This window comes from Notolepis coatsorum (assembly GCF_963971535.1).
Source record: "Notolepis coatsorum genome assembly, chromosome: 5".
Lineage (NCBI taxonomy): Eukaryota > Metazoa > Chordata > Actinopteri > Aulopiformes > Paralepididae > Notolepis > Notolepis coatsorum.
In genome coordinates this window covers 203,847,429-203,919,517 of record NC_140169.1, presented here as the reverse complement: position 1 = coordinate 203,919,517, position 72,089 = coordinate 203,847,429, and the positions used below count along the sequence as shown (strand labels likewise).

The following is a 72,089-nucleotide window of genomic DNA, read 5'->3' as shown; positions in this document are numbered from 1 at the left end:
ATAATCAAAGTGACACCACCTTCATCCTCGAGAAGACAGCAAGGACTCTTAACATCAAGGGCGAAACAGTGCAGTTACAGCTCTCGACACTGGCTTCCAGAAACACAGTCGTGTCCTGTTGGAAACTAGCTGGCCTACAAGTAAGAGGATGACTTATTCAAGAGACTTTATCCCGGCAAACAGAGGCCATATTCCCACCCCAGGGACAGCGAAGGCATGGGGCCATCTGGCACATCTAGCAGAGAATATCGCGCCAAAACAACGCTGTGAGGTCGGCCTGCTAATTGGCTACAACTGCCCTCAAGCCCTCAAGCCACTAAGCACGTGGGAGGGGAGGACCACCAGCCGTTTGCAGTGCAAACAGATTTAGGCTGGAGCGTGGTGGGATATGGAACCCCGGGGCTCCACTATGGAGATACCATCGGACTCAGTCACCACGTCCTGGTAAAGCAAGTGAGGCCAGGGTTACCGGCCTCGGCAGGGCTCACCAGGGAAGTGCACTATGTCAATAGGACCCAGATCAAAGAAGTCGTGCTACCGACAGACGTACTAAAGAGACTGGAGGCCGACTTCTCGGAAAGAGCGGCAGAGGCCAACCCTATATCGCAAGAGGATCTACGGTTCATGTCGGAACTGAAGACGGGCATCAAGCTAAAGAGCAACGGTCATTATGAAATGCTGCTGCCATTTAAGAAGGAAAGGCCTAAGTTACCGGATAATAAGATCTGTGCCATCCATCGGCTCAACAGCCTAGAGCGGAAGCTGCGGAAAGATGCGCAGTACTACCAGGACTACAAGACCTTCATGGAGGCGACCATAACCCGCGGGGACGCAGAGCGGGTCCCCAAGGAAGACATCGGCAAGACGCCAGTGTGGTACATCCCACATCATGGGGTGTATCATCCACAAAAGCCTGGGAAGATACGGGTGGTCTTCGATTGCTCCGCCAAGTATCAAGGCGTATCCTTGAATGACCATCTGCTGACAGGCCCAGAGTTGACCAACGCCTTGGTGGGAGTGCTGTGTTGCTTTCGACGAGGGCCCGTGGCAATCATGTGCGACATAGAACGCATGTTCCATCAGTTCCATGTCAAGGCAGAAGACCAAGATTACCTCCGATTCCTTTGGTGGGATGACGGAAAGCTAGACCAGTGGTTCCCAAAGTCGGGGTCGCGACCCAAAGGTGGGCCGCGAGCAGCCACGGGTGGGCCGCGAGATGATTTAAAAAAAAAAAAAAAAAATAAAGAAAAATAAAAAAAAAAAAAAAATTTATTTTTTATTTTTTTATTTTTATTTTTTTTGTCAGGCCACTGAACTTAGAAGCAGGCCAGGACAGTGTTTCTAGTTGTATTCTAAAATGTGACTATATGGTTTTATATTAACTTAATAAATAAACAAAAACGAAAAATCTACTTATTTCAACGAACATTTCAAACTAAATAACAGATTATGCACATAAAACGCTGAAAACAACCGAAGCAACAATAGTATTTTAATGAGGCTATTATTATTATCATTATTATTTTGCAACAAGTTAGCCCTCTCATAAATAACACATATAAATGAATAACTAACTTGAACTAACTTAATAGGATTGAAGTGATATTTGGCTTAAAAAATCGGTCGCCTGGCAAAAAAAAAAAAAAAAAAAGCCCGACGATGTGCATTGGGCCGCGGCTCTCTGACGCCTTATTTTCTGGGCCCCGGCCTGAAAAGTTTGGGAACCCCTGACCTAGACGACCGACCGTCCATCTATCGGATGAGGGTCCATCTGTTTGGGGCAGCTTCGTCACCGGGCTGTGCAAACTACGGACTCAAGCACATCGCGGCCGCAGGACGAGGAACCTTCAGGGACGACACTATAAGGTTTATCCAAAGGAATTTCTACGTTGATGACGGACTGGCTAGCGTAGCATCTGTCGACCAAGCCATCCAGCTGGTGAAAGAAGCAAGAGAGCTTTGCAGCACAGGCAACCTCCGGCTGCATAAGTTCATCTCTAACAGCAAGGCAGTCCTAGCCACAATCCCAGGGGAAGAGTGTGCCGAAGTTCCCAGCGACAAGGATATGGCACTAGGGGAGCTGCACCTGGAGAGAGTACTCGGGGTGCAGTGGTGCGTGGCGGCGGACGAGTTCCAGTTCCGAGTGACCGTCAAAGAGAATCCGAGTACCCGACGCGGAGTCCTGTCCACGGTCGCTTCGGTATACGATCCGCTGGGATTTGTGGCGCCCTTCATCCTGGGAGGAAAGCAGATCCTACAACAGATGTGCCGGGACAAGCTCAGTTGGGACGACGCGCTACCCGATGACCTACGACCACGGTGGGAGTGCTGGCTCCGAGACCTCCACAAGCTGGCAGGGGCGAAGATTCCAAGATGCTACGTGCCATTAAGCTTCAAGGTTCAGCACTACGAACTGCACCACTTCGCCGATGCCAGTATGGACGGCTATGGAGTGTGCTCGTACCTTCGAGCAGTGAGTAAGTCAAACGAAGCCCACTGTACCTTAGTAGTGGGAAAATCAAGAGTCGCTCCCACTAAGGTCACAACCATACCCAGGCTCGAGTTGGCAGCAGCGGTGTTAGCCGTCCGCATCAGTGATATGCTCAAGAAGGAACTGGAAGTCGAGTGCCTACGAGAAGTATTTTGGACGGATTCCAGGGTTGTACTGGGGTACATCAATAACGAAGCCAGAAGGTTTCACGTGTTCGTAGCAAATCGCGTAGAACGAATCAAGCAAAGCACCGATGCTACACAATGGAGGTACGTGGCGTCGGAAGACAATCCAGCCGACCATGCTTCAAGGGGGCTCGCAGCAGAGCCACTGATAGCCTCTAACTGGGTCTCCGGCCCAGACTTTCTTTGGCAGGACGGGCTACCAAGCGGAGAAGGCAAGGTGGGAGAGATTGCAAGTGACGACCCGGAAGTTAGGAAGGCCCAAGTGCTCACCACAGGGGTGAAAGAAGTCTGGCCGCTGCTAGAGCGCGTACACAAGTTCTCAGACTGGTCCAGACTGGTGAAAGCTATCGCCAGACTCCAGCGCCACGTAAAGGAAAGGAAAGGGCTCCAGCCAAAGTCCTGTGAAGCCACCAGCCTAGAGGAAAGAAGAGAAGCGGAGCTAACCATAATCAAGATGGTGCAAGGAGCAACCTTTGCGCAAGACATACTGGCACTCCAGAGCCAACAGGAGAACCCATTCAAGGGCAGAGCCACTACGCTGCACCGGTTAGGGCCATTCCTGGACGACCACGGCGTCCTCAGAGTTGGCGGACGCCTAACGCACGCCGCCCTAGATCCACAGGTGAAGCATCCAGCTGTCCTTCCAAAGGACAGTTATGTGTCGGGCTTACTCGTCAAGCACTATCACGAGAGAGTGCACCATCAAGGACGAGGGATGACCATGAATGCACTCCGATCCAATGGTATATGGATACTCGGCGGCAGCAAAGCAGCATCATCCCATATCTACAAGTGCATTACGTGCAGGAAGTTCAGACGATGCACGGAACAGCAGAGAATGGCAGATCTCCCGGAGGAACGCATGGAAACTGCGCCGCCATTCACCTACTGCGGGATGGACTGTTTTGGACCATTCCACGTAAAGGAAGGCAGGAAAGAGCTAAAGCGTTACGGATTGTTACTTACATGCATGTGTTCCCGAGCCGTCCACATCGAAATGCTCGATGACTTGACCACGGATGCCTTCATTAATGCGCTGCACGCTTTCATCGCCATTCGGGGAAACGTACGCCAGATAAGAAGCGATCAAGGCACAAACTTCGTTGGCGCACGAGGAGAGTTCGCTAGAGCACTGAAAGAAATGGATCCGGAAGAGTGCAAGGAACTTGGATGCGAGTTCATCCTGAACACCCCTGCGGCAAGTCATATGGGGGGTGCCTGGGAAAGACAAATCCGCACCATCCGAAGCGTCTTGACGGCCATTCTAGCGCAGTCAGCCACACAACTTGACTGCGCCTCTCTACGTACGTTCCTATATGAAGTCATGGCGGTGGTAAACAGCCGACCTCTGACCGTCGAGTGCCTCAATGATCCATCCAGCCCAGAGCCTCTGACACCAAACCACATCCTGACCATGAAGTCCACAATCCTCGCTCCGCCGCCCGGAAGGTTCGTCAAGGAAGATCTGTACCTCCGCAAACGATGGCGGCGAGTGCAACTCTTAGCCAACCACTTCTGGACCAGATGGAAAAAGGAGTACCTCATGACACTCCAACCGAGACAGAAGTGGACCAAGGATCGGAGGAACGCAAGGGTCGACGACATCGTACTCCTACAGCATGAGTCCACACCACGTAACCAGTGGAGGATGGCTAAGGTTATCGAAGTGTGTCCAGGGATAGACGGGAGAGTGCGACACCTTAAGTTGCTTATCAGCGACCCCAAGCTAGATAAGAAAGGCAAGCGCATCTCCGCACCAGTCGTCCTGGAGAGGCCCATCCATAAGACGGTGACGCTGGTGGAAGCAGAATGACGCCTCTTGGGCCCTCTAGCTGTCTCTATATCATTCTATCTTTCTATCTTTTTCGCTTTTCCTCAGGCCGAGGTGATTCTTCCGGTGGAGGCCAAGGACCATAGTATTGTGTTGTTATTTGTAGTTATTGCGTTACGTTTAGGCATTAGGTGGGCAGTTATCGTACGAATCATATACACTGCTTATATATGCTTGGTGGGAGTGTAACTGCAGTGGTGATGTCATAATAGAACCGGTTATAACAGGCTAGAATGCTCTGGGTCATTGTGATGTCATAAGGGATCGCCCTGGCGGGCGGTCCGTTGGCCTGTGATGTCATAATAGATCGACACTAGTGTATAAATACTGAGACCCTATAAGGTTCGTCCCTTCACTTCGTCACCATCTTCAGACAAGCCACATCGACACCTTCCTCCATAACAGTCCTCTCATATTGCATGCAGTCAATAAGGTACGTTTGGGGCTGTACTGCGCTTGTAGTTAAGTTCATTGGGTTAACAACCACCCTTGTAACGACCGATAAATTGTATGTATGTTGTTATGGTTTGATCCGTGATTGATTGTATTTCATGTATGTTTTCACAGTTTTACGGTTCGGAATAAAGATGTTCTCTTAGAACAGAAATAAAGCCAATCAGTAAACATCAAAGACGAGTTGCTTCATCATTGCAAGAGGGACAGTTACACGGGTGATGCTTTTTCTTTATTATTATAAAGAGTTGGATGTGTCTATATGGATTGGAAATGAGGGTCCCTGATGGAAACAAGACTAACGTCTTTCTCAGGTCTGCCTCCCCTTAACCAATTGTGTGTATTGCGCCGTACTGGGTTGTACTCTTTCTGCAATCTGTTGGGTAAAGTTTTCATTCATTCATTCATGGAGTTGATTGCATCTCGCCCCTCTTGTGGTTCCCCTGGGCGTCTTGGGGATTCAATAAGATGGTCTAAACAGCCTATTGTTGATGTGGGTATGTCAAAACGCACACATAGTTCTAGCTCAGGATGTTCTGTTGGACATTGGCTGACTGGCGCGCCTTGATTGCTTGGGGTTAAAACAGCGTTTTTATGAAGCAATTGGGATGGGGGTTTTTTCCTCTTCCGACACCCTGTGTGGTTGTCGATGGGTTCCTGTTCATATCAGGGGATGATAACGGAATGGATCTGAACATATGGGGAAGGGTCTCACGCCCTGGGGGTGGGCCGCCGGGCGCGGTTCGTACGGAAACGTCTGGGTGGCGCCTTCTTTTTATGTTTTAGGATCAACACGCATATCTGCCCCTTCTCCTGGGGTTGGCAGGTCAGCGTGGTTAGGGCACGGGACTGGTTCTGGTCGCGCTGGTCCAGATCAGTTACACCCGTTGTCCGCCGGGGATGCAGATCTGCTGTTCTGGTACCCTGAGGGACTTGGGCTTTTTTCAGGGGGAAAATATGCTAGGTCGGTCCGGGTGTCACAGGGTTGAGCGTTATGGAGCCCTTGTTGGGTACATTGTATTCTACACTGTCGTAATGGCTTACGGCTGTGCCAACCTGTACACGCCCGATCTCGTTGGATCTCAGCCGCCATGCAGGTTGGTCTTGGTTGGTGACGTCTGCCGATCGTGTCAGCCTTCTCTGTGGAGGCTTGGTTATGCGACAACGCCAGCATACGCCCCTTCCGCCGGGGCGGCTGTGTTCAGCTGTCCTTTCTGGCGCCTGTCTCGTCCGCAGTCTCCAGGCTAGGGTTAACAGCCTGTTGCCTGGTCTTTTTTCCCGGTGCTCTGCCTGCTTCCGTTGGTTAACTCTTGTGTGTTACGGCCATGCTGTCTGCCTGTTGCAGGGCCAGTGTGCCAGACGGTGTACTATTGGGGAGGACAGGGCCCGCTCGGCTGAGGGGCCTTTGTCCGAATACGCTGGCGATGTGGGGGGCGGGGTCACTAAGTGCCTGCCTGGTGGGGTCTTGATGCTGGCATCATGGACTTCTCCGGGCCCCCATTCCAGGGAGTCCAGTCCTTTTGGTGGGTCTGGGTCTTCCTTCGCGCTCCGCTGCTACGGCCTTGCCACGGGGTTGGGTTTGCCCTTGATCCCGTGATTCTGGGGGCAGTAACGAGGTTGTTTCCTTCCGTTCGTTCCCGGGTGGCATGCGGGTTGTGCGTGTGTGTAGTCGTGGGGTCAAGCCACGGTCTGCTCACCCTGTGCGTTGAGTTGCTTGAGTGCCTCTTCGCACGGTCGGGTCCGTCGCCCTCCCGGTAAACCTCTAATAGGGGGGGTGCCCTCCATTAGGGGGGGTCGGGGGGGCTCGGCCCTCCCTGTTCTGTTGGTTGTGGGGGGCCTTCAGCGGGGTGTATTTGTCGGCCAGTGGCTCCGCTTGGCCTCCCTTTGTGCAGAGTGATGCCAAGCAGAGCCCCTAATGAGACAGAACGTTAGGTTATGACTATAACCAAGTTCTGTTAATTAGGGGTGACGCTTGGCATCCGACGGCCGCTGCAGCCCTTGACCTCACCTTGTGGTGAAAGCTTGGGAAGGAGGAGAGCAGGTGACCACACACCTGCTTATGAAGGTAAGCTGATGAGGGGTGTGGTCAGACTAATACTGGTATTAAAGTTACATTTGTGGAATTTATTCAGTGCGCGTGCACGTACGCGAGAGAATGCAGAGTGATGCCAAGCGTCACCCCTAATTAACAGAACTTGGTTATAGTCATAACCTAACATTAATGCTGTATTACATTATCTTGACATGGTATAGCAAGGGTTAATGCTGTATTACATTATCTTGACATGGTATAGCAAGGGTTAATGCTGTATTACATTATCTTGACATGGTATAGCAAGGGTTAATGCTGTATTACATTATCTTGACATGGTATAGAAAAGGATTAGGCAATAGAGATGTGAACAAAATCTGCTCTTTCATTTTTTCCACAGGATTTCGTTTTTATTGAATTGTTTTCTTTTCTTATTTGCCTCAGTCACATGCAGAACAAATCTGAGTCAACAGCACAGAGTAAAATCGAAACCAAAAGCCAAACCAATCACGTGTGCGGCGTGCTAACTCTCTTGGTTGGTGTGGGCCGCATGCCATTCTTATCTCCAAGAGGCCCTCTCTGGGTCGACCTTGGAGTCGTCCAAGAAAATGTCTTCAGCCCTCAGATAAGAGGAACCATGGCTTATTTATGATCTGATACTGATACGAAATGTCCCATTTGGATTCCAGGCTGAAAACACTATGCTTATGACTGTTCCTGAAGCTTGGACTTTGTTGTATCTGATAATGATACTAGGTACCAGCGTTGTTGTCAGATCAGCAATATACTCTTGTGAAGAATGGGATGTCCAGACATGCGCTCCTGACTTTCTTGCAAGTTTATTAACAAAAGCACCCTTATTTCATGAAATTGGGACCATATCTTCATTTTACATATATTTTCATTATGTCAAAAGATTATGATTTGAAACGCTCTTAGTAAAAGTTAGTAATATAGGGGTACACGAGATACCCTGGCGTCCAGTTTCATCCCATCCACTTCCATGTTAATAAAAACGCAATAAAAACGCAATAAAAACGCAATAGTCTAAAAAAAAATTATAATATCTCCTCCCTAATTTTCACATTATATATCGATAAATAAACAGAATAATTACACCAGGCATGCACTATAAAACAATACATACCTTTTAGTAATATATTAGTAATAACCGGTGCTTACTAACGTTAGCCTCTCGGCTATTTCTGACCGCTATTTCTGACCGAAATAGTCTACCTTTCTTTTTTATAATGGAAGATTCTTATTCACAGGGATTTTGTCCAGTTTTCACACGCTGTAATATGGTGTCTAAAATGTATAGATATATGATAGACTGTTGTGAGGAAGCGGTGGCTTCCAGGGTGGGGTAAGTACTGTTTGCTTGCAAGCTCTGGTTGTCTGTTGATGCTGTGGGGGTTAGCTGACAATTTTACAAACGCCGGCCCCAGATTGGGGTCCTCTGCTCGGCTTCTTAAGCGGCGGACGGAGGATCTTGGTCTGAAGCCCATGATGGTCAACTAGTGGGCCGCGACAGAGACCTGGTTAAAACCCGGGATTCTCTGAACAAGCGGATGCTTCTCTGTCCCGTGCAGGGCCCATCTTTCACTTGAGTGGAAGTACACCCTAAACGAGGAAATGTGGGCATGGATGTTCGTTATCGGAAAATCCATGTTCAAGTCGGCTGCAGCCCAGATGGGAATTGTGCTGGCTCCGCTGTATGTCTGGTAAAATCACTGTTGTAAACTGTGTTGACATTTCTTTTTCTCTTCTCTCTTAAAGATGAGGAGGGTTTCAGACGGCGGCCTGTCTGGAGTGTGGCTTGTTATGTCGTTGTGTACAGTTCAGGTGATAGCTGCTTAGCTTGCATGCTAGTTGTGGCCTACCTGTTAGCCAGTCAGCTGTTAGCTGCGGCGCTAGCCCGTTGTGTCACTAGGCTAGTAAACGTTAGCTTGTTGCTATCAGTCGAGAGCGGCTGTTAGCTTAATGCTACACTGATGAACGTTGCTATGACTATAACATGCCTTAAACACTCTGACTACGACGTCATCTTTGACAGAGGATGTTAGTCGAACCTACACCGGGAGCCCTGCCAGCGAGGACTGCGTCAACATGGAGAAACGTAGCGGCTGGGTGGCGCAGCGACGTTACCCTCGTCGCCAACACGGGAGATGCCGTGTTCGACTTCGGTGTCCCGTTAACCAGATTGCAGTTCTCTCGGCCTGCGCTCAGGGTAGGAGTCCCGACCGGACTTTAAACACTTCTTCTTTCCTTCCCTTCTAAATGTTTTGTAATAACGATGTTTTCCAAAACATGTGTTGCTGCAATACATTGAGGATACGACGCGTGTTGTGTGTGAATTGTCTTGTCACTGGTATAGCTTCTCTCTCCATAGAAATTGGCGTTGTTGTTTACATGTGTAAAAATGATCTGGTTAGTTGTGACGAGAACATGTGTGTTCATGTAACGTTTGTAACGTGGGTGAACTCACAACTAAGGGGGTTAATTAACCTGTGAAGCTATGCTTAGTGACATGTGATTGAGGAATGAATTCTTTCTCAGCCTGTGATGACAATGAACAGTGTGTTCACATATTAATAGGGTTACCTGTTCAACTTGGTCGTATCAAGGGTAAGGTAGGAGAGGTGATCCCCCCGGTTTCCCTGGGGCTTCCCCCCCCCTCCTCTCAGACATGTTGGTTACAATATATTGTGTCACTGTGTTTGTGGGGATACGATGTAACCCTCAGCTTAATTGCTGGGGTTGTGCTTTCCGCTTGAGAAACTATTTTTTCCTAAAGAAAAGATTGTTTGGTCACTTATCATGTGTGCTTAGCAAGGCCTGTGGCCAATACATAATCGAGGATTCTGTCTTCTCTCATTATGAAAAACGGCGTCCCTCTGTAGTAGGAGTGTACTGTGCCATTTTTTGTTGTGATGAAGGGTTGTGTGTGTCTTTGTGATCTACAACTGGGTTAGGTTTGGTCCACAGAAGCACATATGTAAGTCTGGACCGGGGCTCTTAAAGGGGCCCTCTCTGTTCTGTGTTTTTTCCTTTGTAAAACTCAGGTAGCAGGATTAGTACATGAGCTATGTGAGGCTGTTAGATGCCTCATGTAGCATGCTATGACTGTGTCATGCTCTATTTGTCATTACATCGTATCATGGGTGAGGGGTCATAAAGGGGTGAACTGGTAATCCTTTCCTCCCCTTTTCTGATTGGTCAGGGGTTAAAACCTCCTGTCCTTCAAGGTTCCTGTCACGTTGCTGTTCGGCACGTTACAGGGTAAGAGGGGGGGGGGGGGGGGGGGGTTTCCTGGTCCCACGCCCTGGAAGATTGGGCGTGTGCACCGCGGAAATTCCCCCGCCATAGAGTACGTCACTGATCGCGTCTCTAGTGGTAAGACTTCCGTGGGTTGTTCAGGTCCATGTTATGGATCTGTTTCAGGGAGTTGTCAGAGCTCCTCCTCACGAAGCTCCTCCTCAAAGAGAAGTGCCTCCTGTGAGTTCGGACTCTCCTTCCCAGTGAGGGAGCCTCCTCAGAGTTCAGAGCCTCCTCCTCAGATTGTCAAGGTGAGTAGAACTTCAAAAAGGAGTTCTGCTCTATTGTGTGTGTATTCGATTCAATTCGATTATTGAGTGTGTATTGGTTCAGTGCCTCCTCCTCGGAGAACCCTAACCCAAGTGTTACATAGCTCAATGTTGCAATATTTCTTTTCAATCTGTACAGCTCGCGTGGGAAGTCTCTCTGGGGATTCCCATCTCCTCCCTGTGGAGAGGGTGGTGGGATGTAAAAATGAAAATAATTTTTACCCTCAGCCGCGTCACGTGGGATTCATGTCAGTCTGTGTTTCTTTCTTTTTTAATAAAAAGAGGGAAGAACATGAAGCACGACGGCTCCTTGTCGTTCTCCCAGGCGACTTGGAGGAACAATGTCTGGTGTCTTGTTAGACTATCCATTGATGTGTTTGGGTCTCGACGCGTACATAAGTGCTGGCTCTGGGTGTTTCTGATGGGAATCACGCATGAGGCTGATGCGCCTCGGTTGCTTGTTATTAAAACAGTGTTTTTATAGAGCAACTGGGATGGAGTTTTGTCTCTTCCGAGCGCCAGTTTACTAGGTTGTCTCGACGAATTCTCGTTCATATCTGGGGGATGTTAACGGAATAGATCAGAACATAGGTAGAGGGGTCTCACGCCCTTGGGGTGGGCCACTGAGCGTGGTACAAATGGGACCGTCTGGGTGGCGCCCTCTTTTCATGTTTTAGATCGACACGCATACCTACCCCCTCTCCTGCAGTGGGCATGTCGGCGTGGTTAGGGCACGGGACTGGTTCTGGTTGCAGATCTGCTGTTCTGGTACCCTGAGGGACTTGTGCTTTTTTCGGGGGGAAAAATGCCGGGTTGGCCCGGGTGTCACAGGGTTAGGCGTTATGGAGACCCTTTGTTGGGTACATGTTGTACTCTGCGCTATTGTAATGGCTTACGGCCATACCAACCTGAACACGCCCGATCTCGTCCGATCTCGGAAGCTAAGCAGGTTCGGTCCTGGTTAGTACCTGGTTGGGAGACCGCCTGGGAATACCAAGTGCAGTACGCTTAGGGCTGGTTCTCCATTATTAAAACATTAAGTAATGTTTCTTAGACCCGTAGGCCTGGAATAACCCTTTTTTGAAAACTGAAACACTTGTACTGCGGTATAGCCAGTGTATACCCGCAGGTCAGTGGAGGCTGCTGACCAAATTTTTAAGTGAAGCACAAATTATTATATTATATTATATATTAAATTATATTTTTAAAACATCCCCCACTGTGTGTCAGTGGTCAGTGGACACAGATGAAAACATATTAACATTAGGTGACAGCGGACCTGACCAGATGAAAACATATTAGGTGACAGTGCACCTGACCAGATGAAATCATATTAGGTGACAGCGCACATGACCAGATCAAAACATATTAGGTGACAGCGCACCTGACCAGATCAAAACATATTAGGTGACAGCGCACATGATCAGATCAAAACATATTAGGTGACAGTGCACCTGACCAGATCAAAACATATTAGGTGAAGGTGACAAGGAAGCCACAGACTCATACCCCCCCGACACTCAACTAATGCATGACCTTGGTGGGCTCTAGGTCAACTCCTGAAAAGGGGGTCAATGTCAGACCTTGCAATCAAAAGTTAGGGGCGCACTGAAATTATGGCAAGGGTTATTAGCCCCCTAACTTTTGATTGCAAAGTCTGACATTGACCCCCTTTTCAGGAGTTGACCTAGAGCCCACCAAGGTCATGCATATCAAGTTTGGTCAATGTCAGACCTTGCAATACACTGTAAGGCACTGTAAGGCTACTGTCCTGCCTCACTTCCAGTGATGAAGCTAAGCTATGCTAACGGAGCATCTATTCCCAAAGCTAAAATGCACGCACAGAGACAAAAAAGGTATGCATCTTCTTGTCTAACTCCAGGGAAGATGTTAAATAAGCTAATTTCCCAAAATAGTGGAGTTATCCTTTAAAAGGAAAGATGAAATTACCTACCTGGGTTCCATCCTATAGAGGCAAATCTTTCCTGTGACAAAATGGGATCCAATGTAATAAAACTAAGTCAACCAACGAACTAGATTCCTGTACCGGATCTCCTCTCTGGTAAACAAGAATACCTTGAAGACTCTAACAGGAGCACTCATTCAAGGGTACTACGACTATGCTTGCACCTCATGGTACCAAAGCACCTCAAAGGCACTAAAAACAAGATTACAAACATCACAAAACAAACTGGTCAGACTACTGCTTGACCTTACTCCTAAAACCCACCTCACCCCTTCCCACTTTGACAACCTAGGATGGCTTAGAGTAGACGACAGAGTACAGCAACTTGCAATGGGCCTGGTCTATAAGATACACTACACCACTAAGATACCCATGTGCATGTCGAAATACTTCCCAAAGGTCAGTGAATACCACGACCACAACACCAGAGGGAGTTCCACAAATCATGTTCAACCCAGATAAAAAAAAATATATATATATTAGAAATGAAATTGCATAGGTCTATGAATCGATATCGCGATTCTGTTTCGATTAATTGCCCAGCCCTACAGTGTGTACAGTAAGTTAGCTTGGTGATCATCATTGTGATGTAGGCTAAGCTGGCTAGCTACTGTTAGCATACAAGCTTTTACAAACACTGTAGCCTACTTTTTCATCCACAACTTTTTTTCTGATCCAGATGCATAAGTCCACTTCTTCATGTTGCTCAGTTGCTGGTTTATACTTCGGTCCTAATGTTGGCGCAAAGTTTAATTTAGCCTGCCCTACTGTGTTACAGCTGTACAGCTTACTTAACTATCCTTGCTTTTTCAATGCTGCACACAGTCAAAACAGTCCAGCTGCAGCTCCGTAGGTTAGGTTTAGCTCTGGCCAATCTCAAGTTTCTCAAGTTTCTTTATTAGTTGTCATACAGAAGTACAGAATACTTTTATACAAAATGCTTCTTTCTGTTACATTTTGTATAAAATTATTCTGTACTTCTGTATGACAACTAATAAAGAAACTTGAGAAACTTGAGAAACCTAACCTACGGACCTGCAGCTGGACCCGTTTTGACTCTGCAATGCAGCAACCTCTGATTGGATTTCAAAGGCTGCCAATCATTCATCCGTGTATTATTGGATTGTCAAGGCTGTCAATCATTCAAACCTCCATTCAATGGCAAGAGTTTAACTGCACAGACCGTGCTTAGATGAAGTTAATAGCCTATTTTGATTGGCTATTATTTATTATTTATTTAACCCTGGTCAACCTGTGCAGATATTCTGCACGAATAATTACTGCAGTGCAGGCCTGCTCAGAGCGGTAAATTTTGGCAATTTTTGAAGAAAAAAAAAGAATTCACGGGCATTTTTTTTACAGAGGAAAACATTTATAATAAAATAAAAAATAATAATAATAATTAAAAAAAAAAATATATATATATATAGGTATATGTAAATTAATAATAATTATGAATTATGAGTGAATTTGTATTTCACGTGTTGTCATAGAGAAACCTCCACTGCCGCAGGTGTGTTTTGGAGTTTTTTCTTGATGGGAAATACTATATTATAGGAACAACCACTGCATGTGGTACCAAGACTGTGGTACCAGGACTCGAGCCACCCGAACAACTGCCTCTTTGAACTGCTGCCGTCAGGCAAGCGATACCGGAGTCTTATGGCGAGCACAGAAAGACTCAGAAGGAGCTTCTATCCCCAGGCCATCAGGCTGCTAAACGAACAATAATCGCTAAACGAACAATAATCACTATGCAACAACCATCAAATGCACACAGCACACACACCCACACGCACACACACACTCACTCAAACAAACAACACACTGCAGCACCCACTCTCCACACTTTAGATCACACAAACACACTTACACTTTATATTTATTGATAAAGGATTTGCACTACAACTCGTACACCTACTGTGAATTGTACCTAAACTGCACCTTGTCCATTTATGCCTTGCACTATATAGTATTGTATATTAGTACACTGCACAGTATTGTATATTGTATGGTAACTACGTCTACGAACATTGTACATATGTCTAAACTGAACACTGTGACCTCTTTTTTTTTCTTCTAATTTTTACTATGTTTTTATTTCATACTTATCTTGTCATGCACAGTCTCTGGAGCGCAACAGTAAGAAGCATTTTGTACAAAAGTATTCTGTACTTCTGTATGACAACTATTAAAGAAACTTGAAAACTTGAACTTGAAACTTGAAGAGGGTGGTTGATTCCCTGGTGTGTTGGAGCAGAGTCAACTCCCGGGTTACCCGGTTGAGTGTGCCCCTGTACGTTCATGACGTCTGCCAATCGTGTCAGCCTCTGCCTCGACCCCTCTGGGTCGGGGTTTTTTGGTGGAGGCTTTGTCATGGTGCGCAACAATGCCAGCATACGCCCCTTCCGCCGGTGGGGCTGTTTTCAGTTGACCCCTTTGGCGCCTGTCTCGTCCGCAGTGCTCCAGGCTCAGGTTACAGCCTGCTGCCTGGTTTCCCCGGTGCGCTGCCTGCTTCTGTTGGTTAACCTTTTTTGAGTGCTTTACGGCCATGCTGACTGCCTGTGTTACAGGGTCAGTGTGCCAGGCGGTGTACTATTGGGGGGAAAGGGCCCGCTCTTGGAGGGGCCCTATCCGAATACGCTGGCGATGTGGGGGGCGGTGTCACTAAGTGACCGCCTGGTGGGGTCTTGATGCCTGACGTCATTGACCTCTCCGGGCCCCCCTTTTTTCCAGGGGATCCAGTCCCTTCAGTGGGTCTGGGTCTTCCTTCGCGCTCCGCTGCTACGGCCTTGCCACGGGGTCGAGTTTGCTCTTGACCCCGTAATTTTGGGGGCAGTAACGAGGGTTGTTCCTTCTGTTCGTTCCCTGGTGGCATGCGGGTTGTGCGTGTGCGTAGTCGTGGGGTCAAGCCATGATCTGCTCACCCTGTGCGTTGAGTTGCTTGAGTTCCTCTTCGCACGGTCGGATCCGTCTCCCTCCCGTAACCCTCCAATAGGGAGGGTATCCTCCATTAGGGAGGGTCGGGGGGCTCGGTCCTCCCCGGTCTGATGGTTGTGGGGGGCCTCAGCGGGGTACATTTGTCGAGCTTTGGCTGCCGCTCAGCTCCTGTTATGCAACTGATGCTGAGCGGAGCCATAATGAAATAGAACGTAAGGTTATGTATATAACCAAGTTCTATGAATTATGGTGACGCTCAGCATCAGGACGCCGCTGCGGCCCTTGATCTTTCATTGTGGTGAAATTTGTTGGGAAGGAGATGAGTGTGTGGCCCCACCCCTGCTTATGTAGACAGCAGATGGGGGTGTGGTCAGACGGATGTTGGTATGTAAAGGGACATTTTGAAATGTATTCAGTGTATATCCACTGAAGCGAGATATATGCAACTGATGCTGAGCGTCACCATAATTCATAGAACTTGGTTATATACATAACCTTACGTTAATGCTGTATTACATTATCTTGACATGGTATAGCAAGGGTTAATGCTGTATTACATTATCTTGACATGGTATACAAAATGATTAGGCAATAGAGATGTGAACAAAAACTGCTCTTTCATTCTTTCCACAGGATTTCGTTTTTATTGAATTGTTTTCTTTTCTTATTTGCCTCAGTCACATGCAGAACAAATCTGAGTCAACAGCACAGAGTAAAATCGAAACCAAAAGCCAAACCAATCACGTGTGCGGCGTGCTAACTCTCTTGGTTGGTGTGGGCCGCATGCCATTCTTATCTCCAAGAGGCCCTCTCTGGGTCGACCTTGGAGTCGTCCAAGAAAATGTCTTGGCAAACTGACAAGAGGATGTACATGTCATACATCAGTGAGAGGAACTTGAGCTCCATGCAGTATTTCTTCAGATAGAAGACAGTCCTCGTCGCAGCACAGCCATGGCTCTGAGACCGGCGGCGGCTCTACTGGTTCTCTCTCTCCTCCAGGTCTGCTCCCTTCACCCTCTCCGGTGGCGGCCCACCAACGGGCTCCGACAGTGCCGCGCCTCCCCCGACCTCTCCATCCTCCCGGCTCTGGAGGTGCTGCCGGGAGGGGGCTGGGACAACCTGAGGAACCTGGACATGGGTCGGGTGATGAACTTCAGCTACTCCCAGTGCCAGACCACCGAGGACGGCCTCTACCTCATCCCGGACGAGGTGTTTGTCATCCCCCGGAAGGAGACGGGCGTGGAGACCAACTCCGAGATCATGCACTCTTGGCTGGAGCAACAGAGCTCCATGTCGTTCACCATCAACGCGGACGTGACCTTCTATTCCGCGCTCAACGCCAAGTTCTCCATAGAGAACCAGAGGATGAAGACTCACCAGGTCGGAGATTCATCAACCACAGCCGGAGTGCAGGTGACTTCAGACTGGCCATGATTATGATACGTTAAGGGGATAAACATTTGAGTCCTTCAGACAAAGAACCTTATGTCTTACTCTTTCTCTATCTTACTCTCTTTCTCTATTACTCTCTCTCTCTCTCTCTCTCTATATATATATATATATATATATATATATATATATATATATATATATATATATATATATATATATATATATATATATATATATATATATATATATATATATATATATATATATATATATATATTACTCTCTCTCTATTACTATCTTACTCTCTTTCTTGCTCTCTCTCTATTACTCTCCCTCTCTCTCTCTCTCTCTCTCTCTCTCTATATATATATTACTCTCTCTCTCTTACTCTAGTTTAGTTAGGGTACAGGGTACTACATGGTACTACAGGGTACTACATGGCACTACAGGGTACTACATGGTACTACATGGTACTACATGGCACTACATGGCACTACAGGATACTACATGGTACTACATGGTACTACAGGGCACTACAGGGTACTACATGGCACTACAGGGTACTACAGGGTACTACATGGCACTACAGGGTACTACAGGGCACTACAGGGTACTACAGGCAGGGCCGCCTGGGAGAAATGCGAGGCCCTGTGCGAGATTTAACGCGAGGCCCCCCCCCCCCAAAAGGTTAAAAAATAAAATAAAAAAATATATATATATATATATATATATATATATATATATTTTTTTTTATACAGTCAACATATTCTTAAATAATAGCGCTGCCCGAGGCGGGGCATGATACAGTCAACATATAGCAAAAGAGAGAGCGAGAGAGAGCTCCCGTTCTACAGTCAATATACAGTGTACAGAGAGAGAGAGAGAGAGACACATTGGAAAGAAATTGAAATGCTATTTGGCCCTAAACAGAGAGTACACAGTGGCAGAATACCTGAGCACTGTGACTGAAGATCCTTGAGCACAGCCTAGCCATCGAGAAAGGCCGCCATAGGCAGACTGTGTGTGTTAGAAAGAGAGAGAGAGAGAGAGAGAGAACATGTGTGTTTGTCATGTGTGTGTTAGAGAGAGACTAGAGCATGTATGAGAGATTCAAAAGGACAAAGATCAACACTTAAATCCAAGAGAGAGAGAGAGAGAGAGAGAGAGAGAGAGAGAGAGAGAGAGAGAGAGAGAGAGAGACACATTGGAAAGAAATTGAAATGCTATTTGGCCCTAAACAGAGAGTACACAGTGGCAGAATACCTGAGCACTGTGACTGAAGATCCTTGAGCACAGCCTAGCCATCGAGAAAGGCCGCCATAGGCAGACTGTGTGTGTTAGAAAGAGAGAGAGAGAGAGAGAGAACATGTGTGTTTGTCATGTGTGTGTGTGTTAGAGAGAGACTAGAGCATGTATGAGAGATCCAAAAGGACAAAGATCAACACTTAAATCCAACAAGAAGAGGGTCTATACCAGAGAAACCAAAGCAGCAAGGAGCCAATGGCCGACATCAGCTAAATAGGCTAGCCAGGTACTGTGACACCAGGCCACACACAGCTTTGGCCAACGGCCCAACGCTACCCAAGCTACACAAACGACCAAGACATTCACACACAGCACATGTCGTATCTCCAAATGTTGTGAAGTAGCATATGTTTTGCCTGGAAAAAAACATCGTTATTAACAAAACATTCGGGAGGGGAAGGAAGGAAGAGTGGGGTAATGTCATGACATTTTCATTAATCTTACCTGCACAAAAGGAACGCAGGGCGAAAGGCCGCAACACAGGTCTCCACGTTGACGAAAGGCCTCTCGCTGGCGGGACAAAAATAAGCCAGAACCCCCTGCTATTCTCACGGCTAATGTCAATGGTCGTAGCACAAGCTAACAGCTAACTCTAGCCTAGGCTAACTGATACGTTAGCTGCCGGCTGCGCACGTTACTTTGATGCTATCAGTTAGCCAGTTAGCTCAACCCGGCTATCGCTAACCATTAGCTAACGCACTACCACTGAAACTACAACATGAGAAAAGCAATACAGGCGCTGACACCAGGCCACACACCGTTAGCTACTAACTCCATACTACAACAGGCTACAGCTAGTCGACCAGTTTGGCTCCAGAGAGAGAGAAAGAGAGATAGGTCCACGGCGGGAATATAATCATAGGTTGACTCACCATAACGCAGTATCAATGCGGCGCCAATGGTAAAGTTGGAAGGAGACTTTCTTGGCCCACGGTGTAATTTCTTCTGATCCATGCTGCTTTTGAAAAGACATCCACTGGCTGGCTCCTCCGCGCTGAATTAGATCATCCCTCTACCTCGTGTCGTGTGTCTTCTTCTTCTTCTTCTTCTTCTATTACGGCGGACGGGATAAGAGACCGGAAACACTATCCTAAAATCTGTAGAGCAGCAAAGCCACAGAAACCGGAAAACTGCAGTCTGCAGAGCCGCAGAGGCAGGAACAAGTCAGACACATTCTACAAACGTGTCTAATGTGAAATATATAAGCATATAAGCAAAACTAGATTTTAGGTATGTGATGAAAAAGGGCCTCGCGGGAAGGGGGGCCTCGCAAAAAAAAATAAAAAATAAAAAAAAATAGGCCCTGTACGACCGCACTGCTCGCACACCCCCTGAGGCGGCCCTGACTACAGGGTACTACATGGCACTACAGGGTACTACATGGTACTACATGGCACTACAGGGTACTACACGTCTGCTCTTTTGCAGCACCACAAACATGGGAACTCTCTAACTCTTCCCCCCCCCCCTTCTCTCCTCCACACTGCCTGTGGAGCTTTTTTCCCTATTGTTAGGTTTTAGTGAGTTTTTCCTTACCTTCGTGTGGGGTATGTCTGGGAGTGCTTGCATTCTTTCATTTATTTGCATTCATCTAAAACATTTTGGACCTTATGGTGTTCTCGTTCTGTTCTTGACTTATTGTTATGTTTTCTTCTTGACTTTAAAGAAGACCTGTACGGCCCATGGGGACATTAACGTGTGTTGTCGGGCCTTATAAATAAATTTGATTTGATTTGATTTACTCTCCTCTATTACTCTCTCTTGCTCTCTATTTCTCTCTCTCTTTCTCTCTCTCTCTTTCTCTCTCTATTAAGTTCTCTGTTTTAAGTTTTCAGATAAACATTGTTTTCTAATCAACCTAATTATGTAATGATGGTAAGTTGGAGTGTTGTGTACATTCATCGTTAATCCTTGTACCCATGCATGAGATCAAACAGCATGCCCCCCCCCACACTCATTAATATAATATATATATATAATAGTAGCAGCAGTTTTTTTTATTCAGTCATCACACACAATACAATAATATGCACATCATTCCATGTCAACAGGTTTTGATTCTGTCAGTGACTGAACAGGTTCAGGCTGAAACCTAATGCGTATATATATACCTGTCCTATATTCTTATCAAAGTAAGCAAATTAAACAAAAACTAAGGAAATCACAAAATAAAACATATTCACATTTGTAACCTTCAAAAATAGCTATACAAACCAAAAGGGAATTTCTCATTCTTAAATGTATATCAGCATTCCACAAGCTAACCCCAACAATAGAAATACATCTCCTTTTAATCCCTGTCTTAGATTTTTTAACAGTTTTACAAATGTCTCTCAAACCAGATGTTCTTTCCTGTATTGAAAAGATTCTTTGCATACAGTCCAGGAGTAACTTTGCTTTAGCTCTGTACATTATTTGCATTATTTTATAATAAACAGAATCATTAATAACTTTATAAACAGTGGATTTGTGTGGTCATAGTAAGCAGCCTTATAATGCTCCGAATGAGCCACTTTTGCAGTAAGACTATTGGATTTACAGTCTTTTTAAATGTCAACCATCGTACTTCCACACAGTATGTAAGGAAGTGTAAGTGAGCAGTAAATTATATACAAGGTCTTATAGTTTAATATATCCTTAGATTTATACACAATTGCTACTGATTGTAACATCACAGTTTTTAAATATCCCCATCTATTTCTTTTTGATTACCAAAAACCATGAATTTAGTTTTCTTGATATTAAGAAACTTTATTAAAGGAAAACTCCAACATTTTGGGAAATTAGTGTCGTATATTATCTAAACAAAACATGTAAATTAAACAATAGAAATTATGCACCTATTTGTAATAGCAAAGAAATAGGATGGCCAAAAAGACTAGGTTCTTTTCTCTTAAAAACAGAGACTCACAGCCATGCCAAATCACCTGTTAAGTTAACCATACATTTGAGTCAACAAAAATGCTGTCAACTGACCTCAGTCTAAATGGTGACAGATGGCCAAAAGTTACCTTGAGATGTAAGGAGAGAAACACTGAACACAGCTGAGGGAGGTCAGATTACCTCTAAAAATGGACTTAGGTTAAACATTGCCACACACATGGCCAAAACTGTAAGAGTCAGCCTTGGTAAAAGCTGTAACAAAGTTGCACGTTATTTGTGGAAGTTAATTAGTTATTAGGTCAGGGAAGGACAAATGTGGCTAGCCTTCAAATAAGCTGAGACCAGCAGAAAAACGTGTTTGTGTAAGGGTTAGAAGGTATTTTATGACTACACAGCCCCACAGTTCAAAGGAAGGATGATCTTATCTCTTTTCATACAGATATACTGAGAGCAGGATGAAAACCATACAGGAGACCACTCCTTAACTTACTGAAAAGTGTCTTCAATTATCGATGCATATAGGCCAACAAGTCAATATCTATGGCAAGGCTAAATATTTATAATGTAATGTCTAAAATGTAATGTTAGAAATTACAATAACCACATGATTGTAATTAATCTGATAAAGTCTTTTTCAGGTATAATAGAAGGTACAAACACTAATAAAAGAAGCGATGTGTTGGTCTTTGAAAATTACCAAACAATATATATGTGGCTATGGCGTCAGGGAATCGCGGAGAAGAGTTGCCTTGGCAACCAGCACCAAACTAAGAAGGCCTCGGGTTGCCGAGACAACCAAAACCACACCGGGGAATGCTCTGACGGCCGCAGCCGATCAGGCCATGGACCAAAACTGCCACACCAAAGAGATGATTAGATAGAAGAAGATCCTGTACTTGTTTGATTCATAGATGTGTTTATTAAGAATGGAATAAACACCCCATTTGTTTGATTCAAACCACCTAGTCTGCGCTTCCTTCCTACAACAGAACCACATTGAAATGCAAACGATGGAGAGTAGAAGGGTACAAACTATACGATCACAGAGACTAAGATAAAATGAAAGAAAGACACATCAAATGGTGCCGAGACCCGTGCTGAATTCGACCAAAACCGGTTGAAGACGACGAAAGCTACTTCTAAAATGGACCGAGAGATTCTCTCCCTCATCGACGCCTCTATGACTGTTTCACCTAAAGATGGTGCGTCTGAATTGGTGGAGGTCGAGCAGTTTCGAACAGGGTTTTTGCTATAAGTAGATGTAATGGACCAAAAATATGTTGATGTCGGAAGGCACCAGAGACCAGGATTCACAACCTGTCTCTGGTCTCGGCCGCACCAACAGCACTTGATAGGTTAGGGAATTGAGGGGTGTTCAGTTAGAATACCTAGGATTAGTGCAATGGGATGATGTGATAAGACTATTCTAGGTAGAATCGGCACTAATGTGATGAAAAAGAGGCGGGATCAAGATTGATCAAATACAAATATAGAACGAAGGGCAATGAGTTTATAGGCAACTAAACGCTATATGAACAATTGAAAAGTCTAGGGGTATACATGGTTGGTTGAGGGGAATGGTTATAATGGTACCACGATTCGTTCATTTAAACTGCGTCCAAGCTCTGCGGCGATTGGGTGAATGAAGCGTGGGAATCGTTATGGGTTTACGAGACCATCCCGTCAGTCAAAATATGTGGCCTCCGGTAAAGAAGGGATTAAACTGGTTTTGTATTTAGTTCAGATCGCGCCGACCAGGTGAGATTTTCATGCCAGTCCGCTTAGCAAAGCTTCTCTTTTAGACTCGGCGCGCAGGGCAAACAAACGATGGAAGACGTTCCACGCGAATTTGTCTAGACGTGATCCGACATCATCTCCTTAAGATTCGCCTTTTGTCTGAATCTAAGAAGGTATCGGCTCGTGGAGGAGAGAGAATCGTAGAAGTGGGGTTTGTGGTCGGACGGTGAGCACGATTTGGCAAACAGACCTCCACTTAATGCCGACAAATGGCCTGCACAGACTCTCCACAGAGCGACGGTATGAAGATGGAGAGAGCGGTGGGGTATAGCGGGATGAAAATACAAGATCTTGGAATATAAAGCACTTTGGATGAAGGAACTGCGCTTGCTTGTGATTAGGACATAGGGAAGAATTGTGTGAAATGGGCGAGGTTTAGGTTAGGAAATGTGCTTAGGACGGATGTGGCCAAATGAATGGTATGTTTATAAATAGGACGATGTTTTGCTAAGTGTATATGGTTGGATGGATGTCTGTTTAGAGGTTATGAGTGAATGCCAATGTTTTTGTATCATTATAAAACTCTAGTGACCAAATCAGCCGCGGAGAAACCATAACACTGTCCGTTGTATAAAGACTAGGTTAGCTTGCTACATTAGCCGCGAGGACGACAGCGATAACGTATGGACGCTGCGTTGCGATATCGAGTGAATTGAGTGAATGGCGAGAGTGATGGAACCAAAATGATGTGTGAGATTCGTTGACATTTTTTAAATCGTGGTATTAAGGTCTTAATTTAATGTAGTAGGAATCAAAAGAAGCGATTTTTTGGGAACTGATGACGTCACTAGTGACGTCTGCTCGGAGGGGGCTTTGGGAGCGTTGGATTTAAAATACTGTGTATTTCGGCCAGGCGGGGCCAAACGGGCGAGCGAACTAATATGAACATGGTAATATATGATCTGTGAACTGGCGAGATTAAAGTTATGTTGCGGGGTATAACTGGGTTGCGCAAACGTCGCGATGTGTGGTGCCGCTCGAATCAACGGGATAATGGGCTATATAGGAGACCACATTATGGAGGCTAAACTAGGCTAACGGAGCTAGCAGTGCGAAGCTAACGAAGCTAAAATGCTAAGCTACCTGTGCTAACAATGTAGCATGATTGAACTCTCGGGGAATATCGCGTGTTGCTACTCTTGGTGGCTGGTACGGGACCTTAGGGAGGAGCGGACAGTAACTTCCGGTATAAAGGGATTCTGGGGATTGTGGTTTATTATAGAGTAAAGACGTCGATTTGACGTTGTGTGGTGATGTGCTGCGTGATGACGCACTTGTGAGGGAGGGGGAGGGCGCCTCCTGCAGGACGTTGTGAGTACTGTAGTACAATAGAGGTGATGAACGAACATTACAGCAGGGGGCGGTGTTGCCTCTTAGATTATTACACCTCTCCTTCACATGTAAACGGGGAGCCGTAGCGGTCATTTTGTAGTTTTTATAGGTTTTTTCGTTTTTGAGTGGCGACCATCTTGGAAATGTGTAGTTCTTTTTATCGGTTTTTCCAGTTTTGAAGGACGAATGTATATACATTTAGTCAATCTATATCTGTTGTGGGCCCAGTATGATGGCACTAGTGGGGTAGGAATGTGACGGATGTGTGGGTTTGTTTGTAACTTTACTAGATGTATTATTCCAATATTAGGTAGCTAATGAGGTGACTAGTATGGTTGGAACGGGTGGACGGTGTGTGTCGGTTTGCGCATGCGCGCCACGGTGCCATCAGTACAAGGGGGATGGATTATGGGCTTTTATTAAGGCAGTGGACAGTGGAGGGCTATAGGGGGCGGTGTTGGACAGGACGAGTTGGAATACACAGCGACGTTGTGTGCTGTGACGGGACTTGCGTGAACCCCCCCCCCACCCCCTACTCCTCTGTGTCTCTTTCTCCCTCCCTCCCTCTCCCTCCCTCCCTGCCTTCCTCCCTCCCTCCCTCCCTCCCTCCTTCCCTGCCTCTCCCCCCCTCATCCCTCTCTCCCCCCCTACTCCGTCTCTCTATCCCTCTCTCCCAGCTTGACTTTGTTGAAGTAACAGGTTCTCAAAAGGAGTTTTATTCAAGGTAGATTGCCTTTATGGTAAGGCTTAAAGCATTGGTTATATTAATGTAGTGTTTACTTTCTAAATTAGGATTACATAAGGATAAGTTAATATTCATGGTTATTTGGGTGCCCCCCCCCCCTCTCCTCTTCCTGATGTAGGTCTCTCCTCCCTCCATCCTCCCTCGCACTCTCTCTCCCTCTCACTCCCACAATCCTTCTATCTGTCTTTCTCTCCCCTCTCTCCCTCCCTCCCTCTCTCCCTCCCTCCCTGCCTTCCTCCCTCCCTCTCTCTCTCCCTCCCTCCCTCCCTCCCTCCCTCCCTCCCTCCCTCCCTACCTCCCTCCCTCTCTCCCTCTCCTATGTCTCTCCCCCCTCCTCCCTCCCACTGTCTAATCCTTCTGTCCCTCCCTCCCTCCCTCCCTCTCCTCTCTCCCTCCCTCCCACTCTCTCTCCCTCCCTCTCTCTCCCACAATCCTTCTGTCTGTCTTTCCCTCCCTCTCTCCCTCCCTCCCGGTATCTCCCCCTCCCTTTGTTTCCTCACTATCCCTAGCTCCCTGCTTGATACTGTTGAGCTGCCAGGTTTGCAAAGGTGTTTTTATTCAGGTTGTAGTGCCCCTGCAGTAAGATTTAAAGTATAGTGTTAGATATTAGGAACTCCATGCAGACTCTTTTAGTCTGATTAAAGTAGGGTTTGATTTAAGTTAAAGTTAGGCAGCAGGTGCTGAAGATAGTGTTTGAAGTCCTGTGGGTTAACTGGACCAGGCAATACGGTAAGGTCTGCTAGTTAATTCTAAAAAGTTTTTGATAAAGTTAATGTTCAATTGGGAGCCCCCCCCCCCCTTCCTCCGTCTCTCTATCCCTCTCTCTCTTCCCTCCTTCCTCTGTCTCCCTCCCTCCTTCCCTCCCTCCCTTCCTTTCTCCACGTGTGCCCCCCCCTCCAATGCTTGCTTTCGAATGGTTTATGGGTATGCTGCAGACCATTGCTAGGTTGGGTAGTGGACTGCTAAGTTGGGTTTAGGTTTCCATTTAGGGGTCCCTCCATCTCCCTGACTGGCCCTGAGGGTAATAATCAGCCTTGAGTGTGGCGTGTATGTTTAGACTGGGGGCAAGGGGTCCAAGCGGTTATTATGAAGGGAATGGGTTTTACATTAGGTTGGTTTTGTTTAGAGACGGTTGAGGTGTAGGAATGGGGCGTTTTTTTTATTTTTAGACAAGGTGTCAGTCCCCTGGTTCCCCCTTCTGTTGGGGTCCTTGGAAACAGGGTTGGCTTTGCGTCTTGTTGTGTGTTATTGGTTAGATGTTTGGTTTGAACTGCGTGGCTATTATGTATGTGAAGTAGGTACCGGATGAGCGCTGGCCTGTCTGGGTACAGGTAATGGTAGGACGAGTTGTAATATTCCTTGGAAAAAGGGGCTTGGGGTGTTTTTCGTTCGGATTCGCAACTGAAGGAAGAACGCTTTGGGCTGAGAAATGGCGGGTCTCTGTGAATTCAGGGATCTGGGGGGATATTGCTGTGGATATAGTGCTGGTGTCCATGAGTTTAATAACATGAACAACTGGGCTATATGACGGTCAAGGGTTTAGTGATCTAAGTTGCTAAAATTTAATTTTTTCCCTTGATGGTAGTTGGAGGCGGAGACAACACCAAAGGATTTGTTGGTGTTGTAAGAGGGAAAATGTGTTAATGTATAAATGAAAATTATGTTGTATGAAGGATGTGAGGCGAAGTTAATGTTACATTTATACTTAGTCAATACGCTAAGCGGTCATTTAAAGTATAAAATGAGATCGGAATGACGGATTCATCAAAGCAAAAAGAAATTGGAACAGATGAAGGACCAGATTTACCAAGAATATTAGACAATTGATAGGCTCTGTGGAACTAATGATTGTGTTCCCCAGAGAATCATGTGAAAGGAACACACAAAAGATTGGAACCTCCAGTTTTCCGGTTGGAAGAACGGACAAAAACAAGCTAAGGCTGTATCGTTATGGTCAAATAAATCACACCAAATCTCTCTAAAAATATTAGTATAGTGTTGCCCGACATTTCCAATGCATAACAGATAGTGGAAATAACAAGGGAAATGACACTGATGTTAAGTTTGGGTGTTTTTGCTTTCTTTCTGCACAGGTGCTCGGCAGGACAGATGGGGCTCTGACGATTTCAATACCAACTGGGGAAACGGCTATATAAGCCTTGGTATAAGTATGAATGATAAGCCATTTATTAATCCCTGTCTGCACAGATACAAATCAGGAAGTATGACTGATTTTTAACTCAAGTTTGTAAAAATAGTTTTAGAGACAGAGAAACTTGTTCTTCCAAACGGTAAGTGCAGGAGTGTTTGAAAGTGGTGAGAATGTCGGTTACACAGGAAGTTCACCTTAGTGGAACATTGATAGAAACAACTGAAGGTTTAGAAGCAATAACAATAGCAAAAGTAGACAATCTGTCTATTTCAATAACTGGAAATGTCACAATAGAAGTGAAGAAGCCATGGCCAAAGATATTCAGGCCTTTACAAAACCTTGTGTTTAAGTATAGGAAAGGAGGTCGTTATAGATTGAGAAACCAAAACAAAAAACAGAAAAAGAGAGCACGAAGCGCGATGAAAAGAAATAATGCCGATAATAGCATGCTGACAACCTTTGCAGACACTCCCGTAGAAAGATTAATACCTGAAGTTAATCTGATTGAGTTGGATGTGATGGAATTCCCTCAGGTGACCAGCATAACAGAGGGACTGGAAATAATGACTTTGATTCCAATACAGGGGGTCTTACAGGAGAGAGAACCAGAGACAACGGTATTACTCCAACCAGAACCGATCCACGCTGGAGTGTCCATTGCAGGTGACTGCAGTTTAACCAAGGGACAAAGAAAGCGACTGAAGCGAGCTGCGTTGTTACGGCCGTCCCACGAAGTCCACTCTGGCCGTACAGCTGGAACAGAGACCGACAGCAGGTATGGAAATATACACGAACAGTTTCCACAGCCTACCCGTTTCCCATGTCCAGTCGTCCCTCGAGACCAAAGCCAGGATGAGAGGCGTGGGCCGGTGACGAGGAGCCAGACAGCGAGGGCCAGGGTGGAGGAGGAGAGGATGACGTGCCTCTCTCCAGAAAGACAGAGAGCATTCACGGAAGCGTCCGAAAGACATGAGACAGTCCGTAGAAAACTGGTGGAGAAGCAGCTGGCGATTGACCAAGTCATACGCGAGAGGGAGATGCTAGAACAAGAGCTGGCGAAACAGACTGTGATCATGAGTGATGTAATTTTGGAAGTTATGTTTCGTACTGCAGAACAAGGACTCAGTGAACAAGAGAAGTCACTTGCTCTGTTACCTGAACGGGGAGCGGAGCAGCGAGGGAATGATGACGGCCGCAGGAGGGGTGAGTTTCCAGGCCCCTCCAAACAACAAGAGGCCCAAGGAGCGGCGGCTGAAAAGGACAGGTATGCCCCTCTCTCCTCCAGGCAACAGGACATGCAACCAGAGGACCGGAGAGGGGTGGACCTGGCGGGAGCTGTGGGATGCCAGCCGAGAGACTGCTGGGGTTGTGGTAAACTGGGACCGCCTGGATAGCCGGCATCGGCTGAGTGCTGGCAATGTGGAGAGATCGGCCATCTTGCTCGATCATGTGGCAAAGGGTGGCGGGCTCAGCAAGAGTCCATCAGACGGCGAGAGTCCAACAGACAGCAAGAGTCCATCAGAAAACAGACATGCTGGACATGCGGAATGTTGGGACATTTTCAGAGGGAGTGTAAAGAGGTTGTGTCTGCAAAGGCCATAGGTTGAATAAGAGCGAAGCGGGAATGCACAGGAGAAGCTAATAGTGCTCGTGAAAATAGAGTTATTAGTAAATTAAAATGGAAAATGCGACTGATTAGAATAAAAATAGAAAAGAAGATACATAGATAGGTTAAAAGGTTAGATTAGGTGTGCAAGTTACTAAAACGGTTTGGAAGACTAACAAGGGTAAGTTGGGGCTGTAGAGGGAGGAAGTAACTGGCTGATGCGTGGCAAATCGTACTAACAAAAATTATGGTTTTAAAAAAAGGAACAATGGAACATTTTAAATATTAGACAGAGTAATAACAAAGGACTACTTCAGTAGTGATTATACATACTTGATCCAAGGGTGGTCAAGGAGACTTAAAAAAAAAAATATATATATATATATATATATATATATATATATATATTTTCTTTATTTCTTTTTAAATTTTTAATTCTTCTTTCTTAGTTTTTACGGGGGTATGTATGCCTCTAAGATGATAGTTTAATTCTGTTTGATGGGTGTGTTGCATGGAGACACTCACAATTTTTGTTTATTTGTTTGCAATTTTCTTTGTTTTTGTTTGACACTGTATTTTTTTTAGGAACTGACTGGCTGGGGGGATCTCTCGCCGGTCAGGGATAGCAGGTGGTGGTGACACAGCGGGACTGGTAGGAATGTCTAATATAATGGGCTGGAAACTAAGGGTGGACGAGAGCTGGTTCATGATTTTGTTTTCCGCTCATTGAGAGTCCAGAAGTAGGATCTGGGGAGTTGTGTCACGTTTTTTTGTATGGTCAGTGTTGGGGGAACGTGTTTCTCTGTCCAATAGGTAAGCTCTGTAGGTTTTGGTCGCCATTGGCCATGTAGTTTTCATGTAGGGTGCAGGCACGTGAAATTGATAATTGGCTTATGGGAGACTCTGCACCGGCTTGTTGAAGGCTGGCGGAGTGTGTGGGATGTGTGTTTAAAGGGACTGTGGTTTGTTACCATGCACATAGGTTCTGTTGGTGATTGGCCTCGTCTAGATCTGGCTGTCCGGACCGAGGGGGCTGTCTGGAAACAAGGTATTGATAGTGTTATAAATGGTTATTCCACTCTCAAGGGTGGAAGTGGTATTGTGTTGAACTTGAGATATTTGATCTAGTAAATTAGTACAGCACAAAAATGAATGAGACAAAGGTGATTTAATTGAATATTAACCTAAGGAGCCGTGGAATATATAGATAACTAATTTGGAAAAAATGTATTGTCAAATACAGAACAGTAAAGATGTATCTGAGACCGAAAATGGGACCTTCCAATCCATTGTGTGTTTGTAACGGCGTTACAGGGATAACGTTGAACTTCAGTTTGAACAGGCTGACTCTAGAGGCATGTGGCAGGGCCTCAGAACAATGACAGATTACAAAGGCACCTCCCTCAAGCTGAACAGTGACATATCCTTAGCAAATGATCTCAACTCCTTCTATGCGAGGTTTGAGGCTGTGAATAACAACACCAGCCTACAAACCACGGCAATGGGGGGGGGGGTCTGCTGATGGAGACTCAGTGTTCAGGGTAACAGAGCATGAGGTGAGACGGATCTTTAAAAAAGTGAATATCAGGAAGGCAGCAGGACCGGACGGCATCCCCGGCCGCGTCCTAAAAGTCTGTGCCGACCAACTGGCCCCGGTATTCACTGACATCTTCAATCTGTCCTTGGAACAGGCTGTCATCCCCACCTGTCTGAAGAAGTCCACCATCATCCCTGTACCCAAAAAATCTACGCCCGCTTGCCTCAACGACTACCGCCCTGTAGCCCTCAACTCCATAGCCATGAAGTGCTTTGAGAAGCTAGTGAAGGGCTACATCTGTTCCTTCCTCCCCATCAACCTGGACCCCCTGCAATTTGCATATCGCCCCAACAGGTCCACGGAGGACGCCATAGCCCATGTGCTGCACACAGCAGCATCACACCTGGACAAGAGGCAGGGGAACTATGTGAGAATGCTGTTCATCGACTACAGCTCAGCATTCAATACCATAGTCCCCTCCAAACTCATAGCCAAGCTCAGGGACCTGGGCTTGAACTATGACCTCTGCCAGTGGGTCTTGGACTTCCTGATGGGCAGACCCCAGGTGGTAAGAGCAGGCAACTGCACCTCCTCATCCATCACGCTCAACATAGGGGCCCCCCAGGGCTGTGTTCTGAGCCCCCTCCTCTACTCCCTGTACACACATGACTGCGTGGCACAGCGGAACAACAACACAATCATCAAATTTGCTGATGACACAGTAGTGGTGGGCCTGATCTCTGCCAACGACGAGAGGGCCTATCTGGAAGAGGTAGAAAATCTGTCACAGTGGTGTCAGGAGAACTGCCTCTCCCTGAACGTCAGCAAAACAAAAGAGATGATTGTGGACTTCAGGAGGTCGGGGGTCAAGGACTACAGCCCCCTCAGCATCGACGGGGCACCGGTTGAGAGAGTGAACAGTTTCAAGTACCTCGGAGCCCACATATCCGAGGACTTGACATGGACCACACACATTGACAGTGTTGTGAAGAAGGCACGACAACGCCTCTACTTCCTCAGGCGCCTAAGGAAGTTCCAAGTCAGTCAGAAGATCCTTAGGAACTTCTACTCATGTACAATAGAGAGCATCCTGACTGGCAACATCACCTCCTGGTTTGGGAATAGCACTGCACAAGACCGTAGCAGACTACAAAGAGTGACACGTTCAGCCGAACGCACAATTGGAGGGGGGCTTCCCACCCTCCAGAACATTTACAACAAGCGGTGCAGGGGGAAGGCTAAGAGAATTATTAAGGACTCGAGCCACCCGAACAACTGCCTCTTTGAACTGCTGCGGTCAGGCAAGCGATACCGGAGTCTTAAGGCGAGCACAGAAAGACTCAGAAGAAGCTTCTATCCCCAGGCCATCAGGCTGCTAAACGAACAATAAACACTATGCAACAACCATCAAATGCACACAGCACACACACCCACACGCACACACTCACTTAAACAAACAACACACTGCAGCACCCACTCTCCACACTTTAGATCACACAAACACACTTTATATTTATTGATAAAGGATTTGCACTACAACTCGTACACCTACTGTAAATTGTACCTAAATTGCACCTCATCCCATTTCTGCCTTGCACTATATAGTATTGTATATTAGTACACTGCATAGTATTGTATATTATATGGTAACTCAGTTACGTCTATTCTGCATCGAACATTGTACATATGTCTATACTGAACACTGTGACCTCATTTTTTACTTCTAATTTACATACTATACTATGTTATTTTATTTCATACTTATCTTGTCTTGCACAGTCTCTGGAGCGTAACAGTAAGAAGCATTTTGTATAAAAGTATTCTGTACTTCTGTATGACAACTATTAAAGAAACTTGAAACTTGAACTTGAACTAAATAACCAATCCAAAAAGCAAAAAGGACAGAGGGAAAATCGTTTCCTTCTGTGGAAAATCGGAGCAGGACCAAGACTGCCCACAACAAAGAAGAGACTGTGGTTAGCACAAAATACAACAAGAAGCAATGGTCAAAACGAGTTAGCAGTAAAGACCTCAGGAGGTTTGAACAGGCATAACTGACAGGGATGAAAGCTAATGATAATTGAGGTCTCAGTGGTCTTTTCGAGGAGAAAAATTATTTATGTTTGCTTGTTTGAATCTCCCTCGATTTTTTAGAGTGTTAATCTTTTGGGTGTGATGTATTAATCTTTTCTTGCAGAGTCAATTACACAAAACAGACACTTAGAAGCTAAGAAAACATGGATAAAATAGTCTAAACAAAAAAGCTGTTATTGAAAGAGTGTTTCCTTGTAAAAACAGGAACAGCTTTCTTAGTCTGAAGTCATATTAATAACTGATATTGTGTGTGACTGGGAAGAAGCTAACGGAAAGAGTGAATGATGATTTGGTAACTGTACAGACGAAAATGGGTTTGGTAGTTCGATTTGTGTAAATTTTGGATTTTTTGAATTTTTTGAAAATATTAGCAAAAATGATAATTATGGTTTAACATGTTTAATTTCGAATATATTGGTGCTATATAGTGGGTTATGAAACCCACTAAGGGTGGAATGTCGTATATTATCTAAATAAAACATGTAAATTAAACAATAGAAATTATGCACTTATTTGTAATAGCAAAGAAATAGGATGGCCAAAAAGACTAGGGTCTTTTCTCTTAAAAACAGAGACTCACAGCCATGCCAAATCACCTGTCAAGTTAACCATACATTTGAGTCAACAAAAATGCTGTCAACTGACCTCAGTCTAAATGGTGACAGATGGCCAAAAGTTACCTTGAGATGTAAGGAGAGAAACACTGAACACAGCTGAGGGAGGTCAGATTACCTCTAAAAATGGACTTAGGTTAAACATTGCCACACACATGGCCAAAACTGTAAGAGTCAGCCTTGGTAAAAGCTGTAACAAAGTCGCACGTTATTTGTGGAAGTTAATTAGTTATTAGGTCAGGGAAGGACAAATGTGGCTAGCCTTCAAATAAGCTGAGACCAGCAGAAAAACGTGTTTGTGTAAGGGTTAGAAGGTATTTTATGACTACACAGCCCCACATTTCAAAGGAAGGATGATCTTATCTCTTTTCATACAGATATACTGAGAGCAGGATGAAAACCATACAGGAGACCACTCCTTAACTTACTGAAAAGTGTCTTCAATTATCGATGCATATAGGCCAACAAGTCAATATCTATGGCAAGGCTAAATATTTATAGTCTAAAATGTAAAGTTAGAAATTACAATAACCACATGATTGTAATTAATCTGATAAAGTCTTTTTCAGGTATAATAGAAGGTACAAACACTAATAAAAGAAGCGATGTGTTGGTCTTTGAAAATGACCAAACAATATATATGTGGCTATGGTGGAATTGATACGTGTACTGTTTAACCAGGATAAAATTAATCTCCTCTGATACAGGGAAGAGGAGTGTCTGAACCAAACTTCCCCAGTTATCAAACTAGCCACAGAACCGTGATTGGATGAGCCAGTTGTGAGCGTCATAGGGAGGACGTTTGTGGGAGGCGGGTCCAGCAGGGTTTTAAGGCACTGTGGCAGGAGGAGAAGGAACACAGACGCTGGGAAGACGATCCTGAGAGGAGGAAAAACGAGCGCCCCCGCGCTGCGTCAGGGAATCGCGGAGAAGAGTTGCCTTGGCAACCAGCACCAAACTAAGAAGGCCTCGGGTTGCCGAGACAACCAGGACCCCACCGGGGAACGCTCTGATGGCCGCAGCTGATCAGGCCATGGACCAAAACTGCCACACCAAAGAGATGATTAGATAGAAGAAGATCCTGTACTTGTTTGATTCATAGATGTGTTTATTAAGAATGGAATAAACACCCCATTTGTTTGATTCAAACCACCTAGTCTGCGCGTCCTTCCTACAACAGAACCACATTGAAATGCAAACGATGGAGAGTAGAAGAGTACAAACTATACGATCACAGAGACTAAGATAAAATGAAAGAAAGACACATCATTAGCTTATTCGCCATCTACCCTGGAGTTAGACAAGAAGATACATACCTTTTTCTTCTCTGTGCATGCAGTAGGAGTAGGAAGACACGCACCGTTAGCCTAGCTTAGCGTCAGTCACTGGAAGTAGGTTCCTCCATTAGCCTAGTTGCCAACGTCTTCCTACTCCTACTGCATGCACAGAGAAGAAAAAGGTATGCATCTTCTTGTCTAACTCCAGGGTTCCCAAAATGTTGGAGTGTTAAGATACATACCTTTTTCTTCTCTGTGCATGCAGTAGGAGTAGGAAGACGTGCACCGTTAGCCTAGCTTAGCGTCAGTCACTGGAAGTAGGTTCCTCCATTAGCCTAGTTCCAAACGTCTTCCTACTCCTGCATGCACAGAGAAGAAAAAGGTTTGCATACCGCCCCAACAGGTCCACGGAGGACGCCATAGCCCATGTGCTGCACACAGCAGCATCACACCTGGACAAGAGGCAGGGGAACTATGTGAGAATGCTGTTCATCGACTACAGCTCAGCATTCAATACCATAGTCCCCTCCAAACTCATAGCCAAGCTCAGGGACCTGGGCTTGAACTATGACCTCTGCCAGTGGGTCTTGGACTTCCTGACGGGCAGACCCCAGGTGGTGAGAGCAGGCAACTGCACCTCCTCATCCATCACTCTCAACATAGGGGCCCCCCAGGGCTGTGTTCTGAGTCCCCTCCTCTACTCCCTGTACACACATGACTGTGTGGCACAGCGGAACAACAACACAATCATCAAATTTGCTGACGACACAGTAGTGGTGGGCCTGATCTCTGCAAACAACGAGAGGAGCTACCTGGAGGAGGTCAAGGTTCTAGCGGGATGGTGTCAAGAGAACAGCCTCTCCCTGAACGTCAGCAAAACAAAGGAGATGATTGTGGACTTTAGGAGGTTGGGGGTCAGGGACTACAGCCCCCTCAGCATCGACGGGGCACCGGTTGAGAGAGTGAACAGTTTTAAGTACCTCGGAGTCCACATATCCGAGGACTTGACATGGACCTCACACATTGACAGTGTTGTGAAGAAGGCACGGCAACGCCTCTACTTCTTCAGACGCCTAAGGAAGTTCCAAGTCAGTCAGAAGATCCTTAAGAACTTTTACTCATGCACAATAGAGAGCATACTGACTGGCAATATCACCTCCTGGTTTGGGAATAGCACCACACAAGACCGTAGCAGACTACAGAGAGTGGCCTGCTCAGCCAAACGCACAATTGGAGGGGGACTTCCCACTCTCCAGGGCATTTACAACAAGCGGTGCATGGGCAAGGCTAAGAGAATTATCAAAGACTCGAGCCACCCAAAGAACTGCCTCTTTGAACTGCTGCGGTCAGGCAAGCGATACAGTAGTCTCATGACAAGCTCAGAAAGACTCAGAAGAAGCTTCTATCCCCAGGCCATCAGGATGCTCAACGAACAATAACACTATGTAACAACCATCAAATGCACTCACAGCACACACATTCACACGCACACACTCACTTTAAACATACAACTCACTGCAGCACCCACTTTAACCACTTTAGTACACCTAAGCACACTTTATATTTATCGGTAAACAATTTGCACTACAACCCATACCTCATTACACCTTACTGTAAATTATATTGTACCTAAATTGTACCTCATCCCACTTCTGCTTTGCACTGTATAGTATATTGTATGGTAACTCAGTTACTTCTACTCTACATAGAGCATTGTATGTATACTGAACATTTTTGTCTACGTACTTGACTTCTATTTTATACTTGCTATACTTATTTTATTATCTATTTTTGCCTAGCACAGTCTCTGGAGCAAAACAGAAAGAAGCATTTTGTATAAAAGTATTCTGTACTTCTGTATGACAACTAATAAAGAAACTTGAACTTGAAACTTGAACTTGTATCTTCTTGTCTAACTCCAGGGTAGATGGCAAATAAGCTAATTTCCCAAAATGTTGAAGTTTTCCTTTAACCCTTTAATCGCCGTTGACGCTGAAACACGTCATTCCCCGCCATGCTCATTCTGCCGATGACGCTGGACAGCGTCTTTGATATCAATATTTCAAAAATCTGTGATCGAAATCATATTTCTCCCCCGGAGACATTATATGTACTGGTGAGCCCCTGTCAACTCTCTAACGGTTCAAGAGCGCCATCTGGTGGCCGATCGGCCTGATCGCCCAGGGAAGAAACAGGAAGTGGAAGCTGGTGCTCATTTCAATTTGGTCCGATCACTCGCTATAGGTCCCGGGACTCTAGCTCGACACAATGGATAGCGATCCGTTGCCAATAACTCGATAAACAACATGATTTGGATGTATATACTATTATACAACCTGGAAATGGATGGGGTATTTCTACATCCCATAATAGAAAAATTCTGTTCCACGCTCATCTCCCAACGGCGAGAGGAAGTTACGGTGAATTTCAGCGTTATTTTTTAATGTCTTCTATACTAACTGCTCTAATGATCATATCACCCACACTAGATGAATGATATAACGTTGCCCACGGAATTATAAACGACCCCCCGCCCATCCGGTCAACATCTTGATCATACGTAGTAACTTCTAGAAGTACGTGCAGTTAAAAAATTGTATCTTGCGTCGATTGCTATCAAACTGTATACAATCATCAATATAATGCATTTAGGGCTATAAATCACGTTCTGGAGAAAGCTGCAGAAAACGATAAAAACATACTTATACTTTAGACCGTATTTTAGTATGAATATGTGAATGACGTATAACGTTGCTACACCCTGAACAATAGATATAGGACTTTGAATGGGCCATGGTAATGTCAATTTAGCAATACAATTTAAAAAGTTATAGCCCTGCAAAGAAGGGGAACTTCTCCATGTTAGATAGGGCTGGCGAGGGATGGTAAATTATGAATTTAACCCCGGCGATGATAATAATAATAATAATAATAATAATAATAATAATAATAATAATAATAATAATAATAATAATAATAATAATAATAATAATAATAATAATAATAATAATAATAATAATAATAATAATAATAATAATAATAATAATAATAATAATAATAATAATAATAATAATAATATCTTAAATTTATATAGCGCCTTTCAGGAGACCCAAGGGGGAGACAGCACCCCCTAATAGGATTTTTTTTTTTTTGAATAGATATCACTATGAAACTTTCCCAGTTTGTTATGTATAAACTAAGAAAAAATATATTGCAAGTTTTCTGAATGTTATGTTTATATATGCAAATGAGGCACTTCTCCATTAAATATGCACAGCGGTGGCCTAATGGTTAGAGAAGCAGGTTTGTGACCGGAAGGTCGCCGGGACCGGCAGGAAAAATCTGCCGCTGAAGTGCCCTTGAGCAAGGCACTTAACCCCCAACTGCTCCAGTGGAGTTGCTCAGTGGCCAATGGTGTCAGACTGTGGTTGTACTAGGCAGCTCGCAGGTGTGAATGGAACTGTGTGAATGTGAAGCAGGGCATAGCTGAAAAAGAGCATCTGTGCTCAGCGAACCTACCCTGGGTAAATAAAGGTTAAACAAATATGCACACATATTGCAAATATGCACGCATGTATCGCCAAGACTCGCATCACCAACATGGATAATGCCAGATTCAAAAACTTGGTTTCATTTTGTTGATACATTCAAAATGAAACTTCGTATAGAGGGGATTGTGGCTATGTCCTCTTATCAGGAAATACTGTTTACTGTCATAAAAAAAAAAAAAATCGCCTAGTTTTGGTATAGCATGTACTATAAACCTGGTTATGAATGATATATCAACAATCCCTTCTATAGAAAGAAGCATAATATGGATGGGAAGTAATGTGGAACGTTTGGTGTGTGTGGTACTAGGGAAATGGAGTTCCAAGACTTTGTGTGTAAGTAAAATGCATAAAAACTGTTACGTTCTGGACACCGACTGAGGTCGGTGACCACCCACATTCCTGGCATATGTCACTGGGCTTGTCACCTGTCCTTTTCCTGTCAATTAGTGCTGTCACTTAGGGGTGGTTCCTGATTGGCTGTCACAGGGGTGTGTGTGGAATGTTGGTATTTGGTGTCTATGTAACCTACCTGTCTTCTGCTTGTTCATTGTCAGGTCTTCACTAATTGCGTTCGGGGAAAACGCGGACGGTTCAACTCTGGACCTCCAATAAGCTCCTATTTACCTTATTTCCTGCCTGTGCTATTTAGCATTTATCTCTCTTAGAAATTACTCTTGTGTTCTTACTATTAAAGTCGAACCTGTTCAAGAGTAAACACTCTCCGTCTCTGTGATTGCCTTCACCCATTGGAACTCACCTACCTCCATTCCTGACAGAAGACCTGACCATCAGAGTTTTATGGAGGCAATCATGGAGATGCTCCAGGCGCAGAGGGCGGCCCAGGAGCGGATGGAAGAACATCAACAGCTGGGCAGCGCCGAGTTAGTCCGACTCAACGGGATCGTCGGCTCATCCCAAGCGGTGGCGCAGTCGGCGTTGGCCACAGCCCGACAAGCCCAAGAAGGAGTGGCCGGAGTTCAGTCGGCGACGGGAGAAGCAGCGGTTCACGCAGAGGAGAGTCTGGGGGTGTTCGGGGTCCAGGAACGGTCCCACGAGCCACGACTGCAGGCGCCCGCTCGCTATGATGGATCACCGGATGGATGTCGGGAATTCATCACCCAGTGTCTACTCGTTTTCCGGCTGCAACCACGATCATTTCCATCGGAGATAGCACAGGTAGCGTATATTATCACGCTACTCACCGGTCAAGCTCTCTCCTGGGCTACGGCGGAATTAGAGGCGGGAGCGATAATCTGCGACAGTCTGGACGCCTTTACCCGGGAGTTGAGAAGAGTATTCGATACTTCCCGGCTACTCTCGATCTTCGAGGCTGGCGGTCGTCTTCTCGACTGCCGGCAGGGCCTCCGCACGGTCGCAGCTATCAATTTTCGGATCTTGGCTCGGGAGACAGCTTGGTCGGAGAACGTCTGCGTGGTTCTGTTCGTCAGGGGACACTCAGCGCGGATGCGAGATGCGCTCTCCGCGCGTGAGATCCCCGAGCAGCTGGAAGTGCTGATCAACACCGCCATCAAGATGGACAATCGGCACCAGGAGAGGGAGAAGGAGCGTGTCAACAACACCCAGGTATGTTTTCCTTCTTCTCCTGGTGTTGATACATCCATGCATTATACGAGTGGGCCACTGGGTGATGAATCCATGCAGCTTGGAGCGCTGTCGCTCTCGGACGACGAGAGGCAGCGATTCATCAAAGAGCGACGCTGTTTCCGGTGCAGTCGCACCGGTCACCGCTTCGGCAGCTGTCGGGTCCAGGCTGTATCAGCTCGGCGCCAGTCGGGAATAGAAGGTGCGCCGTCAGGCTTCGAGAAAGCGCCAGCAGGTGGGCTCATTCCTGCCAAGCCCACTGATTCACGTACATTTTTTGAGGTGGCGATCAACTGTGGGGGTGACATTAGGGGAACTAAGGCTCTCATTGACTCAGGGGCGGCGGGCAATTTTATTCACGTGGGATTGGTGAAGGAGTGGGGAACCCCAGTGGAGGATTTAAGGGTTCCCTTACCGGTTTACGCCCTGGACGGTCGCCCCCTGGGCAGTGGGATCGTCACCCAGCGCACGGTTCCATTACACATCCGGGTGGCGGGTGGGGAGTGGGAATGGGTTACATTTTTTGTCATCTTTTCCCCCTATTCTGTCATGGTGTTGGGTCATCCATGGTTGTCGTCACGTGTTCATATTATTAATTGGAGCACGGGCGAACTCTCAACGGCGGCCGACGTCAAGTCGATCGTCAGCGGGAGTTTGCCCAAACCCTTGTCTTCCCCCCCCTCTTCCCTTTTGTCTCCTCCCTCTTTCTCCAGGATAGTGGGGAGCGTGGCAGATTCTGATCTACCCTCTAATCCCGATTTGATAGGGGTGCCTGAGATCTATTGGGACCTGGCGGACGTTTTTAGCAAAACGCGTGCTAAAGCACTTCCGCCTCATAGATCATACGACTGTCCCATTAATCTTCTACCCGGTACCTCCCCGCCTCGCGGGCGAATGTTCTCTCTCTCATGCCCCGAAACCTTGGCCATGAACACCTACATAGAGGAGGCATTGCTTGCGGGGCACATACGCCCGTCCACTTCCCCTGCCGGCGCTGGCTTCTTCTTTGTTGATAAGAAAGATGGGGATCAGCGCCCGTGCATTGATTATAGGGGATTGAATGACGTTTCCATCAAGAACCGATATCCTTTACCTCTCATGGACACGGCCTTTGAGTGCTTACAGGGGGCACAGGTCTTTTCTAAACTTGACTTACGTAATGCATACAATCTGGTCAGGATTAGAGAAGGAGACGAGTGGAAGACTGCATTTAACACACCCAATGGGCACTATGAGTATTTGGTCATGCCCTTTGGTTTGGCTAATGCTCCGGCAGTCTTCCAAGCCCTAGTTAACGACGTGCTGTGAGACTTGATTGCGGTGTCGGTGTTTGTTTACTTAGATGATATTCAGATTTTTTCTCGCGATATGGTGCAACACCAACTGCACGTTCGGGAGGTGCTAGACCGTCTCCTCAAGCATCAACTATTCGTTAAGGCTGAGAAGTGTGTGTTTCACACTGACACCGTGTCCTTCCTGGGCTTTGTGTTGACAAAGGGCGATCTGCGCATGGATCCAGCCAAGGTGAGTGCAGTTTTGGACTGGCCACGGCCTTCGTCGCTCAAGGGGTTACAACGTTTTTTGGGCTTTGCAAATTTTTACAGGCGCTTTATTCGCAACTTTAGCGCCTTAGCCAATCCATTAACAGCTCTCACTAAGTCCTCTCTCCCTGGCTTTGAATTGTCGCCTAGGGCAGAGTCGGCCTTCTGCGATCTTAAACGTCGATTTACATCCGCTCCTGTATTGATCCGCCATGACGCAGAGGTTCCGTTCATTGTGGAGGTGGATGCCTCTGACATCGCGTGGGGGGGGTGCTCTCTCAGAGATGCTTAAAGGATGGGAAAGTGCACCCGTGTGCTTTTTTCTCTCGCCGTCTGTCACCAGCCGAGCGTAATTACGACGTGGGTAATCGGGAGTTATTGGCGATCAAATTGGCACTGGAGGAGTGGAGACATTGGTTAGAGGGGGCGACACATCCTTTCATTGTTTGGACTGATCATAAGAACTTGGCTTACATCCAAGGGGCTAAACGCCTTAACGCTCGCCAGGCCAGGTGGACGTTGTTCTTCACACGATTTCGATTTACCATCTCCTATAGACCCGGCTCCAAGAATATCAAACCTGACGCTTTGTCGCGCCAGTTTGATCTTCCTGGTCGGGAGGAGCAGCCCCATCCAATTATTCCACCGGCCTTGATTTTGGCACCCGTGTCTTGGGGCATAGAGAGGGTGGTAAGGTCGGCGCTAACGCGGGAGCCCGATCCGGGTGGGGGTCCTCCGGGACGGTCATATGTTCCCAAGGTGGCGCGCTCACGCTTGCTACAGTGGGCACATGCGTCATCCCTCACCAGCCACCCAGGGGCAACCAGGACCCTGGAATTTATCCGTAGGCGGTTCTGGTGGCCGACAGTGGAGGGGGATACGCGTTCCTTTGTGGCGGCCTGTCCGGTGTGCGCACGTAGTAAGACCTCTCGACGGGCACCGGCGGGTCTCCTCCGACCACTTCCTATTCCTAAACGACCCTGGTCACACATATCTCTGGACTTTATTTCTGGTCTTCCACTTTCGGACGGGTTCACCACCATTTTGGTGGTGGTGGATCGGTTCTCTAAGACGGCTCACTTTGTCCCTCTCCCCAAGCTTCCATCGGCCCCGGAGACTGCTGATTTAGTTATACAGCATGTCTTTCGGGTCCACGGGCTGCCAGTGGATATCGTGTCGGACCGGGGTCCTCAGTTCGCCTCCAGGTTCTGGAAGGCGTTTGCCGCCGGCCTCGGCGCCTCTGTCAGTCTGTCGTCTGGGTTCCATCCGCAGTCGAACGGGCAGACGGAGCGGGTCAACCAGGATTTGGAGGGGGTCTTGAGATGTTACATTGCCGGTAGTCCGGCAACGTGGAGTAGGAGGTTGGCTTGGGCTGAGTACGCGCATAATACCCTTCTCTCCTCTTCTACCGGTATGTCTCCCTTTCAGTGCCAGTATGGTTTTCAACCTCCTCTGTTTCCCGAGCAGGAGCAGGAGGCGGAGGTGCCCTCGGCCCAGGCACATGTGGCTCGCTGTCGCAGGACGTGGAAACAGGTTCGGAAGGCGCTACAGAAGGTTTTGGTTAGTACCCAACGGCAAGCTAACCGTAAGCGTCGTCCGGCTCCAGTTTACCGTCCAGGGCAGCGGGTTTGGCTTTCCACCCGGGATCTCCCTCTCCGGGTGGAATCCAAGAAGCTGGCTCCTCGCTTTATAGGACCATTTAAAGTGATTCATCGGGTTAATCCAGTGGCTTACAAGCTACGACTTCCGAGCTCTATGAGGGTTCATCCGACGTTTCATGTGTCCCTGTTGAAGCCATTCCTCTCATCGCCCTTGGCCCCGCCACTGCCTGTGGTTCCTCCGCCCCGGTTTATTGGCGGTCAACCCATTTACACGGTGCAGAGGATACTGGGTTGTAGGCGGAGGGGTAGGGGGTTTCAGTTCTTGGTGGATTGGGAGGGGTACGGGATAGAAGAGCGTTCTTGGGTGCCTCAAAGGGATATTTTAGATCCCAGCCTGATCGTTGATTTCCGGCGGCTGAATCCCGAGGCCCCTAGGTGAACGTCTGGTGCCGTTCGTCGGGGGAGGGTACTGTTACGTTCTGGACACCGACTGAGGTCGGTGACCACCCACATTCCTGGCATATGTCACTGGGCTTGTCACCTGTCCTTTTCCTGTCAATTAGTGCTGTCACTTAGGGGTGGTTCCTGATTGGCTGTCACAGGGGTGTGTGTGGAATGTTGGTATTTGGTGTCTATGTAACCTACCTGTCTTCTGCTTGTTCATTGTCAGGTCTTCACTTATTGCATTCGGGGAAAACGCGGACGGTTCAACTCTGGACCTCCAATAAGCTCCTATTTACCTTATTTCCTGCCTGTGCTATTTAGCATTTATCTCTCTTAGAAATTACTCTTGTGTTCTTACTATTAAAGTCGAACCTGTTCAAGAGTAAACACTCTCCGTCTCTGTGATTGCCTTCACCCATTGGAACTCACCTACCTCCATTCCTGACAGAAAACTAGTTTTTCAGAAAACAATCTCAAAGTTTTGTATTGTAAAATGCCATTTTTTTTTTTTTAAACAGCTATTTACAAACACAACACCCAATCAAACCATTAGTAATAGACAACCTAAACACATGCCTGATAACTGAATAACATAATAATAATGATGTTATTGAACTGAACAGAACTACACACAGTGTAACTGAGGGGTACAATTCCCTGACTGTATTGAGAGTATGGTATTATTAAACCACTACTTAGTTATGTACTTTAATTACTGGCCATACAGTACATGAATATATCTGATGAACACCCACACAAGAATACGGCAATGACACATAAAGTTCTAGTTAGAGGGATTTATTATTATTAGAGCAGCAACGGTAGGTTACAGGCTTTCGGAAATTTCATTCCACCGAAACAGCCCTTCTTAAGGTTACCAATGACATTGTAATGGCTGCAGATGATGGTAAACACTCACTATTAGTTTTATTGGACCTCAGCGCAGCCTTTGACACGGTTGATCATGTGGTTATGGTGCGTAGGCTCAATGATGTGTTTGGGATCTCTGGGTCAGCACTGAGATGGTTCTCATCTTACCTAGCTGATAGAAGCTTTTCTGTGTCAGTGGGTCAGTTCATGTCGGACTCTACCCCACTGTCCTGTGGGGTTCCGCAGGGTTCTGTGCTAGGGCCAATGCTGTTCTCCCTATATATGTTTCCCCTAAGCCAGATTATTAAACGTTTTAATGGAATATTTTATCAATTTTATGCGGATGACATCCAATTGTATTGTTCTTTTAAGCCCAGTGAGTGTAATCGTTTTTGCATTATTAATGAATGCATCGATGCCATCAAGAGCTGGATGGCTGATAATTTCCTTCAGCTTAATGCAAGTAAGACAGAAGCCCTCATTATTGCTCCCGACCACATCATCCCCATTATAAAAAATTCTATTGGACCCTTAGGTCAGTGTGTCAAACCTCATGTGAGGAACTTAGGTGTAATTTTTGATGACTCTCTGTCTTTTAACAGCCATGTCAACCAGCTCACACGGTCATGTTTTTATCAGCTCAGAAACATTGCCAAATTAAGATTTGTTGTTTCTAGAGCTGAAATGGAAATGATCATCCATGCTTTTATTTCATCACGCCTGGACTATTGCAATTCAATTTTTACCTGTCTGGATAAATCTGTGCTAAACCGCTTGCAAATCATTCAAAATGCAGCGGCAAGGCTTTTAACTGGGACAAGTAGGCGTGCCCACATCACCCCCATTTTATCCACTCTACATTGGCTCCCCATTAATTATCGTGTCCATTTTAAAATTCTTGTTTTAACTTTTAAAGCCCTCCAAGGTAGATCCCCTGTGTACATTTTTAATTTACTGCGCCCCTACTCCCCCAGTCGTGCACTTAGGTCCTCCCACCAAAATCTCCTGGTTGTCCCACGGACCCGGTTAATAACAAAAGGTGACCGGTCCTTCCAATTTATGGCCCCTACCCTTTGGAACACCCTCCCCCTTTCTATGCGTTCACTTGACTCCCTATCCACTTTTAAGGAACAGTTGAAAACGTTTTTATTCAGACAGGCTTTTAAATAATTCCTGGTTGTATACGTTGTTTATTTATTTATAATTGTTGTTTTGTTTTTAGTTGCACTCATATTTAGTTATTTAATTGTAACTATGCTTACGATGTGTCAGAATTGTTTTATGTGTAGTGCGTTCATCTCTATGTTGCTATGTTTTACTTCTGTGAAGCACTTTGTGATTTTATCTGAGAAAGGTGCTATACAAATAAAGTTTACTTACTTACTTACTTACTTACAGATTGAGAATTATACTTGCGCTTGTAAGGCGAAGAACACTTAAAGTAGGTCAAGAGCGTAAGTCCATGAGAATAGTAAGATGGGTATAACTGACGCCACCTGTAGCATAGTAATTACATAAGGCACACTCGTAGTCAGCTGGAGACACTGGGGGGTTCCCTCCGGTTGTAAGCCGGCAGGGGTAGAGGAATGTTCGGGTGCAAAGTCTGGGTCAACGAGGAATAAAGAAGCTCCAGCTACGGGAGGCGGTACATGTACTTCCTTGATCGGCAGACAAAGCAGCAGCTATAATCCAGTATGCTCGACAGCATGGATGAAAGCTAGCCAGCCTCTGGTCCTAGAGGCGGGCTCGAGGGTGCTCCTCACAGGGGTAGATCCCACACGACAGTGGGGTAGACTGTTCTCTGCTCCAGCAGCCACGGTACCAAAGCAATATAATCCAGCCAGAAAAGGCTCTGCATTCGCCGGTGTAGGTTCTCCGGTGTACTATCCTTCACATTAAACTAGGTTGAACTTGACGTTACTTCACTAAACTATGACACTTTTACTATCTTATTCGCACATGTTCTAAGTGCTCTATTTAGACGCAAGGTTGCTCACTTCACTTGGTCATTGACTCGTGGTGAAGGCTTTACTAGTAATGAACGAACGATGAACTGAATGAACTGATACTTTGAACGAATTGCTGCTGTTTCCACATGCGCCGTATTTATACGTAAGGTGAATTATCTAGTGCCAACCTCAGTTCTGTCTCGTATTACTGCGCAAACCTGGACATGTTGAGACATGCCTTGGCGTTGCCTTTGAACTTGCCATTGGGGGTATGGTCGCTGGCGCCTAGGGGTCGCTGTCCAATAGGAGAACGAATATTATGGTCTGGTTTGTACCCAGGTAAAGGGATATTCCGTGTATATATACAAAGAATATACAAGGGATATCAAACGATATACAAATATTATACAAGGGATCTCAAGCAATAAATATATATATTCGGTTTAATCTGACCCTTTGTAACAGCCGCCTCCTAATTAGTCCGCACCTAATTAGATAAAGCAAAGACAGATTAATAGTCCTGTCAACTACTCAATGTCTGTTGTGGGGAGTAGGGCAATCTACAAAGTCAGTGGGTCATGATCGTCATCGAGGGAGTCAGGGAGCCTTGGCAACTCTATCAGCCTCGCCACGGGTCGGGTGTGGCGGTGAGGCAGGTCGGCCCTCCTGGGTATACTGGGCTGTGCTTGGCTGGGTCTCCACATCCTCCGTCTGGTCCTCTTGTTTGGTCTGTACCCCGTCTGAGGAGGGGCCGGTTCCGGCCGCCCCATCAAGAAGTCAGTTGGGGTGCTGGGTTCGAGGTCAGCTACGTCGCTTGGAGCGCAGCTGAGGGGGGTGGAGTTCGGAACTCCCTCTTCTTAGGCCCACGGTTCTCTCACAGGCCTCTCGTCTAATGTCAATAGCCTCTCAACGGGCTGTACGAGAGAGTGACCGGTGTCGCTCACCTTTGTGTGCAGGCAGCGTGTAGACGTGGGTTGACTGTCAAGTCCGTAGAGGGGGCCCTGGAGCGTCCACCCCAGTCGGGTCTGAACCGCGACTGGGCATCCTTTGGGTCCGATGTGGGCCGCCTCAATTGGGAGAATTAGGTCCGCGTGGTCGGAGCCTATAAGCAGGGTCGGTGTGGCGCCGTCGATGAGCGGTATAGGTAGTCTGCGTAGGTGCTCGTACTTCGCCATCAGCTGTGGGATGGGGTAGGTGTACTGTGACAGGCCTATGTCGTGGCTGGTGAAGACGTTGGTGATGCTATACTGCTTCTCGGGCTGGTCCACCGCTGCTATCTTGAAGGAGACATTTTCACCCTTTATGGTCTTCTGGTCTCTTCTAATGGTACGGATTGTCATTGTTCCTTTGGCACCCCGCAGACCCAGCCGGGCTGCGGCGGATGCGAGGAGGAGAGTCTTTTCATACCCATCGTCTAGGACGGCGTAAGTGTCCAGGACCTTGTCCTCGTAGCTCAGGAGCACTCTGACCACTTTGATGAGCACTCGGGGGGTCCCGCTATGCTGGTCTATGTGGAGCACTCCTGTTGGTGGGTTGCCTTGGATCTTCTGGAGTGGTGCCGACTCGCGGTCGTCCGAGTAGCACCGTGACTCCCAGTGTCTGCTGTAGCAGTCGGTACACCAGGGGGCGGTCTGGTGGATCTTCGGTACTGGTGCCACCGCCTCGGCCTGATACATCACCGTGACGGGCCCACTTTGTTGTCCTGGCGGACGCTTGTTGATGTCATGCAGGACCTCCAAGTGGGCGCCGTCGCACTTGCTGCATTTCTTCTTTAAACGGCACTCAGCTGCCATATGGCTGCGCGCGCAGCGGAAGCAGCGGCGGTTGGCTTTGATCCACTGACTCACCTCGTCCGTGGTCAGCTTCTTGAAAGTGTCACATTGATACAGCCGATGTTCCTGTTCACAGTACTGGCATTCAATCTTCCACTCCCCTTTGGTCGGGGGGTTGCTGTGGTTCTCGTGCTGCGGCACTGACTCGGCCTGGTGCATAACAGTCACTGACCGGTGGTTATCATTAGATCTCCGAGGTCCATCTCTTGGGCTTGGTCCACTCCACACGAACGTATCCAGTCGTAGGCTGCTGACTTCTCTCGCGAGGAAGTCGGCCAGGTCTAGGAGGGATGGCTCGGGACCGTCGGGATCACGGTGGTCTCTCTGCCGCCGAAAGCGCTCTTGGCGGGCTGGAGGGAGCTTCTCTAGTATTCGTTCCACATTAGAGTTAGCATATAGTTCATGTATCCCTTTTTCATTTTGGGACCCCAGCATCCCTACCAGGGATTGTACCTTGATAGAGAGGTCATCCAATGCTCTATTGTCTTTGGCTGGGGGGAGACGATCAATATTCCTTATTTCTTGTATCACGTAGTCCCATATGCATCCATAACGCTGGTCGAGGGCCACTAGAGCCGCGGAGTATGGGGTGCTTGAGTTGGAATATGCCAGCGCTATATTATGCGCTCTGTGCACCTTGAGATGCTTGAGGAGGATAGCATATTTGTACGACTCATCAGGGACGTCGGACATCATAGTCTCTAAGCACATCCGTAATTCCGTGTACTGTGCTCTGTCCTCGTGCGTAAAGTCCGGGAACGTCGGTGTGCCAAGGTACGATGCCATGGATGGCTGGCACATCGGTGAGCGTTGGGGGAGAGGCCTCCTGGGCGAGTCTCCCCGTACGTGTTGTCGTGGGTTGGTACTTGGTGGGTACCAGGGGCCGGGTACCCAGGTGCTGTTCCTCGGTGCTGACTGTACGTCAAACTCACCCGTGAGTTGGGTCGGGGGTTTGTAGTGCAGTGACTCGGGGCTGACGTCGGGGCTGTACTGGGCCTCCTGGTCCAGAGTACGTTGCTGCTGGTGGGCTTGACATTCCTACTCTTCCTCTTCCTCTTCTAGGTCCTTGAGTCTTCTAGTCAGTCTCTCGGCGACGTAGGCCGGTTCTTCCCGGTGGCTGGGTCTCGTATGGACCGGTCGGGGAGGGGGGTCGGAGACGTAGACAGGATCCTCTTGTTGGCCGGGTCCCGGGTCGCTTCGTCGGGTAGGGGAAGGTGCCCTAGACCCTTGTCGTGATGATCTCCGGGAGCTCCGTGCAGAGCGAGGGGGTGTCGCCATGGCAATCAATTGTTCTATCATCTGCGCCTGCAGCCGGTCGCGCTCTGCTTCGCGCTGGGCATGGGTGGCGTCGCGCTCTGCTTCGCGGTGGGCATTGGCGGCGTCGCGCTGTGCATTGGCGCTGGCATGGGCGGCGTCGCGCTGTGCATTGGCGGCGGCGCGCTGTGCATCGGCGCGGCCTCTTTCAATGTTCTCTTCCGTCTGAAGGCGTCTGGTCTCCAGTTTTATGCGGTCGTCTTCACTCCTTTGTTGCGCCTGGAAGCGCTCTCGCTCGGTTGCAGCGTGTTCTCGTTCACTAAGGGCTTGCGCTTGGAGTTGCGCGTGAAGGCGCTTTCGTTGGTCTGCAGCTTGTTCACGCTCGCTCGTCTGTTGAGCCTGGAGGCGCTCTCTTTCCATGGTAGAGTGTTCGCGCTCACTTAGTTGTTGCGCCCGGAGGCGCTCTTGTTCCATGGAAGACTGTTCGCGCTCACTAAGCGTCTGTGCTTGAAGTCGATCGCGTTCACCCTGAAGTCGATCGCGTTCGGTGGAGGCTGCCAGGGTGGCGATGAATGCCTGCGCCAGCATCTGGTCCGCCTCGCTGGGGGATGACACTGACGGAGGTGATCGGCTTCTGACAGTGCTCGTTGGAGATCTGTTCTCTGGGCGCGCCTCGAGATCCATCTCCTGGGCGCGCTTCTCTTCTGGTGGTGTGTCGGGTTCTGTCCCTGGAGCGCTTTCTTTATCCTGGAGCTCTCGGGGGACTATTCCGTTGACGTTGTCTGGGGGTATAGTCATGTCATGTCCCCCCTGGTCCCCCCCGTGAGCTTGGTCAGTTTCGTTAGAACCCACTGGGTTCTCTACTGGCAGGGTCGCCTGGTCGGTAGGATTTGACATGCTTTTACTATCCGCTTTTTCCGCATTTAACGTCTGTATAAAGCTAGGTATTAGACTGACAGCGTAGTCCTCCAGATAGGGAGGGGGCTGACGTTTGCGCTGCGGGCGTTCTAGCTTGGGAGAGCCGCTTGGGGAGTGTTCACCGCTGGCCATGGTTAATATCAATATTATATTAGATATTACACTGATACCCTCCGGCTCGAAGGACCAATTGTAACTGAGGGGTACAATTCCCTGACTGTATTGAGAGTATGGTATTATTAAACCACTACTTAGTTATGTACTTTAATTACTGGCCATACAGTACATGAATATATCTGATGAACACCCACACAAGAATACGGCAATGACACATAAAGTTCTAGTTAGAGGGATTTATTATTATTAGAGCAGCAACGGTAGGTTACAGATTGAGAATTATACTTGCGCTTGTAAGGCGAAGAACACTTAAAGTAGGTCAAGAGCGTAAGTCCATGAGAATAGTAAGATGGGTATAACTGACGCCACCTGTAGCATAGTAATTACATAAGGCACACTCGTGGTCAGCTGGAGACACTGGGGGGTTCCCTCCGGTTGTAAGCCGGCAGGGGTAGAGGAATGTTCGGGTGCAAAGTCTGGGTCAACGAGGAATAAAGAAGCTCCAGCTACGGGAGGCGGTACATGTACTTCCTTGATCGGCAGACAAAGCAGCAGCTATAATCCAGTATGCTCGACAGCATGGATGAAAGCTAGCCAGCCTCTGGTCCTAGAGGTGGGCTCGAGGGTGCTCCTCACAGGGGTAGATCCCACACGACAGTGGGGTAGACGGTTCTCTGCTCCAGCAGCCACGGTACCAAAGCAATATAATCCAGCCAGAAAAGGCTCTGCATTCGCCGGTGTAGGTTCTCCGGTGTACTATCCTTCACATTAAACTAGGTTGAACTTGACGTTACTTCACTAAACTATGACACTTTTACTATCTTATTCGCACATGTTCTAAGTGCTCTATTTAGACGCAAGGTTGCTCACTTCACTTGGTCGTTGACTCGTGGTGAAGGCTTTACTAGTAATGAACGAACGATGAACTGAATGAACTGATACTTTGAACGAATTGCTGCTGTTTCCACCTGCGCCGTATTCATACGTAAGGTGAATTATCTAGTGCCAACCTCAGTTCTGTCTCGTATTACTGCGCAAACCTGGACATGTTGAGACATGCCTTGGCGTTGCCTTTGAACTTGCCATTGGGGGTATGGTCGCTGGCGCCTAGGGGTCGCTGTCCAATAGGAGAACGAATATTATGGTCTGGTTTGTACCCAGGTAAAGGGATATTCCGTGTATATATACAAAGAATATACAAGGGATATCAAACGATATACAAATATTATACAAGGGATCTCAAGCAATAAATATATATATTCGGTTTAATCTGACCCTTTGTAACACACAGGCTACAAACAGTGTAGTAACAGTGTAGTACCCCCTAATAGGCAAAAGAAATATTTGAATAGATATCACTATGAAACTTTCCCAGTTTGTTATGTACATATAAACTAAGAAAGAAAATATTGCAAGTTTTCTGAATTTTATGTTTATATATGCAAATGAGGCACTTCCCCATTAAATATGTGCACATTTATGGATGCAATCAGGCAAAATTAAATCAAATAAACAACTAAATGTGTGTTATTGACGTTTTAATGTCACTAGTTTCATTGAAGACATGTTTAGGAAGCAAAATATAGCAAACTCTCAATATCGTAAAAAAAAAAAAGCAAAAAGGCAATTTTGGGGGTGCTGTCTCGCCGGGGCACGTCTATTCTTTTACCAACGGATTTCCGGGTTCGCGTTCTGCGATCTGATTGGCCACTGACGTACGCTAGTTCTGCCCCCCGGTAAGTTATCTACGCCAGTGCCAAACAGCTGTTTCCGTGTTTCCGCCTATGACTTTATGTGCGCTAATAAATCCGTTGGTAAAAGAATAGACGCTGCCTGCTCGCGCCTGCATTATCCAATTCATATCAATCGAAATAACGTATTGTTTTCATCACTCTATATTAACGTGATTCCACACAACTCTACTAACAGCCTGCAGCCTGCTCAAATGTTCAAAACACGACCTCATTATTGCGCGAACGGCAGCCACATCAGACGACAGACGACTGGTGTTGAAACATGCCAGTTATTAGGCTGTCAATCTGTTCTGTTATTAGCCTACACCAAGGTCCTTGATGGAAATAAGTTGATATAGACTTTATTCTGTCAACCTTGACAATGTATGGTTAATGCTATTGATAGACTAATCAAAGTATTTTTAAATGCTTTATGTCTAATAAACTAGACTAAATATAGCCTATAGCACAGATTTTTACAGCCTAATCTAAAACAGATTTTTTACACATTGGTTCAAACATGATTACGGAAACGTGACAACCCTAACATGTCATGTTGTGTCACAACAGAATGAGTAGGTGAGTGTTAGGCCTACAGAAAGTGTAATCTATTGATTGACTTGCATGACCTATAGTCAATTCGGTAGAAGAGTGTGGTGGGCGAGATTATGCATGACCAGCCTGTGATCTAAAGAGCATATTACCTACAAATAGAATGCTCATGCAGTTTTTAGGCTATTCTTATGCCATGCTCACTCCGGCGTTAGAAGGTAGCCTAATAACTGGCATGTTTCAACACCAGTCGTCTGTTGTCTGATGTGGCTGCCGTTCGCGCAATAATGAGGTCGTGTTTTGAACATTTGAGCAGGCTGCAGGCTGTTAGTAGAGTTGTGTGGAATCACGTTAATATAGAGAGATGAAAACAATCCGTTATTTCGATTGATATGAATTGGATAATGCAGGCGCGACATAAAGTCATAGGCGGAAACACGGAAACAGCTGTTTGGCACTGGCGTAGATAACTTACCGGGGGGCAGAACTAGCGTACGTCAGTGGCCAATCAGATCGCAGAACGCGAACCCGGAACTGGAAATCCATTGGAGGGGAACAGGGAATAACGTAACAACAAAATAATAATCAAAAGGAAAGAAAGAAAGAAAATGAAAAAAAAGGGGAAATCAAATTTGGTGAAGAGGTGGGTTTTGAGTTGGGATTTGAAGGAGTGCAGGGATATAGCGCTATGGATGTTTGGAGGGAGTGAGTTCCAGAGGGTGGGTGCGGCAACAGAGAAGGCTCTGGGACCTACAGTCCGCAGGTTGGTGGTGGGGATGGAGAGGAGACCGGAGTCAGAAGGCCGCAGCCTCCGGGGCGGGATGTAGGGATGGAGGAGGATCTTGAAATTTATTTGGGACTTGACTGGAAGCCAGTGGAGGTGGATGAGGGTGGGGGTGATGTGGTGCAGTAACGTTGCAAATATCATTAATATGAAGTATAAAATGTTTTGGACCTATCACCGATCCCTGGGGTACTCCACAGGCCATCTTCCTGTCAGACATTGCTGTCTGTCTTCCAAGTAGTTCTTCAGCCAATACGAGATACCTCGTATCCCATATTTCTCCAATTTTCTCACTAATATGCTGTTATCTATAGTATCAAAAGCCTTCTGCAGGTCAATATAAATCCCAATAGAAGACTCATCATTTTCAACTGACTTTGTTATTTCTTCTACTATCTCAATTACTGCATAGGTAGTAGTTATATTTTCCATAAACCCATACTGGTGTCCACTGAATATTTTGTATTTGCCAAAGAAAAGATCCAGTTATTTCACAAATAATTCCTCTAATATTTATTTTTTATTGAGGAAGTAGGGACACCGGTCTATAATTGTCCATTTGATGCTTATCTCCATTTTTAAATATTGGAATTACCTTAGCTGATTTCATATTATTAGGAAAAACACCTCTTTGAAAAGACAGATTGCATATACAAGTCAATGGAGTTTATATCAGTTGATGTTTTGTTTTAAAAAAATTTAACGGATCAATTTGACCCAAACACCTGTAACAGAGCGGCTTTAACCTGCCTGGTAAAAGTGCGCCTGTCCCTTTATGTCTGTCAATTACGGATGCGCTCATCTGGGATCTGATAGCGGATAAGAGGTGAGACGTCAGACGGTGGGGTTTTGGCCTGGTGAGACGTGAGACAGGAGACGTGCGAAGTCATGACGCGGAAGTGAGAGCGGCGAGTTTGAATGTTGTTTACCTGAAAGAAGACGTGCAGCCGATGTGAGGAGCAGGAGAACGTGAACCGGAGTTAGAGAAGTTGAAAACGCGCCAGTAAACGTTACCTAACACGGGATGGATGAGAAACGGGGATAGTCCGGACGTCTACGACCTGGTCATCTTCACCCAACGCGGACTTCGGTGCGGTAAAGTACACGCTGCACTGTTGGTTGCGCTCCTGTTCCGAGGCTGTGACGCAAGCGTCTCCGACTCAAACATTCCCCTCTCCAAGCTTCCTAACGACGGCGACACATAGCCGAGGCCAAACGCGCCTCTATCTCTCTCTCTCTACCCCTTCAGCCCAAGCCAAACATCTCTCTCTACCCCTCCAGCCCCAACCAAACATCTCTCTCTCTACCCCCTCCAGCCCAAGTCCAACGGCCCTCTTTTCCCCCTACACTCGCATCACACACACACACACACACACACACCCACACACATATTTTCGTTAGAGACTTTCTATTTTTTCGTTCATTCACACAGTTGCGTGGCGGTCATCACGAACTCTTTGACATTTGGAACTATTGGCAAATGCCTATACCTGTTAACCCAATGCACTGAACTGCGTGAACGAACTGGTCTGTAAATGAATTGTTTTGTGTTCTAAGAGTTTTTCTTATGATTTTGACTAATATCCAATACATGGACATTTTGACTGAATTGGGCATGACTCCTGAGTGTTTCTTTGTTATCCAACTCACCTAGTGATTATCTTGGCCATTAGTCCAGACCTATAAATCAAATTATTATATTATTTGTCTAATGAAAATTATTATATTATTTGTCTAATGAAAATTATTATTATTATTTGTCTTATGTGGTACAGTCTTATGCCGGAACTATAGGCCTAATTATTTAACCAAATCAAAAAGGTATTTTTATCTTCATTGGCAGGGGTTAGACCTGTCTGGCGCCCAACGGTAAAGGTTATAGGCACTATAAGTGGACACCGCTACATAAAATGGCGCCCAACGTGGGGCTGAGGGCCTAACTGAACCAAGGTTTAAAGGTACTGTGTTAAAGAAAAAATATACATATATGTTACTTGTTGTTTTCTTTAAAGGTGCATTCTGCTATTTTGGTTATAGGTGCATGGCACTATTTTCTTTGAAGGTACATTACCCTATTTTTGTTTAAAGGTGCATGGCATTATCTTCTTTAAAGGTGCATTATGCTATTTTGGTTATAAGTGCATGGCACTATTTTCTTTAAAGGTTCATTATGCTATTTTGTTTAAAGGTGCATGGCACTATCTTCTTTAAAGGTGCATTATGCTATTTTGGTTATAGGTACATGGCACTATTTTCTTTAAAGGTACATTGCCCTATTTTCGTTTAAAGGTGCATGGCACTATCTCCCTTGAAGGTGCATTACGCTGTTTTGTTTAAAGGTGCATGGCACTATTTTCTTTAAAGGGGCATTATGTTTTTTTGTTTAAAGGTACAGTTGACAACTTTTGAAAGGTGAAACAAATTATATTGTGAAGGTTTGAAGCATTGCTCGACTATGTGGGTTCATTAATGTGCTGTGTGCTGCTCTAAATAATTGATTTTGGGTTTATAACCTTACATAAAGCACATTCCACCCACTGATTTCACAATGTCTAAGGGCGCAGAGGCTGCACCTGCACCAAGCAGCCCGCCTCCAAACCCACCAGACCTAGACACAAAAACAGAGGGTCTAGGGTGGGATCTAAAGGGACCAGACCCTCCTGATGTTGATACCCCCTTAAGGTCTGATACGGAGAGACCTGACCAAAGGGGTATTATACAAATGAGATTTGAGAATTTTCAGCGTCGAAAGGGGGAGGAGTCTCCAATGCATTTCCCGGCGACAAAGCCTAAAGAAGGTGTGCATTTTCAGGAACCACTAATCGACCTCCAAACGGACCCTGCTTTGCTAACAGAGGAAACCAATGTTCTTCTGCAACCTGGAAAAATCTCAATTGACTCTGGAGAACACAAGGCTGCCTCTTCAGACTCCATATCTTCCCCAACCTCCGACACCTTGTCCCCAATTGACTTACCAGGAGTCATGGCTACCCTGGCAAGGGATTTGAACCAACTGGCTTACCAAACTCAGGGAAATTGGTTACAGTTGTGTCAGACAATGGATCAGCAGAAATTGAGAATGCAACAATTGACCAAATATGTGCAGGACTTCAATACCCGCTCTGACCTAAGAATCCAAGCTATTGGAAATCAGTCGGTGGCCAACTACACTCATCTCAAGACATGCATCGTCACCCTCCAAGATAATGTGTTAAAAGAAATGGATAATCTGGCCAAAACCACCAAAATCATAATGGCTGATGAGAATCAGGCATCTGAACAAACTCTTACCCAGCAGATTAATTTCATGGTGGTACAGTCCCAAGTAGAAGTTCAGAAGGAAATCAAAGAGGTGAAACAAGTCACCCAGGAAGGAGTGGATATGATATCCAAAGGAGTGGAATACTGTATTACCCAGGTGACTCGGGTAAACAGCCAACTGGAGGAGATGAGAGTTAAGATGAAGGAGCAATCGGATAACCACGAGAATAAAGTTCTCTCTATGGAAAAGAAACTGGATGCTCTCGATCTGAAACTCACTAACATTCCTCCCACCTCACTGTTTCACCCCGTAACTTTGCCTATAGGCTCTATTTTCACACAACCTTCAGCATTCAGTACAGGTTCTCCGCTGGCAACGGCCAGCTCAAGAACTGTACCAACCACTGCTCCAACCACATTATCTACAAGATCAGTCATCACAAAGAGTATCAAGCTGACTTTTCCAACCTATGGAAAGCTGGATGATGACCCTGATCCACTGAATTATCTGACCAAATGCCATGATTTTCTGGCGCTACAGCCCTTATCCGACTGGGACCTCCTGGCAACGTTCAGAACCGTGCTTCATGGTACAGCTCGTGACTGGTGGGAGATTGCCAGATCCTCTGTAACTACATGGAGCCAATTTGAAACTGCTTTTATGTCTGCTTATCTAACTGATGATTATGAAGACGAGTTAGCAGACCGAATCAGAACAAAAATCCAAGGAGAGAAGGAAACTATAAGAGACTTCGCTTTCTCTTATAGGGCTCTTTGTAAAAAGTGGAAACCCTCTCTCACTGAAGAGCCCATAGTAAAAATGATTTTGAAAAACATCAAACCGTATCTTGCAAGTCAACTCCGAGGGCGAGTTCAGACCACCGAGGAGTTGGTGCGTCTGGGAATCCAACTTGAAAGGGATCACAAGCTCCAACTTGAGTATGACAAGAGGACCAACTTAAGAGCTCCTCAAACTCAGAATAGGACGCCCAGCGTTCCAAATCGAGTCCAGGATGGACCGCCTGTGATGTGTTGGAGATGTAAGGGACAACATCCTCCTGGATCTTGTCCCCAATATACACCTCCTGACCACTCCAAATCTTTCAATCGACAACAGAAAACCTATTCTGCGCCGAAAGGTCAACACCCAAGTAACAGCTTGGTGTCCACAGCTGTCACCTCAAAACGACGTGACAAGTCAGCACAACCTACCGTGGAGAACCTCTCTCCGAGTACTTCAAAACAAAGTTCTCCTTGTGGCCCACCTACCCTATTGGTGGTACCCATCACTCTGGCGGGGAAAGGCTGTCTTGGATACAGGTGCAAGTTACACCCTTCTCCATGAGTATCTATGGGCGGAGCTCAACAGAACCAAAGAAGAGCTTACTCCCTGGGAAGATGGACCTTTGTATCTTGCTAATGGACAGGCACAAGTTCCACTTGGTTGGGGGAAGCTGGAAATCGACCTTCACGGGAAACTTTTCACCTTACCAGTAGTCGTGCTGGATCAGAGAGGCCTGGCTTTTGGAGTTGTCCTGGGGTTGGACTTCATTTATCTCAGTGGGCTACAAATCAACGTGGCAGACGGGGAATATAGTTTCAAATCTAACCCTGCCGAAATGTTTCCATTTCAACCAGGTAGTGCAAATGGTCCTAGGAAGGAGAAACGACACTATCCCAGGAAATTATGCCTGATAAGTGCTCTTCCTCCTCCTGTGTTGACACTGGAACCTGTACGCCTGGATGCGAAGGAGTATATCCACAATGCTGTCACACAAGCGCAACTGCAAGATGATGAAAAGGAGCAGTTAAGAGGAATTCTTGAGTCGTACCCCAAAGTGTGCACAAATGAGGCGGGGAGAACAGATGTGCTACTTCACAAGATATACCCCACCACCAATGTGCCGATCAAACAAAGGCCATACAGGATGGCTCCGGGAAAGCAAGCCATTGTGGAGGAGCAACTGAAAGATATGCTAAGTGCGGGGATCATCGAACCATCATACTCAGGATGGGCCTCCCCAGTGGTGCTGCCTCCAAAGAAGGATGGAGGTCACCGTTTTTGTGTGGACTTCAGACGGGTCAATGCGGTGACCGAAACTGATGCGTATCCGCTACCCAACATCAACGAGATCCTGGAATCACTCTCTGGATCAGTGATCTTCTCTACGATTGATCTCAACAGTGGCTATTGGCAAGTGCCCATGGATCCAGAGAGTAAGTCAAAAACTGCATTCATCACATCTCGTGGGTTGTACCACTTCAACGTAATGCCTTTTGGACTGAAAAATGCTCCTGCGACATTCCAAAGACTAATGGAGACTGTCTTGAGAGATCTCCGTGGTCATATCTGTCTCGTCTACCTCGATGATATCATTGTTTATTCTACGTCTGTGACCGAACATTTCCAGCATCTACAGCAAGTCATAGAGAGGCTTGCAAAAGCAAATCTGACCATCAACCTGAAGAAGTCCAAGTTCTGCCTCCAGGAAATAAAGTTTCTTGGACACATCGTCAGTGCCAAAGGAGTTTGTGCAGACCCTGACAAGGTTGAGGCCATCCGAACCTATCCAGTTCCGAAGAATATCAAAGAGGTTCAGCGGTTCCTGGGGTTTGCCGGATGGTACCACAGATTCGTTCCAGGATTCTCCAAGATTGCTGAGCCGATCAATGACCTAAAAAAGAAAGGACGACCATTCATATGGAGTCCTGAGTGCCAGAATGCATTCAACAGACTGAGGGAATGTTTGTCATCTCCTCCTATCTTGGGTCATCCCAACCCAGATCATCCTTTTCTTGTGTACACTGACGCAAGTGATACTGGTCTTGGAGCCATACTGACACAGAAGAAGGAAGGTGGTACTGAAGAAGTGCTGGCGTACGCAAGTCGGACATTAAACCGAGCAGAAAGCAACTATTCTGCAACAGAGAGAGTGCCTTGCAATCATTTGGGCTCTGGAGAAATGGCAGCACTATCTGGAACCACGACTCTTCACTGTCATCACTGATCACTCTGCCTTACAGTGGGTCCTGAGATCCACGAAGACTACAAGTCGTCTGATCAGGTGGGCTCTGCGACTTCAGCGATTCGACTTCATCATTGAATATCGAAAAGGAAAACTGAATAGTGCTCCAGATGCACTTTCCAGGATTCCAACAGGTGCTGGATGCAACCTGTATTCCGGCAAGAAGGATTCTGGAACACTTCCGATATCCCTTGCACAGATATGGGAGGAACAACACAAGGATGCCAAAATTGAGACCATCTTTAAGGCTCTGGCAGAGGAAGGAAGTTCTGTGAAAAATGACTACTCAGTCCTGGAGGATAAGGTGTACCGAAAAACACAAGGACAAGATGGACAGTGTCATTATCGGGTCTATGTCCCAGCAACCCTGATTCCGCAAGTCCTCCAGGCTTATCATGAGAACCCGCTATGTGGACATGGGGGTATCTTCAAAACCTACAAGAGGCTTCAGGAAGTGGCATTCTGGCCAGGAATGTGGACCGATGTCAAGGCACATGTCAAATGCTGTGTGAAGTGTCAGAGCCTGAAGTCCGACAACAGGAAGCCTGCAGGAATGATTCAGCAACATTCAGTAAAGGGACCAAATGAGTTGCTAGGAGTAGATATAATGGGACCCCTTCCACGCAGTCCAGAACGAAATGAGTATCTTCTTGTCCTAGTGGACTATTTCACAAAATGGGTGGAATTCTTCCCCATGCGACAAGCAAACTCACAGACAATCGCCCGCATACTGAAGAAAGAAATCTTTACGAGATGGGGTGTGCCAGATTTTATATTGTCAGACAGAGGATCACAGTTTGTGTCGTCTTTATTCAAAGAGCTCTGCGAGAAATGGACAGTGACACCCAAGCTTACGACAGCCTATCACCCACAGACGAACATGACAGAACGGGTGAATCGCACTCTGAAGTGTATGATCTCCTCCTACGTGGAAGACAACCACCGGAAGTGGGATCAGTACTTACCAGAGTTCAGATTTGCCTTGAATTCGGCAGTTCAAGAAACCACAGGAGTTACCCCTGCAGAGTTACAGCTTGGAAGGAAACTGAACAGTCCAATGGACAAAGTCCTGAGAGGCAAGTCTCTTCCTCCTGATGCTCAGGCGTATGATGTGGTTCATCAGCTGAAGACTCTCCACGCCAAAGCCGAGGAAAGTAGTAAGAAGGCTCGTGTGAGACAGCTACGAAACTATAACAAGAACAGGAGGGATGTCAGTTTCATGTTCCAAGAAAGGGTGTGGGTAAGGAACTTTCCACAGTCCAGTGCAGCCAAGAACTTTACTGCCAAACTGGCCAGCAAGTGGAAAGGACCCTATCGTGTAATGAAACAAACTGGTCCCGTCAACTACCAAGTTGTACGAGAGGACACTGGTGGAGATGTGAGAACAGTACATGTCTGTAACCTCAAACCTTTCTACCCTACAGCGGAGGATTTGGACGAACAGGAAAGGAAGGAGGTCCTGGAGATATTAAATGAAGATAGCTCAGAGGACGAGTTCCTGGGTTTCGAGTGACTGGTGTTCACCACCAAAGGTGGTCTTTCACAATGGGGGGAGAGTGTAACGGAGCGGCTTTAACCTGCCTGGTAAAAGTGCGCCTGTCCCTTTATGTCTGTCAATTACGGATGCGCTCATCTGGGATCTGATAGCGGATAAGAGGTGAGACGTCAGACGGTGGGGTTTTGGCCTGGTGAGACGTGAGACAGGAGACGTGCGAAGTCATGACGCGGAAGTGAGAGCGGCGAGTTTGAATGTTGTTTACCTGAAAGAAGACGTGCAGCCGATGTGAGGAGCAGGAGAACATGAACCGGAGTTAGAGAAGTTGAAAACGCGCCAGTAAACGTTACCTAACACGGGATGGATGAGAAACGGGGATAGTCCGGACGTCTACGACCTGGTCATCTTCACCCAACGCGGACTTCGGTGCGGTAAAGTACACGCTGCACTGTTGGTTGCGCTCCTGTTCCGAGGCTGTGACGCAAGCGTCTCCGACTCAAACATTCCCCTCTCCAAGCTTCCTAACGACGGCGACACATAGCCGAGGCCAAACGCGCCTCTATCTCTCTCTCTCTACCCCTTCAGCCCAAGCCAAACATCTCTCTCTACCCCTCCAGCCCCAACCAAACATCTCTCTCTCTACCCCCTCCAGCCCAAGTCCAACGCCCCTCTTTTCCCCCTACACTCGCATCACACACACACACGCACGCACACACACACACACACACCCACACACATATTTTCGTTAGAGACTTTCTATTTTTTCGTTCATTCACACAGTTGCGTGGCGGTCATCACGAACTCTTTGACATTTGGAACTATTGGCAAATGCCTATACCTGTTAACGTTAGGTTATGACTATAACCAAGTTCTGTTAGTTAGGGGCGATGCTTGGCATCGCCTTCTGCACTATCTCGCGTACGTGCACGCGTACTGAATAAACCACAAATGTACCTCTAATACCAGTATTAGTCTGACCACACCCCTCATCAGCTTACCTTCATAAGCAGGTGTGTGGTCACCTGCTCTCCTCCTTCCCAAGCTTTCACCACAAGGTGAGGACAAGGGCTGCAGCGGCGTCCGATGCCAAGCATCGCCCCTAACTAACAGAACTTGGTTATAGTCATAACCTAACGTTCTGTATCGTTAGTGGCTTAGCTTGGCATCGCCTTCTGCACAAGGGAGGCCAAGCGGAGCCACTTGGCTGACAAATACACCCCGCTGACAGCCCCCCAAAACCATCAGAACAGGGAGGGCCGAGCCCCCCCGACCCCCCCTAATGGAGGGTAGCCCCCCTATTAGGGACGTCACGGGAGGGCGACGGACCCGACCGTGCGAAGAGGCACTCAAGCAACTCAACGCACAGGGTGAGCAGACCGTGGCTTGACCCACGACTACACACACGCACAACCCGCATGCCACCCGGGAACGAACGGAGGAACAACCTCGTTACTGCCCCCAGAATCACGGGGTCAAGGGCAAACCCAACCCCGTGGCAAGGCCGTAGCAGCGGAGCACGAAGGAAGACCCAGACCCACCAAAAGGACTGGACTCCCTGGAATGGGGGCCCGGAGAAGTCCATGATGCCAGCATCAAGACCCCACCAGGTGGGCACGTAGTGCCCCGCCCCCCACATCGCCAGCGTATTCGGACAAAGGCCCCTCAGTTACTGCACCTGGTATTCCCAGGCGGAACCAACCAGGCCAGTAAGCCGAGCGGGCCCCGTCCCCCCAATAGTACACCGCCTGGCACACTGACCCTGCAGAATAGGCAGTCAGCATGGCCGTAAGCACACAAAAAAGGTTAACCAACGGAAGCAGGCAGCGCACCGGGGAAAAACCAGGCAACAGGCTGTTAACCCTAGCCTGGAGACTGCGGACGAGACAGGCGCCAGAGGGGACAGCTGAACACAGCCGCCCCGGCGGAAGGAGCGTAAGCTGGCGGTGTTGCATGACCAAGCCTCCATTTAACAACCCCCACCCAGAGGGGTCGAGGCAGAGAAGGCTGACACGATTGGCAGACGTCATGAACGTGCAGGGGCACCCTCAACCGGTGAACCCGGGAGTTGACACTGCTCCAACACACCAGGGAATCAACCACCTCGGTGTTACCCAATGCGGTGGTTGTTCCTATAACCCCTCAAGAAAAAACTCCAAAACACACCTGCGGGTATACACCGGCTATACCGCAGTACAAGTGTTTCAGTTTCCAAAAAGGGTTAACCCAGGCCTACGGGTCGCAAACATCACTTCGGACCGGGCCTGGCGGTACGGGAAGCACAGGGTCACCAGAGGAGGTCAAAAAACCACCCCCACAGGCCCCTCTTCGCCATGCGTGAGAGAGGAGCGAAAAACAATGGAGAACCAGCCCCTAAGCACACCGTACCTGGTATTCCCCGGCGGTCTCCCAACCAAGTACTAACCAGGACCAACCTGTGTAGCGGCCGAGATCCGACGAGATCGAGCGCGTACAGAATGGCATGGCTGTAAGCCATGACGACAGTGCTGAGTAAAAAACATACCCAACCAGGGTCTCCATAGCGCTTAACCCTGTGACACCCAGACCGACCTGGCATTTTTCCCCCTGAAAAAAGCCCAAGTCCCTCAGGGTACCAGAACAGCAGATCTGCATCCCCGGCGGACAACGGGTTCAACTGATCTGGACCAGCGTGACCAGAACCAGTCCCGTGCCCTAACCACGCCGACATGCCTACTCCAGGAGAAGGGCAGATATGCGTGTTGATCTTAACATGAAAAGAAGGCGCCACCCAGACGTCGGGACGAACCGCGCCTGGTGGCCCACCCCAAGGGCGTGAGACCCCACTACATATGTTCAGATCCATCCCGTCATCATCCCCCAGACATGAACGAGGATCCGTCGACAACCCACCCAGGTCATGGGATGTGGTCGCCGGAAGAGGAAAAACCCCCATCTCAGTTGCTTTATAAAAACGCTGTTTCAACCACAAGCAACTAAGGCGTGCCAGTCAATCGCCTGTTTACAGCGAGCTAGCACTATACGTGCGTCGGGACACACCCCCATCAATGAACAGGCTATTTAGACCTGTCATTGAATCCCCAAGGCGCCCAGGGGAACGACAAGAGGGGTGTGACACTCCCTAACTCCAACACTTCTGGAATAGAAAGAAGGAAGCATCAACAGTATGTATCCCAGTCTACACAGCCGGGGTAAAAAATGTTCACATTTTTACATCCCACCACCCTCCCATAGGAAAGAGACGGGGATCCCCAGAGAGACTTCCCACGCGAGCTGTACAGATTGAAAAGAATATATTGCACCTTGAGCCATGTAAAAAACTGGTTTTAGGGCCTCCGGGGAAGAGGCACCGAACCCATACACACTCAATAAACGAATTGAATCGAATATACATACAATAGAAAAGGACCCTTCTAGAGGGTCCACTCACTTTGACAATCTGAGGAGGAAGGCTCTGTACTCTGATGGAGGCTTCCTCACATGGATCACATGGAAGAAGGAGTCCGAACTCACAGAAGGCCTGAGTAGGCGCTTGGTGAGGAGGAGCCCTGACCACCCCCCCTGAAAACAGATCCATCACATGGACCTGAACAGCACACGGAAGTCCTACCAACAGAGACGCGCACGGTGACGTACTCTATGGCGGGGGAATTCCTGCGGTGCACACGCCCAATATACCAGGCCGTGGGACCAGGAACTCCCTCCCCCCCCCCCCCCCCCCCCCGTAACGTGCCGAACCGCCACGTGACGGGAACCTTGAAGGACAGGGGGTGTACCCCTGACCGACAGAACAATGGGGAGAGGAAAGGTTACCAGTTCACCCCTTTACGACCCCACACCCATGATACGACGTAACGACAAAAAGAGAATATGACACAGTCATAGTCAGCTCTATGAAGCGTTTCACAGCTCCACACAGCGCACGAGCTAACCTGCTATCTGATTTTTACTAAGGAAAAACACAGAATAGAGAGGGCTCTAAGAACCCCGGTCCAACATACACATGTGCTTCTGTGGCCAGTACAACCCAGTTGTAGGTCACATGACACACACAACCCATCATCATCACAATGAGAGAATACATCATTCTTGATTAGTATCGACCACAGGCCTTGCTAAGCACACATGACAGCAACCAAACCAATTTCCCTTTAGGAAATAAGTTTCTCCAGCAGATTTAGCACAACCTCAGCAATCAAGCTGAGAGTTACATCGTATCCCTACCACACAAAAGACACAATTAATGCACAACATGTCTGATAGGAGGTGATAAAGTCCCCAGGGAACCGGGGGGGGAAAAACACAATCCTCCTATTTTACCCTCAATACGGCCAGTTAAAACAGGAAAACCTGTTAATGTGTGAACTCACTGTCCATTGTCATTACAGTCTGAGAAAGAACATTCTTTTACTCACTCGTCACCAAGCATAGCTTCATAGGTTAGTTGCCTTAGTAGTGAGTACACGGTACACATAAACACCATGATGTTTCTCACACAACAACCAGATCAATACATCACGACCTGCACGGAGAAGCTACTGCCAGTGACAAAAACAGCTCACACACAACCCGCAACGTATCTCAAATGCATTGCAACAACACACGCTTTGGGAAAAAACACCGTCATTCACAATACATTTAGCAAGGTAAAACCAGAAGACGTGTTATGAGGGTCTGGCCAACCCCGTACCTGCCCGGAACGCAGATCAGCGAAGTGCAGTCACAAGCCACCGTAGAACACAGCCCTCTTTGTTGACGCAATCCCCGTCTAGGCTCAGGCAGGGTTGACGAACATCCCCTGTCAAGGATGACGTCGTGGTCAAGAGTGTAAAACATGTTAAAAATCAAAGCACGTTCAACAGAATAGCATCAAGCTAACGGCTGCTCCAACCGTTCGGGTGCTATCGCTTCCGCTCGCGAGACGCCGATCTACGACGCACGCGATCAGGAGCGAGCTCCCGGCGGCGCGCGAGAAGCCAAGCTACCTCGCGCCAGGCCACCGACCGGCTAACTGTAAGCTATGAACATGTAAACAATGACATAACACTCACCCAGACAGGCCGCCGTTCTGAACCCTCCTCACTTTTTAAGAGAAAAGAGAAAACAAGACGTCAACACCGCTTCACAACGGTGACATTAACACGTCCGGCGGAATCAGCACAGTACCAACTGGCCTGTATAGCTGACTTTGAACATGAATCTGCCGCTATCGCACATTACATGCACATATCCCCTCGTGAAGGAATACTCTCATTTGGATATGAAAGATGGGGTCTTAACACGGTGACAGAGAGAATCCACTCGTCCAGAACACACAGGGATCACCAGTGTCAATGGTCGCGGCCCACTAGTTAAAACTATAATGGTCGCCAGACCAAGGCCTTCTGTCGCCTAGACGGCTAAACAAAGGACCCTAGCCTGGGGCCGGTTTCCATAAACTTTGTCTAGTAGCCCCCATAGCACTAACAGACAAGTGGAGCCCGCCAGCAAACACTACTCACCCAACCTGGAACGCACCGCTCCTCACAACAGCGGCATGTCCGACAGTTCAGCTGTGGCCTGACAGGTTTCACCCCAACAAACACAGCAAGGAACTGCAGTTGAGAAGCATGCAGCGGCGTGCTCCCAATACGAAAACCGGTGGAGGGTTTGTAGAATGATCATCATCTTCTAGACACTCCAGTACGAAGACAATATCGCCGTATTTTCTCGAAAATAGTGAGAGAGAAAATAAAGATATGATGTCAACGTATCCTTGTTTCCCAAGCTGTTCCTAATCCAATTTCTTCCATCATGGTGTCAAGTGTGGGGATCTACCGAGGCACCTCTTCCTTGTGGTGAAAGCGAGAAGGAGGAGAGCAGGTGACCACACACCTGCTTATGAAGGTAAGCTGATGAGGGGTGTGGTCAGACTAATACTGGTATTAGAGGTACATTTGTGGTTTATTCAGTACGCGTGCACGTACGCGAGATAGTGCAGAAGGCGATGCCAAGCTAAGCCACTAACGATACAGAACCCAATGCACTGAACTGCGTGAACGAACTGGTCTGTAAATGAATTGTTTTGTGTTCTAAGAGTTTTTCTTATGATTTTGACTAATATCCAATACATGGACATTTTGACTGAATTGGGCATGACTCCTGAGTGTTTCTTTGTTATCCAACTCACCTAGTGATTATCTTGGCCATTAGTCCAGACCTATAAATCAAATTATTATATTATTTGTCTAATGAAAATTATTATATTATTTGTCTAATGAAAATTATTATTATTATTTGTCTTATGTGGTACAGTCTTATGCCGGAGCTATAGGCCTAATTATTTAACCAAATCAAAAAGGTATTTTTATCTTCATTGGCAGGGGTTAGACCTGTCTGGCGCCCAACGGTAAAGGTTATAGGCACTATAAGTGGACACCGCTACACACCACATAAGGGATAAAGACGGCAAAGGGCAAGCACTTTTGGTTGATGTACCACATTCAACCTCTTGGTGAGTTGAGACAAGAATTCGCTGTCAACAAAATTTCAAAACAGACTTAAACTTGGGGCGGCTGGGTGGCGCAGCGGACATTGCGCTCGTCACCAACGCAAGAGACACCGGGTTCGAATCCGGCTGTCGGCGTTAGAGGGTGGAAGTCGATGGGTGGTAATCTGGTCGTTGTGAACAGTGACTCCTACAGGTCGGTTGGGGCGCCTGAACAGCAAAGTCAGGAAAATGGCAAGGGTAGTGTGACCTCCCACACGTTACACCTCGCCAATGAGAGTCCGCGCTGGCAGGTGAAAAGATGTGACAGGCTGCCTCCACATGTAGGACATGTGATGCAAAAGGCTTCTATCCACCCTACAACCGGCCAGTGGGGGGCATATGCGAGCAACGATCAGGACATTGGCACGGGAGTTAAATTGGGATGGGGAGAGAAATCACAGAAAAAGGAGGAGAAAAAGTTAAAAAAAAAGAAAAAAAAACAGACTTAAACTTCAGATGTGGATCGGTAGAGTCCGTTCTCAGCACCATCCACGCCGTTCCTCTTACTGGCCCCCACAGCTCAGGCTAGTTATCCACAAAACTCAACAAAAGGTCAATGGGGCCACTGTCCAGTCTGTACATGCCCTGGGATAAACGCTGAAACCTATACTTTGGGTGCACAGTGGAGCAGGATTCAGCATGTATTTAAAGGTAGAATCTTTAATGCCATCAAACAGCAACCTCCAGGAAAAAGAGCACCGCTTCGTAATGCACTTTGTTTACATTCTTTGTTTTGGTCTGATGTATAGACCACTACACTTCCGCGTTACATTGAAATCGGGGAGGAGATTGCGGGGGGTGCATATGAATGAATGTGGACGAGAGCCGTGATGTAAGTGGTTGCCGATACGGCTGTGGGGGTGCTAGAGACATGATCGAATAGACGTTTATACGCCTCGCTCTCCTGAACACGGCGTGACCCATAACTAATCGATCAGAACTAAATCGGCAGAGAAAAAGCCCATTTTAAAGCACCTATTCCGCATGGACATGCGCAGAGTGCCCATGGAGTCTGGACGACGCGAGATGACGCTTGAATGAATGTGGACTGTTCCATCAGAGGGCGGAGCTTCGGTGGCCAATGTCCTTTCAGCCGAACAGGATAATGAAAAAATTATCCCACTAAATGGCCAGACGCGTCTTATGGCGACATCTACAATTACCTCATTGAGTCTCCAGGTAGACTAATATTTATATTTAAGTGCAGCGGTCTGTAGCCACTTACATGACCACCGAAGCTTCCCCCTCTGATGGAACAGTCCACATTCATTCGAGCGTCATCTCGCGTCGTCCAGACTCCATGGGCACTCTGCGCATGTCCATGCGGAATAGGTGCTTTAAAACGGGCTTTTTCTCTGCCGATTTAGTTCTGATCGATTAGTTATGGGTCACGCCGTGTTCAGGAGAGCGAGGCGCATAAACGTCTATTCGATCATGTCTCCAGCACCCCCACAGCCGTATCGGCAACCACTTACATCACGGCTCTCGTCCACATTCATTCATTTGACCCCCCCGCAATCTCCTCCCTGATTTCAGAATCCCGGAAGTGTTACGGTGGTCTATGGATTGGAGTTAGCTAAACATAGTAATACATACTATATGAAATTATAAATGAATATATATAATAGCTACGTAGTAATAATAACAACCCCTCCTCTATACCCACTCAACTCCAACCCACATCATCAGACCATAACAAAAAATTTAAACAAAGTGCGGAACCAAGAGGGCATAACAGATTCTACTATAACAGAAGTGTAGATTTGTCTTGCTTTTGTGGCCCATTGTATACATTTAGATGAAGGATTCAGGTCGTTGTTTATTGTCGAACAAACAAGATTTATTGAACTGAAACAAACAAATAATTGAGTGGCAGCAACCCTCATGTTGTGTTAGGAATTGGCACCACTGACCGTTGTTAGCGGGTCAATGTTGACCCGGGGTCTAACTCAGTCCTGACCACTAAAAAGAAAGGAGTATCACTCAATATAGTTAATACTACATCCTAACTAACATTATATGCAGTCATAACCATATAATCCCATTGTAATTTGATTTGATGGCCCCCGAGACACATCATGTCCTTTATTTTTAAGATGAAAATTAGGTTGTTCAATCATAATATACTAAATGTGAAATCCATAGATAATAATGTTTTCTGAATATAATAGAACAATATTAGAATATAACTTCTGAAAAAAAGTTTAGTATATTTATTATTATTTTATTTATTTATATTTAGTATTTTTATAGTATAGTTTTACCTTGCCGGGTCAAGAATGACCCTAACACCACAGTCGTACCTTTTTTTCTGCAGATACCTTCAGCATTTTCAAAATGGTGAAACATAGTTTTGCTGTGCTTATATATGTGTTGTGGAGGATATCATAAAGCCTTGTACTAATAAAATCAACTACATGGTAGTTATTACATATTATAACCTTGAAACGGGTCGCTGGAGACCCTAACACCACATAAGGGTTAAGAAAACAAACAAATACAACAAACCACCAAAGTAATGATTTTGTAACCATTTCTCTCACAGGTTCGAAACTTCCTCTACACAGTCAAGGCGTATCCTGACTTCACCTTGGACGCCCGCTTCACTCACCAAGCAGAGGAGATCGCGGACGCCATTGAAAACAACCAGACCAAACGTGCAACATACCTCTCAGAGAGGATGGTAGTGGACTATGGAACCCATGTGATCACTAGTGTTGATGCCGGGGCCTCGTTAGTACAGGAAGACTACCTCCGCTCATCCTATGTGTCTGATAGTGAGTCGCAAATGTCCTCCCTCACTGTGTCAGCTGGCTTGAACTTTTTCGACAAGCTCAAATTCGACATAAGCAGCAAGAACACAGAACAGAGCTCGGCGCTTCAAACATATCAGTCCAATATTCAGTACTCTTTGACCCAGAGCCATGGAGGTATACCCTTCTTCCCTGGCATCACCCTGGAGAAGTGGCAGGCAAGCACCTATAACAACCTGGTAGGCATTGACCGGTCAGGACTACCGCTACACTACTTCATAAACACAGACACCTTACCTGATCTGCCAGAGCCCACAGTTGGCAAGGTGGCTGAATCAGTAAGTCGGGCTATAGAGAGCTACTACACGGTTAACACCCGCGAGTAGTGTAAGTCGAGTCAGCAAACTTTAACTTCCAGGCCAATGTGGACGACGGGTCGTGTGAGGGCCCTGCCACCAACCTTAGTTTTGGCGGTGTCTACCAGCAGTGTACAAAGCTCAGCCCAGACGCAGACCCGCTTTGCCAGGCCCTGGCCCAGAAGAACCCAAATACAGGTGACTACTCCTGCCTTTCGCCCTACTATCCAACTGTGTTGCGACATGAAGTGAGACAGCAAGGTTACAACTCGTACGAGTGCCACGATGAAAGCTATGCCTGTGGGTTCTTGTGGCTTTTTACCTGTTACTATAAAGTGTGTGCGAACTACTACCGTGTTCGCTCTGCTCTTGTCTACACCTACTGGTGTTCAGTAAAGGGAAAAGCCCCAGAGAGCTCCGGCTATCTGTTTGGAGGTCTCTACGGCCCCTCCCTCCTGAACCCCCTGACGAAAGCCAAAAGCTGCCCGCCTTACTTCACTCCAATAAAGCTTCTCTCTGAGGGCCTGATGATCTGCGTGAGTAATGACTATGAAATTGGCCGCATATATTCTGTACCCTTCGCAGGCTTGTTCAGCTGTGAGTCAGCCAACCCCCTGGCGGGGGACCAACGGCGGTGCCCTCCCCAGTTCAGCCAACATCTAGCCGCAGTCAGCAATGGCTGTGATGTTCACTACTGTGTCCAGTCAGGACTGTTCACCGGTGGACAACTGCTGCCAATCCATCTACCTCCTTTCACTCGACCTCCACTGGTTAGCGTTCTCGCCACCAATACAGTCATGGTGATGACTGAGGAGGACAAGAGCTGGGTAAGAGTCGCTGGGACCAGTGCGTGGAAGCTGGCCACGCCCAAGGAAATGGATGACATGGTACGAAGGTTTCACCTAGAATCGAGCCAGATGTCTGGGGGGGGCGACGACGGGACTAGCCTTGGGGGTAATTGGTCTGGTGATCCTGGTGATTGTAGGGGTGGCGCTCCTGAAGAGAAGGAGTGGGGTGTGTGCGATTAGGAGAGCCAGCGGCTACGAGGAGATAGGGGGCGAAGACGGGAGTGAGAGAGAACAGATGGACACACAGGGAGCAGAGGCAGTAGAAATAAATGCCATGGAAGTCTAGTCTACTCGGACACAAAGTAAACATTGCTTAGACATAATAAGTGATAACATATTAGCCAATACAACAGTGGCCACACCCAGCCATCCTGGCAGCAAGAAATAAACAGCACCTTCCTGTGGTAGATATGTGCAAAGTCATAACATAACATAACCATTCAAACCTTTATTTATACTCGAAAGGTTAACTGAGGTTTCCCTCATTTACAGTTATGTTGAGTTTACAGAGACAATCATAAAGCAATCATAAATATATCATATAAATCACAGCATACAATCACAACAATAAGACAACAAGACGAGGGTAGACAAAAGCAAGGATAACAAATTCATTCAAACATGTACAACTTGATCGACAGTGATTAGTGATCAAGGTCTTCAATTCTGCAATAGAGGGGAGAATCTACATTCTTAGCGATTGTTGGAGTTGATTCCTTGAGCTAGGGGCCTCATAATAAAATGCAGATTTACCCTTCTGAACAAACACAGGGGGACCTCAGTCAAGGACCATTCATCCCAGAGTGTGAATCTTCTCATAAGGCCTTGCCTTGTTTCTTCAGTGTGCAGTTCATCAT

General features: G+C 46.9%; 1 protein-coding gene across 1 annotated transcript; it reads left to right on the top strand.

Moving 5' to 3' along the window:
* Positions 1–16,436: 16,436 nt before the first annotated feature.
* Positions 16,437–71,518, top strand: LOC311228517 (macrophage-expressed gene 1 protein-like; the record flags this gene model as incomplete). The annotated part of the gene is given in 5 exon segments (XM_084314419.1): positions 16,437–16,898; positions 69,821–70,407; positions 70,409–70,417; positions 70,419–71,307; positions 71,309–71,518. Coding segments are annotated over 5 exon segments (2,157 nt in total).
* Between the last annotated feature and the right edge of the window lie 571 nt (positions 71,519–72,089).